Genomic DNA, 72,089 nt, shown 5'->3' with positions numbered 1-72,089 from the left:
TGGAGCAGCTCAACCCCATTGCAAATCTGAGGCACAACATATCCAAACAACTCCTCTTGAGCCCAATGATCTTCACCAAAGCTTAGGAAGAGTGTTGCAAAGCAGAGATTATATTAACAACATTGAAGGACCAAAAGCAAAAGAAGATTCCAAAGAGGAGATCAAGGAACCATGGGCTGCACTTGATGAAGAGAAGAGATCTAAATCAGAGATCGAGAGAGTTCCCTCATGGTTATCATCAAATCCTCCATGTACTCAAGAGAAAGATCAACAAAAAGAGGAAGATCAAAAGGTCATGATAGAAGGTGACATGAAGAATGATCCAAATCAGCAAGATGACCAAGGATATCAAAGCTATATTGAGATATGGTTTCAGAAGGTCACTAAGTTGCAGCAGTACTCTCCTCCGCAGCTATGTTTTGTACTTTCAAAGTCAGATCATTTTGTCTCTGAAAGTTGGATAGTTGTCAAAGCATGCATTCCGAGCCTTTACATCATCTTGTCTCTAATCTCGAGGTGCACATGGCTCCATTGGAAGTATTCTTATACTTGAAAATGATTTTGTTTTTCAAGTAGGTCAGGGTAGAAAAAAAAAAGAAAAAAAGAAAAAAGAAAAAAAGAGAAAGAAAAAAAATGAAAAAAAGAGGAAATAGAAATCTAAGGTGAAAACCTCCTCGGAGGCGCCTTAGATTGGCTCATTGATTGAAAACCTCCATGAGGCGGTCAATGGGTTGAAAAAAAAAAAAGAGAAAAGAGAATAAGATCTCTGGGTGAAAACCTCCCTTGGAGGCACCCACGGCAGGCAATTAGGGTGAAAACCTCCATGAGGCGCCCTAGTTGTTTTTCAAAAAAAAAGAGAAAAAGAAAAAGAAAAATAAAGCTAATCTCCATTGAATAATTTCATGTTGCAGCAATGACATTGCAGGTTAAAGAAGGACGTTTCATGACAGGAGGAGCACTCAAATCAAGGTCAAAGGAATTTTCTTGCCTTCTACAGGAAGCTCTGTATTTCTACAGGAAACATCCTGTAGAACCTTTGGACGAGCCAAATCCAATTTCAAAAGTGAATCTAATGGTGGGAATCTGTTGATTAGGCCTACAAGCACTTGTGTGTCCATCCCTTGCCTTCATCCATCATTTTTTCCACCTCCTTGTGCTTCTCATTGTGCTTCTACAGGAACTTCCTGTAGAAATTGTGGGAAACTAGGCATGCATTTCAAAAAGTGGTTTGGCGAACATGGTAGCTTCCTCAAGGGTTCAAAAGTCCTCATGCAATCTTCCAACTCCTCCTCCATCATCTCCATACCTGCATCACAGCCAAAATTCATTTTTTCATACCATGCAAACACATGCAAAGGCCTTGAAGCAAAAATACCTAGAGCCAAATTTGTTTTTGCCATAACTTGAAAACCATGCATCCATTTGACAAACCGTTTTGTGGGGAATTGTACAAGGTTGATGAAAACATGCCTGAGCAGTTTCATGCAATTCTGGTGCACGGTTTCCAAGAAATCAGCCTCCATCACCATCAGCCATTTTTGCATTTTCTCCATATCCGTGCATCTGTTTTAAAACCTGTTTCATGGGGAGATGCACATGGGTGATAGTAGCCTACCCAAGCAGTTTCAGCCAATTCCGATGCACGGTTTCCGAGAAATCAAGCTCTGAAATCTTCAGCCATTTTCCATTTTTCTCGAAATCCGTGCATCCATTGATCACGAATTTTCTATGGGAGATGCATAATGATGGTAGGAACATGCTCACCAAGTTTTAGATCAAACCGATCTACCGTTTGGGAGAAATGGCAAAAAGAAGTTCTGGTTTTGTGACCATGTAGCATCAGCAGCTTGAACGGGCAGAGTTGAACATGGAAACGATTGCATGCAGCTCAGATCCGGCCAGAGTACACCTGCACAAGGAAAAGAAATCAAGGATTAGCAGCCAAGCCACATGCAGTCAGAAAAACTAAGCATGCAGCAGCAAAAAGCTCACGGCAGCCGTTTGACTTCATGTACGTGACTAATCTCGTTCCTCTATTCGCATGAATGTAATTCGTAAACAGCATAAGCAATGAGATGGTTGGATTTAGAAAAATCGGTGGCCAGCTAACTAGCCACCCTCATCCAGTTCAACAACGCTTGGTGGGTGGATGAGACACGTGCGCTCAGCCATCTCAGGAAGGAAATTGAAAAAGGGTAGTGATGGACAGTTAAACTTCAGCGTGCTTGATGGATGAGATTAACAACAGAGAACAAATAGTTAAACAATGCAGTGGAGACAACAGTTGCATGGGCCAACACACGTCTTGGCCACCTCACTCAACCAAAAATCACGCAGAAGTCTGAGCGCTCAGCTGAAATTCAAAGACGGTTGTTCAACTTGCACTTGCAAAGCATGTTCTTTTCACCCAAGCTGGCTACGTTGTTGCATCAAGGAATCAATGTTCGGGTTTTCTTGCCGGGTTCCCTTTCTCACAGTGTCCAGCACACAGCTGAAGGAGGTTTGCAGGGCCCTGAAAGTGGATATGACCAAGAAATTGATCAATCACAGGTTAAGTGAAGGCTCATTACAAATGGGGACAGTATGAATGTCATGTATGCATTCTCTAATGAACAGTCATGTTATTCGCCAATGATGGTCTGTGTTCATTTTTTTATAATCGTTCAGCAGATGCAATTTTTAACATTGTTGTCAAAGCTGATGAGTCAATCGAGTCTCCTGTTGAATCTGGAGCACCAACAACAGAATACATGATCAGCCCGTGGTCTTATCAGAACCACCAAAAGTTATTCCTATGCAAGAGATTCGCTGTCTTGGTCCAGGTCAAACAATAGAGGCAAAGTTGTATGTTTCTTTTCATCATCAGTTAGTGCCTCTCAAGTTGGGTGTCTGTTGGATAAGCCAACAAGAGGGAAAAAGAAGATTGTTTCGTTGCAGGAAGATGTTGCAGGTCTGAATATGCAACTTAACCAAGCATTGCAGAGCAAGTAGATGGATCTTTGACATTATCAACTGAACAAAAAGTTGATGGTGAAAGTTCCAGAGAAGAGGAAAAAGCAGTTTCATATTTGAATGATGCAGTGTCTGAGTCCAATCCATCTGGTGAAACTATCAGTGTACCTGTGAATGTAAGCCTTCAGCAAGCCACTAAAACAGAACAAGTTGAGACAATACCGCAGGCAAAATCAGAGAAAATTGTTTCTACAGGAAGTCGTCTACAGGAAAGCAGAAACATGCTTCTACAGGAAGCCCGAAAACAGAGAAAGGGTCTTCTACAGGAAGCCCGAAACTGACAAAAGGGCTTCCACATGAGTACAGCCTATTGAGGTAGCAGCTAATGACATGAACACGCATATGGGTGCAAGAGGTACCCCATCTTCTTCAGTTCCTAAAAAGGACAAGATGCCAGTGAAACTGGATACACAAGTTGCTTATCATCCTTTGCTCTCTAAAGATCTACATCTACATGACCAGAATGTGAATCCTTCCAAGCAAAGTGAATATGAAGCTAGAGGAAGATTCTCATTCCACTTTTTCCTCAACTGCAAGTGCAAAATCAATCAGAGATTCTAAGGGCAAGTCTGGCAGTGCTCCTTCTGGAGTTGGTTTCAGCTTTAGATGTAATGAGAGAGCTGACCTCATTTGGCTAGGTCACAGTCAAAGGGAGAAACAACAAAGGTGTAGGAGCAGATCTGGAGCCATACACAGGAGACTTGCAGCAATGTTTGGGACAGTACTAGATTGTCATCTCAAGATAAAATACATAGAACCAGTGGTCAAGAGAGGGTATGTTTGGTCACTTTCTTGTTGGCAGTGTTTACTAAGTGGATGAAGTTTTGATGCAGCAAGTGGGAGCCATGTGTTGAGGTTGAATTGGGCAGTTAGAGACCTCAACTAGGAGCAGATCTTGCAGTGATTGGATTGGGTGCCATCGGACCAGTGGAGGGCAGTGTGTTGGCAGGCCAAAGCATCCCTTGACAAGTTGTCCTGAAGGAAGTGTGATAGTTGAAAGTTGGGTGAAGTGGATGAGCCTAATGTGCAGTCCACTGATGGACTAGTGGACTACTAGATTGGCAGATTGGAGCAATTGTTGTTCATTAATATCACACGGCCCAGGAATTCTTCCTTGAGTCAAAAGGGGAAACTATCAACAACATTCCCTTTTCTAACCAAAGCATAAGGAAAGGAAGAAATCTCACCATGCCAAGGGAATTCACAATTCATCATTATCCATGGTTATCATTTTAGGTTGCTGTGTGCACGTAGACATGGAGTTGATTCACCTCCATAAAAGAAGTTAAGCATTTCCTATTTTCTTCTACAGTCATTAAGTGAATGTGCCACAAAAATAAATGAAGAATTTTGGCCAAAGATATCAGTCCTTCTAACAGTGAGGAAGAAGAGCAGAAAGGGGGAGAAGATGAAGGCTGCCATAGCCAAGCTGAAAGGAAAATCGCCCACAGCCAAGCAGGATACAGTGGTGCTGTCTGTTTCTACAGGAAGACAGAGGACTGTTTCTACAGGAAGCTAGCGAACAGTTTCTACAGGAAAGTTCGAAAAGAGGGAAGCCAAAGGAGAAATCAGCCGAGATGTTAGCCAAGGAAGCCACCAGGGCCATCAAAGACGAGGAGTCAAGGCAAAGTTGCTCAAGGATGAGCAAATAGTTTCGCTGGGGGGTGATGATGAGCCCCAATTTTTGGTACAATTTGGGCTCATTTGGCCTACTTGCTCTGCTCAAACCATTCATTTTTTATTGCTTATGCATTCATTTCTTGGTTTATTCATGTTGTTTGTAGGAAGAAGGGTAGGCATTCTATCTACGTGACTAATGCATGATGCTTTCAGGTTTTTGGCATTAAAAGGGAGAAAAGACCACGAAAAAGGAGACAAGGAGACAATGAGGTGGCACTGCTGGTTTTTAGGAGAGGATGTCCACGGTCTTGGGGACCTTCCTCGTAATTCCCACCATAACTCCGAGCTCCAATCCATCTCCCCACCGAGCTTAGAAGCAGCCAACTGTTCTACAGGAACAACAGTTATAACTGTCCTACAGGATCAGCAGTTTAACCTTCAGTTGGACAGCCGAGCTCCACAAATCAAGGACACCTGTTGGATGATCATTTTGCATAAATACTGAGGCCGTAGCCTTGGATAGAAGCTTTTTGAACTTTTGTATTGCTCTTGTAATTTGGAAGTACGAGCTACAGCTCGATGTTTGTTCCTTTTGTAAGCCAGTTTTGGCATGGCATCAGACTTTCGTTTATGAATAAGGGCAGGCAGATTTTGATCTCATTCTGAGTTTCTAAGGGAGCTATAGCTCTCAGGTTAGGGCCCAACCTGAGAGCAATAGACCTCCTCGGTGTTGTAATGTTGTTTGCATTTCGTTCCAGCACTTTGAGTTTTTACTTTAACATGCAATTCGAATTTACAATTTGTTAATTTAGTCATTTTCATGAGCTTAGATAGGATTAGTTTATGGTGAATTTGTTTCAGTTGCTTAGATTCAATAGGATGATAGTTATAATTTATTGGAGCTCCAGCAAAAGGTTGTTAAGGCTCACTGCCATCTCTCTTAGGGATTGGGGTGCAATCCATAACCAACCACCAAAAAGAAACGCAGTTCTCCTCACTTCCATGCAAGCTGCAACATAGACATTTTCGTTGAAGATCCATCCATGCACGTTTGATATTGAACCATACTTCTAGATTTCACTTCCATGCACGAGTTTCATTTCTTGGTTTTCCATTGCTGTTCATAGGTATAATGGCACAGTTATCATAGGTTAATGAATTCTCATTGTTGATGCAATACACAAGTCATTTGTTTCATTTACGCTGCTCCATATCATTCCACTTTCTTCTTCTTCTTCTTGATCTCTCCTCAATCCACCTACTCAGCCTCTGTCCAACTCATTTACCCTCCAACTCATCCATTAATCACTTAGCTCCATTTACTTACACTTTCGTTGATCCCATCCTTCCAACCATCAAACCACTACATGCACTCTTCCTCCATCTGATTTCTCTGCTCCTGAGCCATCACCAGCTCCATCTCCATCTCACCTATCCTCCCACACCACTCCAACACTTCACCATCTCCCAAAACCTCCACGGCTAAACATCCTGTAGAATTGCACAGACTTCCTGTAGAAATCCCTGAGTTTCCTGTAGGATCCCCTGCAGACTTCCTGTAGAAGCCTGCAAACTCGGTTGCTGAACATCCGAACGTGGTAGACTTCTGTGGATCGATGCTAGAGACCCTCTGGGACCTCCCCTGGCCATCCTGACCTTGCCCATGCTTTCCTTCCATTCCAACCGCTCCTGCACAACCAAACCCTAATCAAAAGCATCATCACAATAAATCCAACCACTTAATGAAAAAATACAAAAACATGTCTTTTCAGATGCAAGTAGCCTAGATGCATGTATTTCAGTTCACAGCAAGTAATGGCATTATTGGTAGTGGTTTCATTCACAGTTTTGCATAGTTAGGGTCTAGCTAGTCAAATTAGGGTTTACTAGGGTTTACATGCTTTGTTGACTTTCAGTTCCTTTCTGCAACTAGATTAGTCTTCTTTAAGTTAGCTTTCGTCCATCATTCATAAAGCTTCTTCTGTGAGCCTATAGAAGTTGGCTTGAGCCCTAGCGGACTTGTGCCAGCTGACCAAGTGACAGCTACGACAAGAGCTAGTACTTGTGCATACAGCACCGTCGCTTCCAAGTTTGTACGAACTACCGGGTTGATAAAATTAGAGATAGGAAGCTCCAGGAGTTGTAGCATTATTGCTACAATACTGGGGCCCACCAGGCTGCCTCAAACAACTGGCCTTAATGTAAGGCTCATAATGCTCCCTATCCACCTTCTTCTTCTTATGCCATTGTTCTCCAACATTTGGTATGCCTGTTGCCACTGAGATAGTTTCGGGTGTCAATGTGAAGGTGACCCCGGCCAAGATAGACTGACCTCCATGTAGATGAAGCACAAAAGGATGGGCCAACTCATGATGAACTCTAACATTAGCCACCCTTTGACAAAATTCAAAACATGCTAGGTGCTGGAAACATGACATAGCAAGAGGGCATGCCTACAATTCAGTGAGGGTGTTTGGCTCATCCCTAACATGTTTGCCACTCTTGTGATGTCTCTTGGGAGCTTGTTCTCCTGAAGCTGTATCACTGTGAGTTTCCACCTCATACTCTGATGAACCCTCAGATGCCATGACTGCTGATTATGTATTGTACTTAGGCTGCCCTTTGATGATGGTGAAGCTGGGTGTTGTTTTTGTGATATTTTCCACCAAGGGGAACAATGAAACAAAGGGAGTATTAGGAGGGGAGTAATGTGACGGGAATAGGGGTTATGGGGAGAAATTTGTTTAGGGATATGTAGGGGGTTTGGGTATTTGATAGGGTAGGTTTTTTGGGGTTTTAATGAGGTAGGGTTTGGTGTTTGTATTGACCAAATAGTGGAGGGATAAGGAATATGAGTTTGGTAGTATTTTAGGGTAGTGGGAATAGGAAACAATAGCATAGGGGGATAAGGAAAAATGGTAAGGAAGGAAAATGGAACCTTGGCATCAACACCACACTTATACAACCTTAGCAACAATGACCTTTTGGTATTTTCTTGTGGTTGGTTTTATGAGTTTTTGTTGCATTCAATCATAGGCATAAAACCACCATATCATTTATGAACTTTGATAAACAAGTGATGTTATAGAGCCTACCTTGCAATTTGGTGGGCTTCACAAAAGATTTGAGGAAGTTTGGCAAGGTTCTGAGCGCTTTGTCTGTGTGCGCCATGCGCAAAACCCAGTGCGCCGCGCCCTGGGTGTGCGCTGCGCCAGTTAGAAAAATACACTTTGGGCCGGCTCTGTGTGCGCCGCGCCCTGAAATCGCCTCGAAGATTGCTCTAAAACGCACAATGCACACTCAAACAGTTTGAAATGTTTCCCCAAGCACTTGGTTTGCTCAATGACTTTGATTTTGGTGGAAAATTATACTTGAAATTCATGGGTTAAATCTTTGCTTCTCCAAAAACCCATTTTTCTAATGTTATGTTTTGACACTTTTTCATTGACTTAAAGCAACACTGGTTTTCAGTTTCCCTTTGAAATTTTAGCTCAAATGATGAAATTTTCGGCACTCTTTGCAGGGATTGCACGACAGGACATTTGGCCACGGAAACCATGTCTGCATCTGAAGAAATCAACTAACGACTTTTTGAAAATTTTATCACCAATGACACTGTTTGACTTTTCTTAAAAACAGAGTTTTGAAGAACAGTCGAAGTTTATCAATATGACGATGAAACTCTCTGAATCATTACTTTGTAAGGGCCTCACTCTGGCCTGCATGGCTTTACTGGACATATTTAAAGACCAAACTGATTAATCCCTACACCTAATGATCGTAAATGAATTTTGTCCATTAAAGGACCAGACCTTGATTGTCATGGACTTTGGTGATCATTGAGAAAAGAGCTAAGCCAGCAGGAGCCAGACATGAGGGTAAATGACTAGCATGACTTTTTCTGTCAGATTATGGCATGCTCCTAGCGGAATGCAACTGGGTGAATGGAGTGGGACTCCTAAAAATGAAATGCATAAAGAGTTTTGATCTCTGACGGAGGACTGACCAGACCGACTCTAACATTGGCTCCAATGGGGGATGGTAGCTCCTTGGAGGTGCCAAGAACTGCAGATCTCTGGGTGAGCAGACAGTGCCTTCTTCCATTGGGCAATGGAGTCATTATTTCGACAAACAACACAAGACTTCGACTCATTTATTGACTGAAACTTGACTTAAACCGACTTAATTATGAAACCAACATGACTGACTTAACTAAAACAAGAACTGACAAAACTTATTCAATGGCAGCAGTCCATCAAGATTCGAGGGTTTCAAATCATGATGACAGCCACCTGCGTACTAATGCAATATGTACAATCATGTGTAATGTGTCTTCCAATGTAACCAATCAAGTAGATGCCTCCTTGATTGATTCTCCGGATCAGATCTTCTGGTCAACAACAAATACTGGTGACTGGGCCTCCAAAAACATAATTGACCATGATCTCCTTCATCATTGAATACTGCAATAATCACCTTCACTGCTGACTGCAACAGATTTTCCATTGGATCATGAAAAACATGAAGATTTACCTCTTGATTAGGAAACAAGATGTCTTTTTCTTTTGATGCTGGTCTTCCTTCATAATGTTCTTCAGAAAAAGTATGGTCCTGGTCCTCAAAAATTTCTGAACAAGTGGATGAGCAGATTTCCTCTTCAAAAAACATTTCAAAGCATGAGACATATGAGGAAGAATCTAAAAGGGAATCCTGAATGGTCTGGTCTGCTGAAGTCTGAATATATTGTAGGTCATTTTCGTATGATATGACAACTAGATTGTCTTTGCATTCATCAATCATGAGAAAATAAACCTCAAATGATTCTTGAAACCCAACACAATCATTTATATCATCTACCATAAATTCACCCAAAGCTTTTTCACTTACTTGAACAAAGATCTCATCTCGCTGTTCATAGAGGGAATGAGCTACCTGCTCATGAAGGTCTAGTTCTAGTGAGATAAGGTCAGTTAGGTCTGTACCTCTGTTTTCTCCATTTGAGGCAGCCTCAACCATGCAACTCTCTTTTTCCTCCTCACTATCTGTCCTTTGATCTGATTTATCATCCCCATTATCTGAGATTGGAACATCATTTTCTTGCATATCATCTTTTATTTCCACCAGATCTGAAACAAAACTTCTTCTTTCATCATTTCCAGCCATATGGAAATCTTCAGCCTGCTGATCTATAAAGCTGTTCACCGGACTGTCATCCTTTTCAAAAGAGGAAGAAGTTTCACCAACACTTTCTTGACCATGTGTGCACTGCAAATCCGCTTTAGCTTGAGTTGGAACATAACCATGCAAGAGTTGACCTATCTCGTCTTCATACAAAGGAGATAAGACCTTTTGTTTCCATTCGCTCAAACAGTGATTGTCTTCATTAATTTCAAGTGAAGGTGTATATAAATATTCCTCATACTGCTGATCCATTTCATGTAATTCCTGTTGAATGTCAAGATGCAAAATTCTTTCCTCTTCCATCGTACTACAATCTTGATCATGCTACAAATTTTCATGATCGTCTTTACGCTGCTGAAAGGGATTTTCATCCAGGGCTTCCATGATCTCATCATCCATAAAATTATCATCCTCATAGTATTTTTCAAGGATTTCAATAAAAGTAGAAGCATGTTTACAACAGTCATGAACTAGATTTAATGATGGATAAGAGCCTTTATATCTTTCAATGAACATGGCATGAAAATCCTTTAAACAGTAAATACAAGTAGGCGGCAAACTTTCATACCAAGATTGAGCTTCACCTTATAGAGTGGCCATGAATATCTTCATTAAGCAATCTTCAGGAAAATCAACCTTCAACTTGCGAATATGCATGTGAAACCGAACTAGATGTAAAGCATCGTCCTTCTTACCATCATCTTTAAACGTAGGAAAATTCCTTGACCAATCTACTTTCGGAATCTTATTTGGAAAACCTGGGATGTGATCTTGGCTCATGGGAGTGTATCTTCTTGCAACCCGCTCCATTTTGAAAATCTCAAAGCTACTAATCTCTCTAAAGTGGAGTCACCATGAAGGATTGATTGCTGGATTATTCAGTGAATGGAGTCGCCAGGTGAATGATTTCAGCCTTCTTATGTCTGATCGCTGTTCACCATCAACAATCAGCTCTGAACTTGAGATATGTACCGGGGCAAAACAATCTACAAGCAAACCATTTTCGTCCCCAGCGGAGTCGCCACTATGTTAGCACCTAAATCTGCCTTAGGCTGAAGGAAGGCAAAATTCAGGGTAACCACAAACCACGCTCAGTCTGGTAGGTAGCCCTACCAGAACAGGGGAGGGCTCTCTCCGAGTCACGCTTAGCCAATAAGTAAATGGAATGGTCTGAGATGACTAAAAGTGAAATATTGGTCTTAGGCTAGTAAGTAAATATGGATACAAGAAGCAATTTTTTATGAATGACTGAGTTTCTGGGATGGTATGGGACCAACGGACAACAATGAGTAGAGAATTTAATACAAAGGCACAGATTATTTTGTGAGGCAAGATAGGCGGAAAGTATAGCAATTTAGTTTGAAATAACGCGGAATGGAGGAATTGCTTAGGAAGGTGAAAAGGGAATAAGTACATGAATCCTTTTCAACAGGAGAAGAACACTGAACATGAAATTTTCCCACAGGGAGAGCAATAAAAATGGATTCTACCTTATCTAACTTAGAAAATTTCATTGGAAATGAATATGAAATGAACTGTGAAACATTACAAAATACATATGAAACATAAGAGACACATTTGCTACGCTCACAACCACATGAATCTCATGAAACAGAGCCACTGCCTTTCATTAATCCTCTGTCAAAATATAAAATGAAGAACTGAGTTTCTCTCCCACAGTCTCCCAGAAATTACAAGCCAACCAACACTTTGCAAATAGTTTGCATACAATATATAGAATGTGCCATGAAGAGATAGAACGCCCAGGGGTTGGGGAGTTACTCGGATCATTACAAAATGAAAGTGGAAAGCCAACCATTAGCTACAGGTGCAACCTGTGTTTTGCCCAAAAATTTGTCATGTGACCAAAATTTCCCCAAATTTCTTGAAATTTGGGCTGGAGGTCCTCTATGAAGTGCTATGCTGTGCCAAGGAAGCTTCAGCCAAGATTCGAAGCCGATCTTGCTCTTTTGCCTCTTTTGCCTCTTTTGTTGCTTTGCTCAATTTTTCCTTCAAGCTCTTTATCCGGGCCTTTGCACTCATATTTCGTGCCTTGTAATGGAAATCCATGTGTCTTAGTAAGGCATGGTCCTTGTCGGCTTTGTCCAACAACCTCTCCAAGCGCATGTTAAGTCTCTCGAGATTGGCCTCCTGGTCCTCATTGATCTCTTGCTCCAATGATGTGAGCTCAACTCTTCTCCTTTGTGTAGCTTGGCGATGCTCACGAATGTTTTGTAGCTCCATGATCACTTGCTGATCCTCAAGCTGTTTGTTCCTCTACTCCAGATATTTCATGTTCCATTTGGCTCTTTCTAAATCAAGGGACAAGGCTTCAATCTCTGATTGCTGCTCCTGGATGATCTCTCTAAGCTCTGCATTTGTCGGTTCTGTATCTGTCTCATCATCATGAAGGAGAAAAAATTCGGTCTCTCATTCACCTGATGGCTCACCGGAAGGCCCCTCATCATGCATTGGCTCCTTACCTCTGTCCTGCTCCTGTGTCGTCGATGTAGGAAGCGAGGCCCCTTCCACCCCGGGTGGAGATAACACTCGCTTTGCCGCTGCAAACAAATGTCTATTGCCTCTTTGATAGGTGATGAATACTGGCATAGTAGCGGTCTCATGGCGCTCATACTGATGAGAAGGACCACCTATCTCATGCTCTGCCTCTGATACTACCTGTGGAGTGCTGAAGAAGTCACGGGAGATGAAGTCCTCCCAAGCAATGCCCTGCAATCCCAACTGATGATCCACCAAAATCCGGATAAGAGCAAAGTAATAAACACTGTTAAGCTACTGCTGAGGGGTCTTATGCTGCATGAAAGTGTTCATCCTCTCTATGTTTCTGAAAATAAAAAATGGGAGGTTCATCATCCGCACCCTGGTAAAGTGCATGAGCAACCTGATGTGATAGGCATATAGACGAGAGAACCTCCCCTCACAGCTGAAGTACTTCATGATCAACCTCATGAGTGGAGCATATTCATTTCTCAAATATCGGAATGGAAAGACTCTTGTGGGCTGCCTCAAACAAATGGCCTTAATGTAAGGCTCATAATGCTGCCTATCCACCTTCTTCTTCTTATGCCATTGTTCTCCAACGTTTGGTATGCCTATTGCCACTGAGATAGTTTCGGGTGTCAATGTGAAGGTGACCCCAGCCAAGATAGACTGACCTCCATGTAGATGAAGCACAGAAAGATGGGCCAACTCATGATGAACTCTAACATTAGCCACCCTTTGACAAAATTCAAAACATGCTAGGTGCTGGAAACATGACATAGCAAGAGGGCATGCCTGCAATTCAGTGAGGGTGTTTGGCTCATCCCTAACATGTTTTCCACTCTTGTGATGTCTCTTGGGAGCTTTTTCTCCTGAAGCTGTGTCACTGTGAGTTTCCACCTCATACTCTGATGAACCCTCAGATGCCATGACTGCTGTTTATGTACTGTACTTAGGCTACCCTTTGATGATGGTGAAGCTGGGTGTTGTTTTTGTGATATCTGCCACCAAGGGGAACAATGAAACAAAGGGAGTATTAGGAGGGGAGTAATGTGATGGGAATAGGGGTTATGGGGAGAAATTTGTTTAGGGATATGTAGGGGGTTTGGGTATTTGATAGGGTAGGTTTTTTGGGGTTTTAATGAGGTAGGGTTTGGTGTTTGTATTGACCAAATAGTGGAGGGATAAGGAATATGAGTTTGGTAGTATTTTAGGGTAGTGGGAATAGGAAACAATAGCATAGGGGGATAAGGAAAAATGGTAAGGAAGGAAAATGGAACCTTGGCATCAACACCACACTTATACAACCCTAGCAACAATGACTTTTTGGTATTTTCTTGTGGTTGGTTTTATGAGTTTTTGTTGCATTCAATCATAGGCATAAAACCACCATATCATTTATGAACTTTGATAAACAAGTGATGTTATAGAGCCTACCTTGCAATTTGGTGGGCTTCACAAAAGATTCGAGGAAGTTTGGCAAGGTTCTGAGCGCTTTGTCTGTGTGCGCCGCGCGCAAAACCCAGTGCGCCGTTCCCTGGGTGTGCGCCGCGCCAATTAGAAAAATACACTGTGGGCCGGCTCTGTGTGCGCCGCGCCCCTGTGTATATGCGCTGCGCCCTGAAATCGCCTCGAATCTTGCTCTAAAATGCACGATGCACACTCAAACAGTTTGAAATGTTTCCCCAAGCACTTGGTTTGCTCAATGACTTCGATTTTGGTGGAAAATTATACTTGAAAGTCATGGGTTAAATCTTTGCTTCTCCAAAAACCCATGTTTCTAATGTTATGTTTTGACACTTTTTCATTGACTTAAAGCAACATTGATTTTCAGTTTCCCTTTGAAATTTTAGCTCAAATGATGAAATTTTCGACACTCTTTGCAGGGATTGCATGACAGGACATTTGGCCACGGAAACCATGTCTGCATCTGAAGAAATCAACTGACGACTTTTTGAAAATTTTATCAGCAATGACACTGTTTGACTTTTCTTCAAAACAGAGTTTTGAAGAACAGTCGAAGTTTATCAATATGACGATGAAACTCTCTGAATCATTACTTTGTAAGGGCCTCACTCTGGCATGCATGGCTTTACTGGACATATTTGAAGACCAAACTGATTAATCCCTAGACCTAATGATCGTAAATGACTTTTGTCCATTAAAGGACCAGACCTTGACTGTCATGGACTTTGGTGATCATTGACAAAAGAGCTAAGCCAGCAAGAGCCAGACATGAGGGGAAATGATTGGCATGACTTTTTCTGTCAGATTATGGCATGCTCCTAGCGGAACGCAGCTGGGTGAATGGAGCGGGACTCCTAAAAATGAAATGCATAAAGAGTTTTGATCTCTGACGGAGGACTGACCAGACCGAATCTAACATACACAACACTACTTCAACATATAGTTATAACTATAACTTGTATAATATATAGTTATGTGATTCAAACACCATTTACATGTGAGAGAGGTGGATTATAAATAAAATTATACCCACCTTGAATGTGACATCCCATACATCCATTAACAGATGATAACATCACTAACAATATCACATTTATGCTATTTTTTTTTTTTTTTTGTTGGTTTAGGTTTATATATATATATATATATATATATATATATATATATATATATATATATATATAAAAGATGGTTTACTTAATTTGGTAGAGATATACCATGTGCATATGTTTAGACATATACATAGAAGGGAGATGTTGTTATATATATATATATATATATATATATATATATATATATATATATAGAGAGAGAGAGAGAGAGAGAGAGAGAGAGAGTATTTGGTTTAGAACTATAACTTGTATAATATATAGTTATGTGATTCAAACACCATTTACATGTGAGAGAGGTGGATTATAAACAAAATTTTACCCACCTTGAATGTGACATCTCATACAACCATTAACACATAATAATATCACTAACAATATCACATTTATGCTAATTATTTGTTTTTTGTGAGTGGTTTAGGTTTATATCTCTCTCTCTCTCTCTCTCTCTCTCTCTCTCTCTCTATATATATATATATATATAAAAGATGGTTTACTTAATTTGGTAGAGATATACCATGTGCATATGTTTAGACATCTACATAGAAGGGAGATGTTGTCGAGAGAGTGTATTTGGTTTAGATGTAATTACATTGTAAAAATAAACATCCCTACAGAGGGTGGTATGCATAGTTATTGGTGTTAGATAGATTGTATCTACATTGTTTACATTGCAACTATATATACTTAAAGGTATCATTTGTTATAATAGTTGAGTGAAATATAACAACATATATCAAATGGGGAGAAGAACAATGTACTATAGGTATTACATTATCTAGATGGTGTATAACAAGAGCTACATTGATTTATCCCACGTCATTGTTAGTATTCTTTATGTTGAGGTTACTTAATTTTTAGATATTGCTAAATTCATGATACGAGGATGATGAACTCTCATCACAACTCCATATGAAAGGCATAACACACATGATTAAAACAAATTTGTAGCTCAAATCAAATTTGTCAACTAGAGGAATCATTCACCAAACATTTTCAAATGGTGAGGTATTTAAAGCCCTAGATATTCTACAAGCAACATTGCAACCATATACAATTCACAAGTTGTAAATGATAATTCATAGAGGCCACCGAATTGTAGCTAATGTGAATTTTAGGTCTTTACATTAAACAATGCATACACAAATTCTTTATAAACAAAATTAAACAATGACAATCACACAAATTACTAAAAAATTAGCCCTACAAATCCTAACTGCGAAAACCAACAATTTTCTCAGAGCCACACCTGTAAACTTTTATCACCAATTGACTCCATAATTTACAATACAATATATAGGAAGTTGCAGCATCTAGAACGCTGATTGATCCAGATTAGACTACAACCTTGATTTCTTAACTAGAATTAGAAAACCATAGGCCATAAAACCACCAATAATAAACATTGTACCGAAAACCACCAGAAAATAGACAAAAGAACCACTCCAAACAATTTTTTCAAAAGTTAAGACCCCCTTATGACCCCTCAAACACGATAAGCTATTATCGTGTAAATAATCGAGATATACAAGTTACCACCAAAATAAAAATTGTGAACATCAATTCATGTCAATTTATAAACTAAATAATATACAAAATTTATAAAACAAAATGTCAAAATTAATATTAAGTTAAAAATAACATTAATATACTAATATTAAAAAATTAAAAATGACTCATTACCATACTAACTTGAAACCTAAAAATAACTCTTTAAATAAATGAAAAAAGGTTCGAAATAAAACCAAATAAAATTACAAAATATTTTATACGTAAATTAGAAACAAACAATTTAATTAATTAACAAAAAAAAAAGGTTTGACAAACCAAAAATGATATGAATAATTTTATCAAACATTAATCTACATGCAATTTAATCATATTGATTCTCATAGTTCATCCAAGTTAAAAGACGGGGATTAATAATTAATTTTTAAAACATTCATTTACATGTAATTTAATAAGGGAAAACGACATATTGATTCCAAAGTCCAGGTAGGTTAAAAAAGAGGGATTAATAATAACTTTGTAAACTATATTGCAAACTTTTATATACCTCCAAACTATAATAAATGAATGTCTTATGTAACTTTAACTTTCAAACTATAACCTTAACTTGCAAACTTTTATATACCTCCAAACTATAACCTTAAGTTTCACCATTATTTGATCTCTCCATCAAGGGATTTGAATGTGTGATGGATGCACTTGCTATCTTATAATATCCAACAATTATAAGATAAGGATAATTATCTTATGTGGGCCAATGGATATAGTTTATTTGACATGTCAAGATAAGTGTCTTGAAATCCGAATCAATGACACGTGCATGGCTTCAAGAAGTGGAAGTCGTTGCAATTCTACATTAACGTGGTGACATTAACTTATGTTGTTTGTTAATGTTTTTCTCAATATTGAATTTAAAGTTTTGGTTAAGTTATATTGGTTTAAGTTTGCATTTATTTATTGTTCATTGGTTCTGTTGTTTGTTATTGTTTTTCTAAATAATATATTAGTACTTCATAGTGTTTTTCAGTAGTTAATTTGGTTTAAAATCGAGCTAAAGTGATATCAAATTATAAATATTGAATTTAAAGTTTTGGTTTGTTTATATTGGTTTAAGTTTGCATTAATTTATTGCTCATTGGTTCTCTTGTTTTTTATTATTTTTCTCAATAATATATTGGTACACAAAGTGTTCTTGAGTAGTTCATTATTATTGTCTCAATGTTTGTGGATGTTTCATAGTGGCGAACCTTGGGCCCCAAGTTAAATTTATTGATATAATGCACATTCTTGTTATCCATGGTAGCATTGTTTTCACCAAATATGAGAATGGTACCTCTAAATGCTTTATAATAAAAGCTCTCAATGAGGCAATAAGGATTCCTCTTGTGTAATTCATATGGATATTTCAATTGATAAATATTATAGTGTGTGGTAAACTCAAAAGACACATACTCTTTAAATATTTTTTTGTTCAATTTTTTTTTGATGTTGTCAGAAGTATTTGGATAAAAAATTATGGGAGATGTGCAAATAGAGTTTTTTGAGCCCATAGCTTGGTTAAAAAAATAAACAAACAAACAAGGTTTTTTTTTTCCCTAGAATAACATGACCATTGTTCAATTATTCTTTCTCATCATCACTAGCTGTGTGAGAACACTTTAATGGTTTTATCTCCATGGGTTGAAGACTTCATATTGTAGTTGTTCGCATAACTTTATTCTCCTACATGGATTGAGATCCTAGATATTTCGAGGGGGGTGGGTAAGAGTGGGTGGTCTACTAAGAAACTACCTAATTTTCCAACCCATGTTTTAAAGAATAGTTTTCTTCAAATTTAACATGTCAAGATATCTAAAAGAATGTTTACATTTGGCTCAAGTGTAATCTACTCAAATATCCTTTAAGGTGTATAAACATATTGAACATTTATTTTATATAGCAGAGTATTGGTCAAAGAATTTGGGATAAACTCCCCATGGTAAAAAGTATGCCAGCACTTTAAACCCAAGACTAAAATGCCTTTCTGATAGATAATGATTATGGGTGGGTTTAATTAGTTTCAAAGTCCTCCCATAGTAACAAAGTGGAGATGGCTTACAAGGTCCAACTATCCAAATCCATCATTAAAACAAGGTTTTATGCTATTAATCCCATAACCTCTATAATTGGGACAAAGATTATACACAACTTCAAAGCCTCCTCTTATTGATGGGATAAAGGGTATAATCCCTACGCTTTCTATTAAAACCTTAACTGACCTCAGATTCCAACAAATATTTCACTTGCTTGACATTTATGCATTAGATGACTAGGTTTATGTTTTTTTTTTAACCAAAAAAAGTAGGAGTATTATATTAATCCGCGTTCGTACGTGGCCAAAACTGGGAGATTTACAAAAACAGTTCAGGGCCACCCGTGGGCATCTTAATTTGAATTCTGTTTTACCAAGCCTAATTTTTTCATTCCAAAATTACAAACTTTCCCCTCACTCCTTGACTACTGCTTTATATCCTACAAAACTAGTTCAATAGATATTTAGATTATATATTGACATAGAAAATAAAAATAAAAAAAATAAGACACATGGGACTGACTACTCCTCCATCAGCGTCAGGTTGTTGAGATTGATTCCAGTAATTTCTTCCTCCGAACTGGAGATTTTCTCCACCAGTTTGAGTTGAAGGCGTCGAATTTGCAGACATAGAGCATCAACTTCGTCTTCGAGTTGACGAATTCTCTCGTTTTTTCTCAAATGGTGTTCCTGCATCTCAAGAATATCCTTATGTTGTTGATGAATACACCTTTGAATTAGTGCCAATCCTTCTTTTATTTCCACATGCTCTTTAACACAGAGACTACAAACATGGTGGAAACACCCTCTATCCTTCACAATTCCCCTTGACGCTCTGCTCGAACGAGGCCGACAGCGGCCCTAAGAACTTGCAACAAAGCTACCCTCCTCTGCTAGACTCAAAACTTCCATACCGATTGTGGGGGGTTGACTAGAACTGTGGCACCAAGAGAGAATAAGGACTACATAACCAAATTTTTTGCCTTGGCTTCTGTAAGGCTGCACGGGACCGATGAAAATAAAATACCTTCAACAACAACCAATTCACACTCACCACCTCTATTACACTAGCGTCCATGGCTACCACTTCAAAAAAATCCTTCTTGCCTAAATCACCAATTATGCCACCCTCAACAATGACCAATTCCTTTCCACGACTACCCTCTGAAACCACTATCATGCAGATTACCCAGACCCTGCCACTACAAAACTTCCCAGACCACGCTAACCCTGCCACTGGGTCCTTAAGATGGAAACCCCTAGGAAAAAATTAAATCGATTCTTTTCACATAGGATCATACCGTTACTGCTTCTTATATAGAGAATTCTGATCTAGAACCTAAAGCAGAGTAGTTGAGCTGTACTCATTCCTCTTAAATCCCGATGCTCTTCCGTAATTCTTCTGATCTTGAATTTGACCTCCAACTTGTCCGACCATTGCTTCCCTCGCATGAACTGACCACCCCATACCAGATGGATTGCTACCACTCCCTCTCACCATGAATTCACATGTTTGCGTCTTGATTTCGCTGACTGTTGGGACTGCTCTAAGGAGCATTAACCAAGGCTCCCATGCATAAAATTAGTCAAATTTCAAGTGTAGCACCAGCCAATGGACAAGAGTCACATTGCATCGTGAGCCAGATGTCACCCTAAGGAGGGGTGCCACGAGGAAGGAAGAGGGGCCATGGGATATGAAGGCCGATGGGACAGGGATGAGGAGAGAAGTGGAGAGGATGACGAGCAAAGGACTGCTAAGGTGGCTGAGGTGGAATGTGAAGGGAGATGTGGTAGATGAGGTGGAAGGGGGGGGAGAAGAGGCAGAGGGAAAGAAAGGGGAAGCGGGGGAGGAAGGGAATTGAGTTAGGGGAGAATGGGCAAATGAACTCCATGCTTTCATTCCCATTATAACTCTTTTTCCTACAAAAATCAACCTTAACTATCAAAATTTTGAGATTCATATCAACCATTAGGGGATGGTAACCGATCCCACTATGCCATTCACCTCACTGCTTTCTTCTTTCATCCTACAGGCCAAATTGGCTTCTTATCACATTCCATATTATTACCTATTAGGATATGGAAAAACTTTATCAGTTCAAAGAGATGTATCATTCCTTGGGTTATGTTGATGGTTTAGTTCAATTTATTGTTTTGAGCTGTAGAATTGTAGTTCATGTGATTTATAATCAACATTGAGTCCCCAAGGATATACATATCCATGATTCCATTTTTTGGGCCAGAGAGAGCCCGAGGAACAATCCATATGCCTCAGCTTGATTATTTGTCTTCATTCCCAAACCCCAGGCAAATCTATCTTCTATGATTCCTTCGGGATTAATGAGAATCCCTCCCCCTCCTGCCACCCCAGGATTTCCTTTTGATGCTCCATCAAATTGGAGAATCCATTTTTTCGATGATCGCATCTAATCCACAAGCCCTTCAGAAGACAATCTAAGAATCTAGGAAGGGCACGAAGGAGAGGCTTTTGCATAGGGTTAGGGAGTTGGGGGGCAAACCCAAGGAGTGATCCATGTTGTTTCTACTTGATCCAGAAAGGGGTCTATTGTCGGGCGATGCAGTTCCATACAAGACGAAAGGGCTTTAAGAGTTGTGGTACTAGTTGTCATGTGGGACATTCTGAAGATCACTTTATTCCTTGTTAGCCATATTTTCCAACAAACATACTTGGGTAGAGTGGTCCATATCTCCTTGAAGGTGCTTTTGGCCTGAAGGGAGCCCGAATAGAATTTGGGCCAAGAGTTAAAGAATTGAAGGAGATCAGAAGGCCATTTTGTTCTGAGGAAAAGTGGACCAAGAGCCACCGACCAAACTTCCTTTGCCACCTGAAAATGGAGAAAGAGATGGGGAATAGACTCTTCAAACTTTTCACATAGAGGACATCTGGATGGCCCAATGTGACCTCATTTCTAAAAGTTATTAGTTGTCAATTTTTTTTTATGAGCTAACAACCAACAAAAGAAATTTACCTTTGGAATAACATTTGATTTCCAAATTTTATTCCAAATTGAGGACTTTGGAGGGACTTGAGCATTGAAAAACAGGTGGGAGTATCCTTCTTTAACTATAAAATTGGCATTTTTCCATCCCCACTTGTCCACCATTGAATATGCAATAGGGGCACAACCTCTTAATTTTTTGATACTATTCTCTTAATAAGAACAGATTGACCGGGTCGTTATCTAGCTTCCAACCTTTCCACAGACCCTATTGATCCCAATCTGAAATTTTATCTAAATATACCACCCCAATATGTCCCAAACGGATACAAAGAGGATTGAGAGAATGGTCCAAACCCAGAGGTTGAAGCCCCAAAATCGAGTCCGAATTTATTTATTTATTATTATTATTATTTTATTTATTTATTTTTATTATTATTTTTTATTTATTTTTATTTTATTTTATTTTTATTTTATTTTTATTTTATTTTTTGTAGTGTCTCCTTTCCTCGGAATTTTACATAAATTATTCCCTATAATGTCTGATGAAGATCTCATTAGTTTCCATATTGGAGAGCCCTGAGTCACCTCCATTCTCACCTCTCTATGGTTTTGATGTATTATATACTTTGTTCTCATTAGTTGTGTCCACCACTGGTTCGACTTCGTAGTCATGATCCAGTAGAGATTGCCCCCCATTACCATATTCATCATTTTTGGGTCCCTTATTCCAAGCCCTCCATGATGTTTAGGCGCTCTAACAATTTTCCAATTTACCAAATGGTATTTTTTGGTTTCTGTCTTTCCTCCCTCCCACATAAATTTTCTAATATAAATCCCAATTGATGCATAACGTACCTAGGAGCTTGCAAGGATGAGAACTGATACAATGGGATAACTAAAAGCATTGAATTCACCAGTATTTCCCTCCCCACATGGTTGAGCAATATTTCTCCCCAATTCATTATTTTAGTTTTGATTTTGTGAAGGACTCTTTTCTAGGCATAGGGAGCAGCTCTTCTTAGGAAAATAGGAACCCCTAAATAATTAAAGTCTTTCCAGTCCCTTATTGATCTGAACCCCAAAATTTCTTCTATTTTTTTCTTTCTTTCTGGGGGGAGATGTTCCAACTGTATATATGACTTTTGCTATCATTGATGGCACCTCCTGATGCACTTAGGAATCGATCGATATTTCCTTTAAATCGCCTGGTAATAACCAGAGAGGCACCTCCCAGTAAAATTGTGTCATCCACAAACTGTTTGTGGTTAATACTTCTGATTCCATCTTTATATTTGATCCCCAGAAGGAGAAGAGAATCCCGCTCTTGCTCCAATTTTCTACTCAGCGCGTTTACCATAATGATATAATGAAAGGGGGAGAGAGGGCATTGTTGGCACACCCCCTTGGAGGCTTTAAAGAAACCTGCCAATCTACCATTAATTAATGATGTGATCAAAGGAGTAGAAATACAAAGGGTCGTTCACCTAATGAATGTTTCGTCGAACCCCATTTTTTTTTAAACTTTTAACAGAAAATTGTGTACGACTCTATCAAAAGAATTTGACATGTATTTCTTTATTATCATTCCTTGATCACCTCTTCTCCAACTCGAGTCAATGACCTCCTAGAGCAGAATAATATTATTAAAAAATTGCCTCCTCGGAACAAACCGGCCCAGGTTGGCCGATATAAAAAGAGGCAAGAGATGACTGAGCTTTGAGGCCAATAACTTTGAGAATATTTTATAAGAGACATTACCTAGGGATATAGGATGAAATAGGGAGAAGGAGGATGAATTCAACTCTTTCGGAATTAAGGAAAAGAAGGAATTGTTTATTCCCCACCCATAATAAATCTATTTAAGGAGTATCCAACCATTATACAAATATATTTCTTAATCACCTCCCAGAATTTTTGATAGAAGCTGGCCGAGAACCCGTCCGGGCCAGGGGCCTTGTTAGGGGGAGAAGGAGAAGACAACTGCCCTAATCTCCTCAACCGATGGAGCAGAGACCAATTATTTGTTCATGTCCATCGAGACCATAGTAGGGATACCTTCCAGGAAATAATCCTCATTCTCAACATCCCGCAGTGGGTCCTCCCTATAGAGGCTTCCAAAATGCTCCACCACTGCTCTCTTTATTTCTTCAAAATTCTTATGGTCTGCCCTCCAAAATTGATTTGAGCTATGTTTTTTTTGGTTTCCATGAACTTAGCTTGCTTATGGAAGAACTTTGTGTTTCTATCCCCAGCCAACAACCAATTGTTTCTCAATTTCAATCTCCAGTACTCTTCTTCCCTTATGAGATTAGTATGGAGGGCCTTGAAGGTCTCAACTTCTTTTTGGAAGTCTAATAGGTTCACCTGAGAAGTTTCCATTTGTCCCTGTATTGAGGCTAAGTTTTCTTCCATTTCCTTTATGTCATATTGTCTTTTAGGTTTATTTTATTTTAGCCATTTTTTAATGTCTCCTTTCAACCTTTTGATTTTTGTTTCCCAAATAATGACTGGGCTTCCCTCGACCCACCCTGACCAAGAGAGGGAGACTACGTCCAGGAACCCAAGAGAGTCCAACCATAATGGGGAGAACTGGAAGGGGATAGGGCCTAAATTAAGGGACAGGGAGATTAGGAGGCTGATTGGGAGATGGTTCGAGCCACACCATGGAAAAATGGAAGACTTTAGGCAGATGCTTAAGACTAGAAGGCTATTTGAGGCTAGAAAATGGTCAAGCCTAGCAACAATGTGACCCGGTCCAAATCTTTTATTATTCCAGGTATAGAGAAATTTTTGAGGCTTGACATTAAAAAGGTTTAGGTTTAGGATAAGATCCTCCATATTCTCCTGAAGGGCGTCTCTTACAGTTGAGCCTCCCCTTTTCTCATGTCTGCCCATTGTGGTATTAAAATCTCCTCCCAAAATGCACTTTCGACCATACTCTGTACCTTTTAACTCCATCAAAGATTTCCAACATTCTTGTTTCTCTCGAAAATGAACAGGCATGTATACATTGATCACGGTGAAGATTTGTTGCATCTCTAAAATATTAAAAGAAGTTGTTATCCAGTGGGTGGTTTTTAAAGAGCTTACCAGTTGAAGTTTCGTTGGATTCCACAATGTACATAGCCCTCTTGATGCTCCTCTCGAGCTTACTGCTAGCAGATTACTACGACCCCAAATTTTTTTGTGGAGTGAGTGAAGGTCAGACTCATCCAACTTTGTCTCCTAAAGGAGAGTGACTATTGGTCTTTCCTTTTGGATTAGAGATTTCACTTCTGATATTCTTTTCCCATATCCTAGTCCCCTACAGTTCCAGGAGATTATATTCATAAATCACTTTTTTGAGGATGTCGCCCCCTTGACAGGGCCCATATTACTTCTTTTTTTTCCTCCTTTGTTCCCCAAGCCAGCTAGCTGGTGAGGTATTGTATGTTGAAATCCCAGCTCTTTGTCTTTTTTTCATTTTTTCCCACCTTATTTCTTTGTTTGATTTCCTTCCTGATCTTCTGACCTTCCTATCCATTTCCTTGGCCCTTGTGCCTTCTAAATTTTCATCTGCTGAGCTCTGAGGTATTGCAGTTCCTGGTACTTCCTTTGATGATAAGAAACCTTCATCTTCCTCCTCTTCATCCGAAGATTCTTCTGTACTGCTAGCTATTTCCAAACTAGAGCTTATTTCCTTTTGTTTTTCAAGGCAGAGGAGAGAATGACAGTCACTATGGAATTATCCTCAGGGATTATTTGAGGGGGGGTGGGCAGAGCTTCATCCTTGGGAGCAAAAGTCAGGACTGCAAATCAATTTTCATCCTCTTGACTCGATCCACCACCATGGGCGCACCCAAGGGGGGTGGGGGGTAAGGGGCACTCCGACTTGGACCAGCGTCCTTGGAGGTCGATTTGTGACTTGGGGTTGGCCCATTATTTTGTCTTAGGTTTCCCTTTTTTCTTTTTACTTGCTACCATTGTTCATTTGATTCTCCTGGTTGTTTTTCCAAGCTATCCTGGATTTTTGGGCAGCTTTTAGCGAAGTGTCCATATTCATGACAAAGCTTACATTTAAATGGGAGTTGATCATAGTCGACTTCTTGCACATGTGTCCAACTATCCATACAGAGATTAAATTCCGTAGAGAGACCTTTCTTAAAGTCTACCTCCACATAGATCCTAATGCATGAGAAAAGACCATCCTTAGGTTCTGAGTAATCAATATACTTTCCTAGGGAGTTCCCTATCAGCCTAAAAGTAGCATCGTTCCAGCAGTGAAGGGGGAGATATGGCAACTTCACCCAAGCTAGAATTGAGGAAGGAACATCACATTCCAAATTAAAGCTTGGACTCCACCGATCCAAATATAGCCCCTGTCCCCCATGATATATGGTCCACTTGTGAACACTAAATCTCTATCCATCCTGTTCTCAAAGTAGAAGTTATAGAAACCTTTGCCACATAAAGAAGATACCACCTCACCTTTGATGAGAGGTTTCTAGTTCTTCTCTATCCAAGACTTAATTATTCATGGAGACGACCAAAGTCCCATGAACTGGCCAATAATCCCCTGGTCGACGAGCTGCAAAGCACGTGAGCATGCTTGAGGAGTGCTAATCTATATCTTTGAGACCTCCTTGACCCTTTTCACAAACTTATACGTGCCTTGCTTCTGAAACTTGGGAGCTGATGCCAACAAAGTATTGAACGCAACAATATCGTCCAACAGAGGACCTGCTTGGGCCCACGCGACCATTGTGGCCCAAACCAATAATATTGGCTCTCAATTCCAACAAGAACATAGGGAAAACACGGGGCAAGGGAGAGGGAACTTCAGCAGGAGGCTAAGAGACCCGACCCGCTAGTAGAGGAAGGGGGGAAGGCCCTTAGCAGGAGTCCAAGAGATCAGTTGCAGTCAAAACTAGAGCGTCGCGCCATGCCTTAGGTCTTCACCTATGGTGCCAGACTAGGTTTATGTTATTAACGCCAAAAGTGTGGTTTTGATGAGTGCATTTAAGACATTGCTTGGGCTTTTAAATTATAGTGTGAAAGAAATAATAAACTACAATGCTATCAACCCTTAAAGGTATCTTTTTGGAATTTTAAGGGGCTTATAATGCTCATGAACCCCCATAGAAAATATAAGGTACTAGGATTAGAAATTTGATTTATGGTCTATATATTTTATCTTTAAAGGAAGTTCACATTAATACTTTATTAGTATTATTATAAATGACCTTGAATGTTATATGGTTGAATGCTTTTATTTTTATGTTTGATGGTGTAGATTACAAGGGAGGTGTTGCAACAGTAATTTCACCAGGTCTTATGACCGTTGTTTCTAGATCCGCTACAAGTCCACACATGGCTAGTTTGGACTATGTTGATCTTGAATGATCGACTTCTAGGCATGAACAATATGTATACATCAAATGATTTGAGGATAGGGTTTCTTTCATAAAATAGATGATTAATGAATTCCTTAGAGCCCATTGCTGGTGTGTGCCAACTTTAACATGGTGTGAATCTAAGATGATAATGAGGGCATACTTCACATTCTAATTCCTCAAGGGGAGAAGGTTTCTTGAAATAGATTCAAAGCTAGGCTTCGCTTATATGATCCCCCAAAAAGTGAAAGGCATGAGTTATCAAGGTTATGGTCACATGGTTGAAAATGGAATGGAAGAGTTTTGAAAAGAATTAATAGGGTCATTCTCTCATAGAAAAAAAAACTTATTATTTTATCATGACATAGGAAAGGTAGTTCAAGTGCCAAGAGAGTTGACTCTCTAAAACCATTGACCTATATTATCAATTTGTAGATTATGAGGGGACTGAGAAAATGCGTATCCATGAGGCTCATTTTTCTTAATGGATCGTAATGTCTCAACATCCTAGCTATGTGAATTGTGTTGTCTCTTGTGGAGACCCTTGCCCAAAATTTTGTTAGTTGCACTCAAGGCCCATGGAATTTCTCAAATTCCATGATATAGGGGAAATTATCATGTTTTCCCACCTTCCTAAGATGCTTCAAATTCCCCTTAGACTCACGTAGGATATATCCATGAGAAAACTTTAGGCTTCTTGCAATTATACATTAACATGATGAGATTGACTTCTGTTGTTTGTTAATGTTTTTCTTAATATTGAATTTAAAGTTTTAGTTAGGTTATATTGGTTTAAGTTTGCATTTATTTATTGTTCATTGGTTCTGTTGTTAGTTAGTGTTTTTCTCAATAATTTATTAGTACCTCATAGTGTTCTTCAGTAGTTAATTTGGTTTAAAATTGAGCTAAAGTGATATCAAATTATAAATATTGAATTTAAAGTTTTGGTTTAGTTATATTGGTTTAAGTTTGCATTCATTCATTGTTCATTGGTTCTATTGTTTGTTATTATTTTTCTCAATAATTTATTGGTACACAAAGTGTTCTTGAGTAGTTAATTCTTATTGTCATAATAAGTGTGGATGTTTCATACTCGCGAACCTTGGGCCCCGAGATAAATTTGTTGATATGATGCACATTCTTGTTATCCATGGTAGCATTCTATTCACGATTTATGAGAATAACACCTCTAAAAGATTTATAATAAAAGTTTTCAACGAGGCAATAAAGATTCCTCTAGTGTAATTCATATGGATATTTCAATTGATAAATATTATAGTGTTTGTGCTACACTCAAAAGACACGTACTCTTTAAATAATTTTTTTGTTCAAATCTATTTGATGTCGTCAAAAGTATCTGGGTCAAAAATTATGGGAGATATGAAAATAGAGTTTTTTGAGTTCCCATAGCTTGATTAAAAAAATAAACAAACAAACAATTTATTTATTTATTTATTTTATTTTATTTTTATTTTTTATTTATTTATTTTTATTTTTATTTTTTATTTTTATTTTTTTTATTTTTTATTTTTATTTTTATTTTTATTTTTATTTTTATTTTTATTTTTTTTTAATTTTTTTTTTTTTTTTTAATTTTTAATTTTAATTTTAATTTTAATTTTATTTTTTTATTTTAATTTTTTTTCGCCTGGAATAACACGCCCATTGTTCAATTATTCTTTCTCATCATTACTAGTTGTGTCATAACACTTTAGTGGTTTTATCTCCATGGGTTGAAGACTTCATACTGTAGTTGTTCACACAACTTCATTCTCAAACATGGATTGAGATCCTAGATCTTTCGAGTGGGGTGGGTAAGAGTGGATGGTTTACTAAGATACTACCTAATTTTCCAACCCATGTTTTAAAGAAGAGTGTTCTTCAAATTTAACATGTTAAGATATCTAAAATAATGTTTTTATTTGGCTCATGTGTAATCTACTTAAATATCCTTTAAGGTGTATAAACATCTTGAACATTTATTTTATATAGCAGAGTCTTGATCAAAGAATTTGGGATAGATTCCCCATGGTAAAAAAGTATGCCAACACCTTAAACCCAAGCCTAAAATTTCTTTCTTTTAGATAATGATTATGGGTGGGTTTAATTGGTTTCAAATTCCTCTCATAGTAACAAATTGGAGATGGCCTACAAGGTCCAACTATCCAAATCCATCATTCAAAAAAGGTTTTATGCTATTAATCCCATAACCTCTATAGTTGGGACAAATATTATGCACAACTTCAAAGCCTCCTCTTATTGATGGGTTAACAAGTATAATCCCTACTCTCTTTATTAAAACCTTAACCGACCTCAGATTCCAATGAATATTTCATGTGCTCGAAATTTATGCATTAGATGACTAGGTTTATGTTATTAATGTCAAAAGTGTGGTTTTGACGAGTGCATTTAAGACATTGCTTGGGCTTGTCAATTATAGTGTGAAATAAATAATACACTACAATGTTATCAACCCTTAAAGGTAACTTTTTGGAATATTAAGAGGATTATAATGCTCATGAATTGCCATATAAAATATAAGGTACAAAAGGATTAGAAATTTGATTTATGGTCTAGGTATTTTATCTTTAAAGGAAGTTAAGATTAATACTTTATTAGTATTATTATAAATGAACTTGAATGTTATATGGTTGAATGCTTTTATTTTTGTGTTTGATGGTGTAGATTAAAAGGGAGGTGTTGCACCCATAATTTCACCTGGTCTTACGACCATTGTTTCTAGATTCACTAGAATTACACACATGGCTGGTTTGGACTATGTTGATCTTGAATGATCGACTTCTAGGCATGAACAATATGTATACATCAAATGATTTGAGGATAGTGTTTCTTTCAGAAAATAGATGATTAATGAATTCCTTAGAGCGCATTGGTTGGTGTGTGCCAACTTTAACATGGTGGAAATATAAGATGATAATGAGGGCATACTTCACATTCTAATTCCTCAAGGGGAGAAGGTTTCTTGAAATAGGTTCAAATATAGGCTTCGCCTATATGATCCCCCAAAAATCTAAAGGCATGAGTCATCAAGGTTATGGTCACTTGGTTGAAAAGGAAATTAAAGAGTTTTGAAAAGGACCAATAGGGAAATTCTCTCAGAGAAAAATATCTTATTATTTGACTATGACATAGGAAAGTTAGTTCAAGTGCCAAGAGAGTTGAATCTCTAAAAACATCGACCTATATTATCAATTTGTAGATTACGAGAGGATTAAGAAAATGCATATCCATGAGACTCATTTTTCTTAATGGGTTGTAATTTCTTAACATCCGAGCTATGTGAACTATGTTGTCTCTCATGGAGACCCTTGCCCAAAATTTATTTAGTTGCACTCAAGGCCCATGGAATCTCTAAAATTCCATGATATAGGAGAAATTATCATGTTTTCCCACCTTCCTAAGATGCTTCAAATTCCCCTTAGACTCACTTAGGATATATCCATGAGAAATATTTAGGCTCCTTGCAATTCTACATTAACATGGTGAAATTGACTTCTGTTTTTTCTATTGTTTTTCTCAATATTGAATTTAAAGTTTTGGTTAGGTTATATTGGTTTAAGTTTGCATTTATTTATTGTTCATTGGTTCTGTGGTTTGTTACTTTTTTTCTCAATAATTTATTAGTACCTCATAGTGTTCTTCAATAATTAATTTGGTTTAAAATTGAGCTAAAGTGATATCAAATTATAAATATTGAATTTAAAGTTTTGGTTTGGTTATATTGGTTTAAGTTTGCATTCATTCATTGTTCATTGGTTCCATTGTTTTTTATTATTTTTCTCAATAATTTATTGGTACACAAAGTGTTCTTGAGTAGTTAATTCTTATTGTCACAATGTTTGTGGATGTTTCATAGTGGCGAACCTTGGGCCCCAAGTTAAATTTGTTGATATGATGCACATTTTTGTTATCCATGGTACATTGTATTCACCAATTATGAGAATGGTACCTCTAAAGGCTTTATAATAAAAGTTCTCAACGAGGCAATAAAGATTTGTCTAGTGTAATTCATATGGATATTTCAATTGATAAATATTATAGTGTTTGTGGTAAACTCAAAAGACACACTTTAAATAATTTTTTGGTCAAATTCTATTTGATGTCGTCAGAAGTATCTAGGTCAAAAATGATGGGAGATATGCAAATGAATTTTTTTGAGTGCCCATAGCTTGATTAAAAAAATAAACAAACAAGCACAATTCTTTTATTCTTTATTTTTTTTTTTCCCTAGAATAACATGCCCATTGTTCAATTATTCTTTCTCATCATCACTAGGTGTGTCAGAACACATTAGTGGTTTTATCTCCATGGGTTTAAGACTTCATACTGTAGTTGTTCACACAACTTCATTCTCCTACATTGATTGATATCCTAGATCGTTCGAAGGGGGTGGGTAAGAGTGGGTAGTCTACTAAGAAACTACCTAATTTTCCAACCCATGTTTTAAAGAAGAGTTTTCTTCAAATTTAACATGTCAAGATATCTAAAAGAATGTTTATATTTGGCTCAAGTGTAATCTACTCAAATATCCTTTAAGGTGTATAAACATCTTGAACATTTATTTTATATAGCAGAGTCTTGATCAAAGAATTTGGGATAGACTCCCCATGGTAAAAAAGTATGCCAACACCCTAAACCCAAGCCTAAAATGCCTTTATTATAGATAATGATTATGGGTGCATTTAATTAGTTTCAAATTCCTCTCATAGTAACAAAGTGGAGATTACTTACAAGGTCTAACTATCCAAATCCGTCATTCAAACAAGGTTTTATGCTATTAATCCCACAACCTCTATAGTTGGGACAAAGATTATGCACAACCAAGGCCTCCTATTATTGATGGGTTAAAGGGTATAATCCCTACTCTCTCTATTAAAACCTTAACTGACTTCAGATTCCAATGAATATTTCATGTGCTCGACATTTATTCATTAGATGACTAGGCTTATGTTATTAACGTCAAAATTGTGGTTTTGATGATTGCATTTAAGACATTGATTGGGCTTGTCAATTATAGTGTGAAAGAAATAGTACACCACAATGCTTTCAACCCTTAAAGGTATCTTTTTGGAATATTAAGGGGCTTATAATGCTCATGAACCACCATAGAAAATATAAGGTACAAAGGATTATAAATTTGATTTATGGTCTAGGTATTTAATCTTTAAAGGAAGTTAAGATTAATACTTTATTTGTATTATTATAAATGACCTTGATTTTTTTTTGCCAAAGGAAAAATCGTAATCTTTCATTAGTTTTGAAAAATTACATATAGTAGATGCTTGGTAGCATATGCAGCATTTGGCCCTTAGCCATATCAGTGTATACAAGTCAAAAATATATACATCCATGTCCATTTCAAAAATGGTGCTGAGTAATAAACATATTCACCATGCAGGGCGATAGCATAATAGATAGTCTGAAAATAAAAACATACTATGATATATACAATGAATAATATTATGTCTAGATATGTCCCAAAAATATTTAGGGCCTATCTGCCCTATGATATGCCTGATCAATATAAGGCGTGTGGTAGTATTGGTACTGGCCTGTACCCCTCTGCTCCTAAATCATCCACTGGCCTTTGGGTAGTAGCGTGGCCTCCTTGGAAAGCCTATCAACGCTTTTGTTATGTTCCCTGTAAATGTGATGACATGAGATGGAGTTAAACTGAGATTTGAATATGACCACTTCATCCAAAATATTTCTAAGAGTGTGTGCATGGCAGGAAGTGATGTTATTGAACCAATTTATAATGATTTTTGAGTCTCCATAAATCTGTAGATTGATGCAGTCATGGCCTAGTGAGAAATGCAGTAAATGTCGGAGGGTGATTAATTCAACATAATTGTTTGTCCCTCCTCCAAGTCCCAGCTTGACCTTGAAATGATATTGATCAGATAGATACAATAAGAAACCTCCCCCACACCCATGTTCTTGTGCAGCACCATCAAAGTATGCCCAGGGGATAGATTTATCAATGGGATCAGGTGCAAGTGGTTGTCGAGGAAGAGGCATTGTGAAATTAGGTAGTTCATGGTAGGCGGAGATGATCTTAGCAGAAATAATCTACCATCTAGCAACACAATCCTTAAAGATAATTATGTTCTGGGTCAGCCAGATAGACCAACATATAAGCAAAGGGAGGCAAAGCAGTTTTGATCCGTGATGCGTGGTATACCAGTTTTTCCAGGCATGATTTAAGTTTTCCCCATCCCATCTGCCAAAAAATTGGATCGATGTAGAGATGGACTGCCAAAGGCTTACAGTAGAACCACATTTTAGAAAAAGGTGTTCAATCATTTTTGAGGCCTGCTTACAGAGGACACACCAGTGTGGTCCATATATGGCACAATGGGTTAAATATTCCCCAGTGGGAACTTTTTTACTAAGCACACACCAGGAAAATACCCTGGTTCTCGGTGGAGTTTTAAGCTTCCAGATAGTTTGCTACCAATCTTGAGTAACCTCCGGTTGTCTGCTATTAATCAGCCCGAGATAACCAACTTTTGGAGTATATACTCCATTATCAGCTAAGCACCAAATAAGTTCATCAGGTCCCTCCTTAATTCTGATGTGAGATTCAGTCAGTGCAGAAGTATAATTTTGCCACGTTTGGTGCCATTGGGGGTGGATATCAAGTAAGTGAGCAGACTTCCATCCCTGTGCAAAGATGGAGGTATTATCTTGATCTGTAATGAGTGATAACTTTGATGTCTCTCTGATTTAGAAGGTGCATAAGCTCTCTCAGAAGATGGTGTCGATCGCCTCCACTAGTCTAGGGATCCAGACTGATGCGAGCTTTTGAACCATCATTTATCCTCCAGGCCAAATTATTGTGGATGATAGGTAAGGAGTGAAGCAGAGCTTTCCAAACAGAAGATATGCCAATCCTAGACCATCTTGGCAGACGCACCCAGTCCATGAGCTATAGAGGCCAAATGTATTTGTGCTAAGTGATAGTGGTCCAGAGGTTCTGCCCAATGAGTAGTGTCCATCCAATTTTTGCAGCAAGAGCTTGAGCAAAGAGATTTAAATCTTTTAATCCCCAACCTCCCCATTTTTTAGGCAGAGCAATCTTATTCTAGCTAACCCAGGCAAAAATATTCTTATCTTGATGACCGTTCCATAGATATCTGCTGCATATTTATTGAAGGTGGGCAAGGATGCTTCTGGGAATCCATGCCAAAGCCATCCAGAAAACAGGTGTGGCCTCAAGTATAGATTTGATGAGCACTAATCTTCCTGCTCTAGATAAGAATCGATGACACCAATTTGATAGCCTTTTCTCCAACTTAATGACCAACCATATCCAATCAACAATTTTTTGACACATGGGTTTGATCCAGAACCCCAGGTATTTAAAACCCTAATCAAGTGGGAGGATGCTATATGGGAAGTGTTTCTGAGCATATCGAGACTCCTGTATGGAAGTGAGGGCTAAGGTTATAGTGGATTTCCCATGGTTAGCCATCATGCCCGTAGCCAGAGAGAAAAGGGAGAGTACATTAGCAAAGGAGGCAGAGTCTCGTATGCTACCATAAAGAAAAATGAGAACGTCATCGACAAAAAGTAGATGAGTGAGGTAACATAGGTCATTCACTTTTAGTCCAAACAGTTGACCATTTCTCTTTGCCTATGCAAGGAGCCGACTGAGTCCTTCCATGACAATAAGGAAGAGAAGGGGAGATAGGGGGCATCCTTGTTTGAGTCCCCTCTCAGCATGAAAGAAATGTGAAGCTGATCCATTGATGAGTACACTGAAAGAGGATGAGGTGATGCAAGACATGATCCAGGTGATGAAATCATGGGGGAAGCCCAAATGAATGAGAAGCATTTTGATGTAAAGCCAGCTAACACGGTCGAAAGCTTTTGCCAGGTCAATATTTAAGATGATGCCCTTTAGCTTTTTGGTCCTAATCGAGTGTATGGCCTCTTGAGCAATGCCAATGGCTTTGTGAATCTGTTAATTCTCAAGAAAAGCAAATTTCTCGGGTGATATATGGAGAGAGAGGATGGGCCTGATCCTGTTGGCAATAATCTTTGCAATGATTTTGTAGAGACAATTGCAGAGAGAGATGGGGCGAAAGTCATTGAAAGATGATGGAGAATCAGACTTGGGTATAAGAGAAATGAAGGTGGAGTTAATGGCATCATATAATTTTCCAGTGGTCCTGCATTCCTCCACTACTTTGAGCAGGTCTTGTCCCAAGAGTTCATAAAAGGCCAGATAAAATTCAATAGTCCATCCATCCGGCCCTAGACTTTTATCTTTTTTAAACCATTTCAGGGTCCCCTCAAGTTCAACAGTCGTCACTGGTGAGGTGAGATCATCCGCCATATCTTCATCCACAAACCGAGGAAAATGGCCAGCTACTTGAATAATGTCCGCTAGATTGGACCCAGGAGGGGTTTTGTAGAGATTCTGAAAATGAGAGGTGCCCAGAAGAGAAAGTTTATTGAAAGTGTCTGCCACACCTCCATCAGGTAAGGGCAGATTCCAAATAGTGTTAGACACCTTTCTTCCCTTGGCATAGTTCTGAAAGAATTTTGTGTTATCATCTCCTGCAAGAAGCCAAATGGCCCTGCTCTTGAGTCTCCAAGTTTCCTCTCTCTCCTTCAATATCTTATCCTTTTGTTTCTCAAGCTCAATAAGATGGGATTTTTCATTAACAGTTGCAAACCCCTTGTTACAATCATCCATTAAATCACTTAGTTCTGATTCAATCTGAGATAGGATATGATCATCCCTCTGTACTTTCTCTTTAGCCCAGGTGATAGATAATTGCTTGAGATGAGAAAGATTGTGGCAGAAACCTCAACTAGAGATCTATGTCCCGATATGGGATTTGCTTTGCAGTAGTCAGTGACCAGCTTGATGTATCCCAGATCTTGTAGCCAAAATGACCTTGAATGTTATATGGTTGAATAATTTTATTTTTGTGTTTGATGGTGTAGATTACAAGGGAGGTGTTGCAACCGTAATTTCACCAGGTCTTACAACCATTATTTTTGGATTCGCTACAAATCCACACATGGCTAGTTTGGACTATGTTGATCTTGAATGATCGACTTCTAGGCATGAAAAATATGTATACATAAAATGATTTGAGGATAGGGTTTCTTTAAGAAAATAGATGATTAATGAATTCCTTAGAGCCCATTGGTTGGTGTGTGCAACCTTTAACACGGTGGAAATCTAAGATGATAATGAGGGCATACTTCACATTTTAATTCCTTAAGGGGAGACAATTTATTGAAATAGGTTCAAAGCTAGGCTTTACCTATATGATCCCCCAAAAATTGAAAGGCATCAGTCATCAAGGTTATGGTCACTTGGTTGAAAAGGAAATGAAAGAGTTTTGAAAAGGATTAAGAGGGCTCTCATAGAAAAATATCTTATTATTTGACTATGACATAAGAAAATTATTTCAAGTGCCAAGAGAGGTGGCTCTCTAAAACCATAGACCTATATTATCAATTTGTAGATTACTAGGGGACTAAGAAAATGCATATCCATGAGACTCATGTTTCTTAATGGTTAGTAATGTCTCAACATCCTAGCTATGTGAACTATGTTGTCTCTCATGGAGACCCTTGGCCAAAATTTTGTTAGTTGCATTGAAGGCCAATGGAATATGCAAAATTCCATGATATAGGGGAAATTCTCATGTTTTACCACCTTCCTAAGATGCTTGAAATTCCCCTTAGACTCACTTAGGGTAGATCCAGGAAATCTTTAGGCTCCTTGCAATTGATCTGAACTTAAACAGGAACACACCAAAATATATATATAACCACAAATACATAGATGCAACAGAAATAACACTTAATTTCATTAATATCAAAGAACTGAAATATGTTTACAAACATAATGGAAATAAACTAGCTTGGGAGATGGTAGCTTATCTCTGAGAAGAGATGTGGAGGCTACATCCCTCTGAACTATGTTACAATGAGGCTTGTAGGTCTATTTATTATTTAGAAATAATGGGAAACCATAAACATCCAAAATTGGTCCCCATTGTATGAAGTTCCCTCCTGAGAAGCCTTTGTTTGAATGTGAAGAGTCACTAAAGAGAAGGGTTTTGTGTGGTTAACCCATAACCATGATGAATGAAGATCTGAGGATAGAGATACCCTGTAATGCTTGTGACCAACTGTGATACTAACAGTGTTCGGCCTAGTAAATGGAATGCAATGAAGCGTGGGTTTGTGGATGACCCATAAACATGACAAACAAAGGTCCGAGGATAGAGATACCCTTTAATGCTTGTGACCAACATGGATTGTAATGTCTCAACATGCTAGCTATGTGAACTATGTTGTCTCTCGTGGAGACCCTTGGCCAAAATTTTGTCAGTTGCACTCAAGGCCCATGGAATCTATAAAATTCCATGATATAGGGGAAATTCTCATGTTTTCCCACCTTCCTAAGATGCTTGAAATTCCCCTTAGACTCACTTAGGATAGATCCATGAGAAATTTTTAGGCTCCTTGCAATTGATCTGAACTTAAACAAGAACACAAAAAAATAGAGATATAACCACAAATACAAAGATGCAGCAGAAATAACACTTCTTTTCATTAATATCAAAGAACTCAAATATGCTTACAAATAGAATGGAAATAAACTAGCTCGGGAGATGGTAGCTTATCTCTTAGAAGAGATGTGGCAACTACATGCCTCTAAACTTTGTTACAATGAGGCTCAAAGGCCTATTTATTATTTAGAAACAATGGAAAACCCTAAACATCCAAAATTGGTCCCCATTGCATGAATTTCCCTCTTGAGAAGCCTTTTTTGAATATGAAGAATCACTGAAGAGAAGAGTTTTGTGTGGTTAACCTGTAACCATGATGAATGAAGATCCGAGGATAGAGATACCGTGTAATGCTTGTGGCCAACTGTGATACTAACAATGTGTGGCCTAGAAAATGGACTTCGATGAATTGTGGGTTTGTGGATAACCCATAAACATGAAAAATGAAGATCAGAGGATAGAGATACCGTTTAATGCTTGCGACCAAGTGTGATAGTAACAATGTGCGACCTAACAAATGGACTCCAATGACAAGGTTTTTGTACGGATGACTGATAACCATTATGCTGACTATTGATGAAGTAGAAGGTGCTTACATAGCCTTGGGTGGGAGGTCACATCTCCAAAGAACCTAAGCCAGATGTTGCTATGCTGAAACTGATGAATGTGAAGCAAGTGCCTACTAAAGCGAGGTGGGAGGGCACATATCTAAAGGGAACTCGCTCTGAATGCTGCTCCATATATACAAACTCAGGAATTTTGGGTGGGGTACAGAACCAAGCCACACTAGAGATGTACCTGAACTATAAATGTGTTGCAGAACTGTAACAAAAGTGGCCATGGGTGATGTAGTTTCTCCTATCCAATGAGATGTTGTAAATACTTCTTTCACATTTTAGACCTCTTTCTACAACTTTGCTGAAAACTTCTGCTACAGGTGACGAAATCAAATTCTGTCAAAGACCCATTTTAGGTATTGAAGATATATTTCCATTGATATAAAACACTTGAACTTTCATGACCTATGGAGTGAGAAAAATATTTCAGAAACTCATGGTACGCGCGGTCGTGCAACTTTCCAGACATGTGTAACTTCAATTGCTCATATCTCTCAAACCAGGAAACAAAATCAAATTCTGTAAAAAACTCATTTGAGCTAACAAAAAATAATTTTAAATGAGATATTTTTCACCTTCTAAAATTCTCTATGGATGTCATATCACTTGCATGAAGTTTGCTGCAAAACTTTGAAACTGAAATATGCTTCAAGCCCTCATTCCCATGGATTCATAACCTGGCCTTGATACCATTGATCCAGATCTTGGGGGGAGGCCCCCAAGATCTAAAAAAAATGAAATTCCAGAAGAAAATAGGAGAACACAGTAAACAAAATCACAATGCTTTTATTTATTTTTATTAAAACAGAGAATAATTGTAAAAGCTACATTATGATGGACAATCTATCCTTTTACAAAATACAACTTGTTACTTATAGCCTTTTTTGGTTACAATACCACAGATAAATGAAATGGGTGGTTAAATACCATGGGTGAATGAATGCCATTGGTGGATGTCACTTACAATACCATGGATAAATACCATGGGTGAATGAATACCGTGGGTGGATGCCACTTACAATACCATGGATAAATTCCATGGGTGGATAAATACCATGGGTGGATGCCATTTTCCATTCAGATAATTGAGAAATAATGGAAAACCCTAAACAACCAAAACTATGGGCCTCGTTTCGGTAAATTGGTACCTGGGGTCGTAACTTTGGCATACTATCTCTGTTTGATGCGCACAATACCTCGTTTGAAATATCTATCTGGGGACTACAACTTTAAGGCTGGAATCATTAACTAATAAATAATGTTTGCCCATTTTCCAAAAAATCGTCATTTAGGGCCTCAAAACGGCTCTATAAGTCTAGGACTCGAAAAAATGCCAAGAATAGTAAATTATGCTACAATTAAGGAAATTGAAAAACTGAAAGAAACAGTGGTGGGGGTCCAAGTGGAATAGGTGGATGGCCACCAATATCCACCTGGATCAGTTCTCCCCCTTAGGAAGCAATGGTCCCCACTGCATCGAGTGCCTCCATGAGATGGGGAAACTTATGCTAAACTTGGTCCTTGGTTAGCCACTTGCCTTGGTATAGGAGTTGGGAATCTTTGACAACCCGATATAGTTGGATCTTCTGTTGGTGAGTATTCTTGATCTATGTGTCCATTATCCGATTAGTTGTGACCTATTTCATGTAGTTTGGGTTTGACTCTGTTGGTGTGAGTTGTTCTGCAATGTCAGGCGTGTTCAACAATGGAGGAAAGTATAGCTGAAGGCGGTCCACATTGAACACTGGGTGCAGGCTAAGGAATGGTGGAATGCTGAGATCGAAAGCATTGTCCCCTATATCCTTGGTGATGGTGTACGATCCATATCAGAGTGGTCAAAGCTTACGATGGGGCCCAAGAGGTGCTCCTTCTGTAAATGTAGCCAAACTTTGTCGCTCACTTGGAACTTGTGTGGCACCCGATGTTGATCATGTCGCTGCTTGTACTTTGCATTGGCTTTGTCCAATATGTGATGGACTTATTGGCAGATGTGGTGGATGTGCTCAATGAAGCTGTTAGCCTTATCAAGTTCGGACTGGACATGGGCCAAAGCTGCCTGAGCAGCTGCGAATGGTATGACCACATCAATGGGAGATAGTGGCTAGAATCCCAACCCCACCTGAAAGGGGATGTGGCCAGTTGAGCTATGTTGTAGTTGTGTTGGACATAGGGGAGGCTTTCATCCCATGTGCATGGATACTTTGAGTTGTACATGCGCATAATGTGTACGATCATCTCGTTGACAACCTTTGTTTTTCCACTAGTTTGGGGGTGGAAAGACGTAGACTTAGTGAGCTTGGTATCCAACATCGACCAGAGACTTGACTGAAACGTACTTAGGAACCTACTATTCCGATTTGAGATAATAGACTGTGGGATCCCAAAGTGTACCCATACTCATTCAAAGAAGAGATTAGCAGTGGGTTTTGTTGTGATACTCTTCTCGCAGGCTGCCATAATGGCGATCTTAATAGAATTTGTCAATGACCACATAAACGCAATCATTTCCATGCTTAGTAGAAGGGAGGCTTGACATGTAATCCATGGAGATGGATTCCCAAGGTCAACTAGGAGTAGGAAGAGGAGTATATAGGCCTTTCTTCTTGAAGGTCAGTTTGGAAATGATGTAGGTATTGCAAGATATGATGTACTTAACAACATCTTGTCTAAGGTTCGACCAATAAAAATACTTCTACAACACTACCATTGTTTTCTCTACTTCGAAGTGTCCAGTGAACCTACTGTAGTATGCCTACAAAATCATCTTGGCATGCTCATTTAAAGGAACACAGAGGTGTCCTAGGTGACATAATAGTGTATCCTGGAGGTGAAAATTTGCAACTTGCTTGCCTTCCAGGAGCATCTACTATGTGTTGCCCAATTCTGGATCGCTATTGTATATATGTGGCCACCCCAAAGTCTCGTGCCCACAAGAGTCAATCACAATGGTCAGCCATGACTGACGATCGGCTGAGGGAGTTTGCAACATTGGTGTTTCCCTTTTTGTACTTAATGTTCAAATGGAACTATTGCAGGTATGTGGACCATTTATGATGGTGATCGTTCGGTAACTTCCCTTGTGTCTGTATGAACTGCAGGGGTTGGTACTCTATGTGGATGACCATTTCCTTCCACAGAATGTAGTGCTTCCATTATCGATAGGCCTGCACCATGGAACATGTCTCTTTGTCATAGGTGGGGTACTTTCAGACTGTGTCTGAAAGTGTCTCACTGTGATATTTCACTCGATGTCCCTGCTGAGTAAGAACTGCACCAATAGCATAGTCATAGGTATCTATCTCAATCTAAAATGGTTGTTGCAGGTCTGGTAATGTGAGCACTAGTGCAGAGAAAAGACGATGCTTCAACTCGGAAAACACCTTTTGTTGGGATTCAAACCAAAATAAATTTTCTTTCACTCTGCCTTTGGTGACTTGACTCAAAGGCCAAGTGATATGAGAGAACCCCAACACGAACCTGCGGTAGAAATTGATAAGACCCAGAAAGTTGCAGAGTTCTATTAGAGTGGTTGGGGCTGGCCAATCCCGAATGAATTGTGTCTTGGCTGAGTCTGCATGCACACCCCACTCATCAATGATGTACCCCATATATTGAACTTGGGTCATACCAAAAGCATATTACTCCAAATTGGCACAAAACTTGTGTTTTCGCAGAGTTTGGAGCATCTGTCGAATATGGCGGATGTGCTCTTCCCAACTCTAGCTGAAGATCAGTATGTCATCCAAATACACCACCATGAATGAGTTGTTGAAGGGTTGCAAGATGTCATCCATTAGCCTCATGAAGGTTGCGGGGGCATTCGTTAACCCGAAAGGCATGACCAACCATTCGAAAAGGCCCTCCTTGGATTTGAAAGTAGTCTTCCACACATCAGAGGGTTCGATTGGTACCTAGTGATACTTAGACTTCAAGTCAATCTTGCTGAAATATTTGCCCCCCTTGAGCTGGTCTAGAAGATCATCAATCTGTGGGATTGGATACCTATTCCAGATGGTGATCTTGTTTAGCGCCCGATAGTCAATACATAATCTCCAGGTCCCATCCTTCTTCTGTACCAACACTATCAGGTTCCCACAGGGTGATGAACTTGGTCTGATGTGCCCTTTCTGCAACAACTCCTGAATCTGCCTCTCGATTTCATTGTTCTCCAGAATATAGTGTCGATAGAATGGTCCATTGAGCAATGATGCACTCGGGTTCAAATCAATAGAGTTCTTGACTTGACAGTGTGGGTGAGGTGAAGATGTCCTTGTATTCCTCCATGACCTTGTCGATATGTTGCCGTCGTGCGGAGGAGCCCTGTTTGGAGGTTGTCGCAACAATCTTCTTCTTTCCGCGAGGGAGAATCATAAGGAAAACAAATTTTCCAGTTTGGGAAATGATCTTACCACATTTCTTCGTAGTGACTAAAGAGATGGTGATAGGTGTCACTACCTCAGTATCATGTACAACTTATTGCCCAAAGTAATAATAACAATGCAGGGCCTAGAATCATACACATCATGTCACTTCCACAATTATGGTTGTATTAATAATACATCACAAACTTCAAGAAGAACAACATCACATAATAACTTGTCTACGAAGGGCTTGATGTTGTAGGGAAGGCAACACTGTTGGCTGACACAAAGATATTTTCCTTGGTGAAGCCACCCGATGGTGTATGACTGCGGGTGTGCTGTGGTTGGTAGGCCTAGGCGCTTCACAACCTATGCTAAATGAGTTTCTTTTGGCTTCCGCTATCGACAATGAATTGCAGTGGAGAACCCTTCACCCACATATGGGAGTGGAAGAGGCGCTCTCCTTGCTTTGGATCTTCAGGCTCGTTCTTCTGGATCTTAGTGGTGAAAACGGTGGAATTGGACTCTGCGTCAATAATATGCTTCCCTTTTCATTCCCCTTGTTGGGTTCTAACTTAGAGTTGGAACATGCATATGATTTGGAAGCCTTTAGCTTGGCCACCAATTATTGCTTTGGCCAACACTCACTTGTGTTGTGACTGGGGCTCTTATGGAACTCACACCATTTCCTCGTGTCCTTATTTGTCTTCGTGATGTTGTTCCTTGCTTGTGGTTTCGGTCGGTTGTCTTGGGTCAGCCCGCCTTGGCTTTGTCCTTTTCTCTATGGCTTGGGGGTGCCTTCCCCTTGCTTTGGATTCAAAGATCCAAAGTATCGCTTCTTATTTTTAAATTTATGCTCGATCTTGACTGTGTATCAATAGGCAACACCGAGTGAGGAGAAGTCCAGGATTTCCATCTCGTCCTGGATGTACTTGTGTAGACAACCATGGAACTTGAGTACTAAATGCCGCTCATAATCCTTGATACCCAGCTTTGTGCAAAGGGTATGGAAAATATTTGTGAAGTTTGACACATCTTGGTCCCTTCCCTATCGTAGTGTGGTCAATTTTATGTATTTATCTTCAGAGCTCCCAACAGGGTAATACTGCTCCTTGATGGCATCTTGGAAATCATTCCAAGTGGGTGCGACTGATAATAATTAGGGTTCACTCTCGTCCCTCTTCTCGCAGTAGGTTTCCCACTAGTCCTTGACGTAGGGGGAGGATTTGAGGAGTGCAAAAGTAATATTTTCCCGGTTGGAAAAGTCATTAACCGAGAAATATCCTTCTAGCGGATTTAACCATTTATTTACGACATTTGCATCTATTTTACCTTCAAATATAGGGATGTCAGAGTTAACTTGTACCTTAAAGGGAGTGGTGCTCCCAGAGTGGCTATTGGAAGGAGATACGTCGCCTCTGGGTAGCCGTCGAAGGATCTAGAAAACGTTGTCCATCATCACGTTCCTATATCGCTCGAGGGATTCTTCAAGCAATATTTTGAAAGGATCTCCTGCTCCCCCGTCTTTCTTTTCTTCTGCCATGGGAGATCGCCGAGGTTTGTGATGTTGGTCTTGAAAGGGTTCAACCAGTGCGAGCCCTAACTCCTTATACCTCGACCTCGTTGGGGACATGCAAAGAAAAATAGAGAAAGAGCAGACCGCTTTGATACCACTGATTCAAACTTAAACAAGAACGCCACAAAACAAATATATAATCACAAATACAAATATGTAACATAAATAACACTTCATTTCATTAGTATCAAGGAATTGAAATATGTTTACAAACATAATGGAAATAAACTAGCTCAGGCGATGGTAGCTTATCTTTGAGAATGGATGTGCCGGCTACATGCCTCTAAACTGTGTTACAATGAGGCTCGAAGGCCTATTTACTTTTGAGAAACAATGGAAAACCCTAAACATCCAAAAACCTAACCCTAGGAGATGAAGCGCCAAAACTATGGGCCCCGTTTCGGTAAATTGCTACATCAAATTCCCGGGGTCGTAAATTTGGCATACGATCTTCGTTTGATGTGCACAATACCTCTATAGAAAGATATATCTGAGGACTACAACTTTCAGCTGCAAACATTATTCAAGTACATATGTTTGCGAATTTTCCAAAAAAACGTCGTTTAGGGCCTCAAAATGGCTCAGGAAGTTCAGGACCCAAAAAACTACCAAAAATAGTAAATTGTGCTACAGTTAAGGAAACTGAAAGATTGAAAGAAACAATGGTGGAAGTCTAAGTGGAATAGGCAAGTGACCACCCATATCCACCTGGATCAACAATTCTACATTAACATGGTGATATTGACTTCTATTATTTGTTATTGTTTTTTTCAATATTGAATTTAAAGTTTTGGTTAGGTTATATTAGTTTAAGTTTGCATTTATTTATTTTTCGTTGGTTCTGTTGTTTGTTATTGTTTTTCTCAATAATTTATTAGTACCTCATAGTGTTCTTTAGTAGTTAATTTGGTTTAAAATTTAGCTAAAGTGATATCAAATAATCAATATTGAATTTAAAGTTTTGGTTTGGTTATATTGGTTAAGTTTGCACTCATTCATTGTTCATTGGTTTTGTTGTTTGTTATTATTTTTCTCAATAATTTATTGGGACACAAAGTGTTCTTGAGTAGTTAATTCTTATTGTCACAATGTTTGTGGATGTTTCATAATGGCAAGCCTTGTGCCCAAAATTATACTTATTGATATGATGCACATTCTTGTTATCCATGGTAGCACTGTATTCATCAATTATGAGAATGGTACCTCTAAAGGATTTATAATAAAATTTCTCAACAATGCAATAAAGTTTCCTTTAGTGTAATTCATATGGATATTTCAATTGATAAATATTATAGTGTTTGTGGTAAACTCAAAACACACATACTCTTTAAATAAATTTTTGGTCAAATTTTATTTGACTTAATCTGAAGTATTTGGGTTAAAAATAATGGGAGATATGCAAATAGAGTTTTTGAGTGCCCATAGCTTGATTAAAAAATAAACAAACAAACAAAGATTTTTTTCTTCCCTGGAACTAGAATAACATGCCCATTGTTCAATTATTCTTTCTCAACATCACTAGTTGTGTGAGAACACTTTAATGGTTTTATCTCCATGGGTTGAAGACTTCATATTGTAGTTGTTCACATAACTTTATTCTCCTACATGGATTGAGATCCTAGATCTTTCGAGGGGGTGGGTAAGAGTGGGTGGTCTAATAAGAAACTACCTAATTTTCCAACCCATGTTTTAAAGAAGAGTTTTCTTCAAATTTAACATGTCAAGATATCTAAAAGAATGTTTACATTTGACTCAAGTGTAATCTACTCAAATATCCTTTAAGGTGTATAAACATATTGAACATTTATTTTATACAACAGAGTATTGATCAAAGAATTTGGGATAAACTCCCCATGGTAAAAAAGTATGCCAACACCTTAAACCCAAGCCTAAAATGCCTTTCAGATAGATAATGATTATGGGTGGGTTTAATTGGTTTCAAATTCCCCTCATAGTAACAAAGTGGAGATGGCTTACAAGGTCCAACTATCCAAATCCATCATTAAAGCAAGGTTTTATGCTATTAATCCCATAACCTCTATAATTGGGACAAAGATTATGCACAACTTCAAAGCCTCCTCTTATTGATGGGTTAAAGGGTATAATCCCTAATATCTCTATTAAAGCCTTAACTGACCTCATATTCCAATGAATATTCCATGTGCTTGACATTTATGCATTAGATGACTAGGTTTATGTTATTAACGTCAAAAGTGTAGAAATTTTGAATAATATAACACTTATTCATAGAGATTATCCTGATTATACACTATTTGAGGAATGCATAAATAATACATAACCTTCTCTACGTTGATCATCAATTTGCGGAATTAAAAACAATCGCATGCGCACATTGAAACATCAATCACACATATCAACACAGTATGTACTGGGGAAAGCATACAGCTGAAAACCCCCAACTATCTGTATATTATAATGATAGAGAACATGTAACAATACATAGTACAATACTCCTCACAAGTACTCAGTACTATCTCCACCTGTTACGCACAAACTAGCTCAAATCTGAATCAAGTCACAGGTTCAAATCTCCTCCACTGTTTGCCTGCCTCTACTGTGCAATCCAAGTTGAGAATAGGAATGATCCAAGCTCGTTTTCCCTTTTCCTGTACTGTGCAATCCTCATTGGCAATCTCAATCAATGATTGTGCAAATCTCATGCACAGCTATAGTCACAACTGATAGTAGTCTCACCCTTTCACCCACCTCTAACACATGTCTCCACTGAACTGTCCATGCATTGAGTTAACTGATGTATTCTTTAATTGATTTATGAGTTAATAATTATTGAATTAATTAAAAATTAATTCACATCACTCATCACTAGTGTATTTGGTAGTTAGACTAAATACAACTAGTTCAACTAAGTCAAACTGAACACAACTCCATCAACTCCTAAATCAACTCCACCAAACTCAATCACTTGAGTTCTAACTGAAGTCCATCATGCAATAGCTCATCTAACCCATAAGAAAAGCGTATTTCCTTCTGGCAGTTTCATGTGCCACATCCGTAGCTCGAACTGAAGTGCTACAAGAGGATAAGATAATGTTTATAGTCCAAATATTATTAAGAGCTAATAATATTCGATTGTTCTATTTTTAGCCTGGCAGTCTAAAAACAGACTCCGCCCATATGTCTAAAAATAGAAGTCCATCTATTTTTACCAACATGACCAATCATCCATAAACAACATCCTACAACTCATAGACCATGATCCATATGTCTAAAAATAGACATAGTCTAAAAATAGACTTTGCGCCAAAAATAGCCTGCGAGCCCACTTAGTGAAGGCGACTTCTTTTCACTAAGTTCCATCATCTTGTTGCATTTTCAACACTCCCTCTCAACAAGATATGGATTATCTGCAACCCCTATCCTACCTCTGTGGTATTCAAATTTTCTCCTGGTGAGCGCCTTCGTCAAGATATCAACACCCTGATCCTCCGTGGGAATGTATGAAAGTAACATGATTCTCCGCTGCACACAATCTCTGATATGATGGTACCTGATGTCGATGTGCTTGGATCTATCATGAAATACTGGATTAGCTGAGAGTTTAATGCAACTCTAGTTATCACAATAAATCACAGTAGGCTCCAAGTGTGACCCGAGCAACCTGACCAGGATCTTCCTCATCCATATAGCCCCGCATGCAGCCAAACTTGCTGCCATATACTCGGCCTCTGCTGAACTGAGTGCCATGGATCTTTGCTTCCTGCTGTACCAAGAAACTGCTGTCGACCCGATACTGAAGACCCCTCCAGATGTGCTCTTTTTGTCCGTTGGGCTCCCCGCCCAATTTTCATCCGTGAAGCCACATAGCTTCATCTCATCCTCTTGTCTGTACCACAATCCATATCCTGATGTGCCTCTGAGATAACGTAATACATGCTTCCCTGCCTTCTAGAAGAGCTTGGTTGGCTTAACCATAGCTTGTGAAAGCTGGTTAATAGCATAACATATATCGGGTCGTGTATTGACCAGATACATAAGCGACCCCACCAACTGTCGATAAACAATGGCATCCACTACCTCCGCTGAAGTAGCATCCTCCTTCCTCCAACCTCTAGGAAGAGGAGTATCAACAGGCTTGCAGCCATGCATGTTGAACTTCTCCAGTATCTCCCAGGCATACTTACCCTGAGAAACAAGTAGTCCATCACTGCACTGCCAAATTTCCAATCCCAGGAAATAATGAAGGAGGCCCAAGTCCTTCATCTCAAACTCTCTAGCAAGATCCTCCTTGCATGAAAGTACTAATAGCTCATCTCCCGTCAAAATCAAATCATCTACATAAAGTACAATGATAAGAAACTTTCCCTCCACCACAATCTGGTATAGGTTAGGATCCGCCTCACTCTTGGAGAATCCAAGTCCGGTGAAATAACTGTCTATCCATGTGTACCATGCACGAGGTGCTTGTTTCAACCCATATGCCGCTCTCTTGAGCCTGCACACATGCAACTCATTGCTGAAGACGTCGAAACCTTCGGGCTGCTCTGTGTACACCTCCTCCTCAATGACTCCGTTGAGGAACGCAGTCTTGACATCCATCTGATGAATGTGCCACCCCATCTACGCTCAGAGAGCAAGAATCGTCCGTATGGAATAATACCTTGCAACAGGTGCAAAGGTCTCCTCATAATAAATCCCCTCTATTTGTGAGAAGCCTGGGGCAAAAAATCTTGCCTTGTACTTCTCCACACTCCCGTCAGCTGCCTGCTTCACTTTGTAGATCCATCTCGAACCCACCACTGATTTCCCCCCCGGTCTTGGGACAATCTCCCATGCAATGTTTCTGACAATCGAATCATACTCTTCCACCATGGCATCTACCCATGCGGGATCCTCCACAGCTTCCTCAAAAGAGGATGGCTCAGTCACGACACATTTGCTCACAAGAGCCATGTATTCAGTGTACCGATCAGGTGACTGTCTTTGTCTGCGCTGCGCTGTAGCGAGTCCTACAACCTTCTCTACATCCTGAGCCAGTCGCTCAGCTTCTGTAGTGCACTTTTTCCCTCTGATGGTTGGCGTTGCATGAGTGGTCTCTTCCACTCCATGAACTTCATCTTGTGGCTGATCCACATCCTGAAGCTCATCCTTAGGAACTAATAGCTCCTCATCTGCATGCAAGTGTGGCTCCCTCTCAAGCGAACACTTCATGGCTTTCTCCTCCTGAAATTTGATATCCCATCGCACAACAGTCTTGCGACTGTCTGGAAAATACACACGATAGTTGTGGGGTGTATCAGTGTACCCCACACATATCCCAACCTTTGTGGTCGGCTCCAGCTTCTTCCTGGCATCATTAGTCACATGAATATAAACAGGAGAACCAAAAATCCTCAAATGGGAAATATCAGGCCTCTTACCAGAATAAGCCTCCTCGGATGTACTCATGCCAAGTATCTTGTGAGGACAACGGTTCTGCACATATACTGCATTATTGCATGCCTCTGCCCACAAGTGAAGGGGTAGGCCCTGATCATGCAACATCGCCCGTGCAACACCCATGATCGTTCTGTTCTTCCGCTCAGCAACCTCGTTCTGCTGTGGGTTATGGGGAGCTATGAGCTCTCTTCGAATCCCTTCTGCACTGTAGAAGTCCTTGAACTTGCCAGAGATGAATTCACCACCATTGTCGCTCCTAAGAGCCTTTACCTTCTTCCCTGATTCCTTCTCGACTAGTGCTTTGAACTCACAGAACTTTGAGTATGTCTCGCTCTTCTTTTGCATGAAGAATATCCAGCACTTTCGAGAGAAATCATCAACAAAGATCACATAGTACCCGTGCTTTGCTATCGAAGCTACTGAGAAAGGTCCACACACGTCTGTGTGAATTCTCTCAAGGATCGTCGTGGCACGACTATCCTTCTCGTGAAAGGTGGCTTTCACAAATTTTCCCAAAGTACACCCCTTGCACTGATCTGACTGGGCAAGAGTGCCTTTAGGAAGTCTAGTAGAAATCTGCTGTAGTATCTTCAAGGCTCCATGGTGAAGGTGGCTTAATCTCTTATGCCACAGCACGCCATCATCCCGGCTCACCAACCCTTCTACCTTGCATGCTATTGTTGCACAGCCATCTACATGCAATTGATAAAGGTTCTTGACTCGAACCCCTATCTTCCGGGTTTCTCCAGTTGTCTTACTGCACAGGAAAGCCTTTCCCTCGCTGAAAACAACATCATATCCCCTGTCTTCTAACATCGCCACAGAGATAAGATTCTTCTTAAATCCTGGAACATGCATCAATTCCTTCAATACGAAGGGTTTACCAGACTCCTTCTCAAAGGAAATGGTACTGATACTGGTTGCACTGTATCTACCATCATCGCCCATCTCGATGTGCACTCCAAGATCTTTCTCATCCAGATCAGAAAACAAATCTCGATCTCCTGTCATGTGAAAAGACACACCACTGTCCAAGAACCATACCGATCCCATCACACTTGATACCAAGCATGCGATCAGTGAAAAATCCAGCTCAAACTGTGAGACTAAGGCCTTTCCCGCTGCAGATCCAACAACTTGCTTATTTTTCTTCTTCTGCGGACAATTTGTGGCATAATATCCATGCTGGTGACAGTGAAAGCACTTCACCTTGGACATGTCCTACTTCTTGCCTTTCACACCAGAATGAGAAGCTTTCTTGTTCTTCCCCTTCTTTGCTTTGGCAGCCAAAGCACAATTTTCTTCATCAGATGCCTTTGATGAAGATCCGTCCCTGGTATTCCGCCTGATCTCCTCTTGCACAAGATCAGACCAAAGTCTCTCCCATCCTGGCAATTTCTCCCAACCATTAACAGAGTCCTGATAGGAATGCCAACTCTTCAGAAGACCAAGGAGAGCCAAGCTCACCAAGTCCTCATCATCGACAGTCACCCCCACACTTCCCAGCTCATCCCGACACTGGGTGAACTTCGTGAGATACTTGGGCATACTGTCTCCTTTCTCACACTTAATGTTTCTGAGTTTATCCTTGAGCGCCAACTTCCTCTGGTCGCTCTTGGATTGGAATAAATCTATCAATGCTTTCCACATCAAGTATGGAGAAGCCTTTCCATGCAGGCTGGATACAATGTGATCCTTCACGCCCTCCAACGGAATCCTTCGACACTTTGCTGTCTTCTTTTTCCAAGCCTCAACGTGAGCAGCATCAGTAGGCTTTGGGACCTCAGCCTCTATGAAATCCTTCAACCCATTTTCATCTAACACCGCATCCATCTTGTCTTTCCATGCAATATAATTCGAGCTGCCTTCAAGGGCATACTCCAATCACAATCCGTTGAAAGACATTTCAACTTCGACACCAAGAAAACACTGCTGCAAATTCGAATTCCACTAGCTCAAAACTCAACCGCTTCTGATCTAAAATTCGTGAGAACAAAGTATTTCTCGTACAAAGATTGACTGTATGGGCTTTTATGGGATATCTCATCTTCCAAAAGAAGGATGAATCCAGAGGCTACCTGGCCCGATTACAGACTCTGCCTAAAGAAATAAAATGTAATCACTTTCTGAATAATAGGTCTGATGATCAACTTTGCTATGATACCATGTAGAAATTTTGAATAATATAACACTTATTCACAGAGATTATCCTGATTATACACTATTTGCAGAATGCATGCATAATACATAACCTCCTCTACGTTGATCATCAATTTGCGGAATTAAAAACAATCGCATGCGCACATTGAAACACCAATCGCACATATCAACACAGTATGTAATGGGGAAAGCATACAGCTGAAAACCCCCAACTATCTGTATATTATAATGATAGAGAACATGTAACAATACATAGTACAACACTCCTCACAAGTACTCAGTACTATCTCCACCTGCTACACACAAACTAGCTCAGATCTGAATCAAGTCATAGGTTCAAATCTCCTCCACTGTTTGCCTGCCTCTACTGTGCAATCCAAGTTGAGAATAGGAATGATCCAAGCTTGTTTTCCCTTTTCCTGTACTGTGCAATCCTCATTGGCAATCTCAATCAATGATTGTGCAAATCTCATGCACTGCTATAGTCACAACTGATAGTAGTCTCACCCTTTCACCCACCTCTAACACTTGTCTCCACTGAACTGTCCATGCACTGAGTTAACTGATGTATTCTTTAGTTGATTTATGAGTTAATAATTAATGAATTAATTAACAATTAATTCACATCACTCATCACTAGTGTATTTGGCAGTTAGACTAAATACAACTAGTTCAACTAAGTCAAACTGAACACAACTCCATAAACTCCTCAATCAACTCCACCAAACTCAATCACTTGAGTTCTAACTGAAGTCCATCATGCAATAGCTCATCTAACCCATAAGAAAAGCGTATTTCCTTTTGGCAGTTGCATGTGCCACATCCGTAGCTCGAACTGAAGTGCTGCAAGAGGATAAGATAATGTTTATAGTCCAAATATTATTAAGAGCTAATAAGATTCGACTGTTCTATTTTTAGCCTGGCAGTCTAAAAATAGACTCTGCCCATATGTCTAAAAATAGAAGTCCATCTATTTTTACCAACATGACCAATCATCCATAAACATCATCCTGCAACTCATAGACCATGATCCATATGTCTAAAAATAGACATAGTCTAAAAATAGACTTTGCGCCAAAAATAGCATGCAGGCCCACTTAGTGAAGGCGACTTCTTTTCACTAAGTTCCATCATCTTGTTGCATTTTCAACAAAAAGTGGGGTTTTGATGAGTGCATTTAAGACATTGCTTGGGTTTGTCAATTATAATGTGAAAGAAATAATACACTACAATGTTATCAACCCTTAAATGTATATTTTGGAATATTAAGAGGCTTATAATGCTCATGAACCCCAATAGAAAATATATGGTACACAAGATTAGAAATTTGATTTATGGTCTAATCGTAAATTAGGGTTTCTCAGAAATTGGTGTGTTTTGTGAAGAATTGGTTCATTGCTGAATGGTAAAAAGGAAATAATTTCTTTTCAGTTTTGAAGTCTTTCATAGTTACACTTTTTGACATCATTAAGTTAAAGAATTCGTTACGAAAATTTCATTTTCCAAACTCTTGATTGATTTCTGTGTGTTTCAAAATTTTGAGTGATAAATGAAAAATGACATTTTGAGTTTGTTAGATCTCTTAGGTAAATTTGAAATCTTAGTTTATTTCTGCATCTGGATTGCATCAAAGTGAAATTGGGTGTTTTATGAAAATAATTTTAGTGAAGTCGTGAGTTTTGCATTTTATTTGAAGAAAATCAAGGAAATCTTACTTTCCCTTAATTAATTTTTAATTGAGCAATAGATTACAAATTGCATGTTCAAATGCATTAGAATTTTGAGTCGAGTCATAGTATCACAAGTTTCATTATCATTACCTATTGAGTAAATAATTGCTTGATAACGGAACGTTAATTAAAATCAATTATTAGAGCTCTTACCACCTACAATAGCTTAAGTTGTAGGGCTTTGGAATAGGGAAGTGAGCAAACTTTCTAAAGCTATAGACAAACAATAGATTCTTGCGATAGGAAGAGAAATCTAATTATTTCAATTTTGCTTTGGGAAGCTCTTCTAACACATGAGTTAAGCACGAGATCATGTCAAACCTGGTGAAGTTATCATACCTACTTCATTGGCTATGATAGAGTGAGTTGCACGTATTACAATGGTGCCAAAAGGTACTTGGGGTCACTTGAAAGTAAACCTCCAATTAGTCATGGTGAGGAGCTTTCAAGGGGATTGAGCTTTGTTACTCTTCCCTTGCATGTACGTCTGATTTACGACTGCCCCCCCAGACAGAATAATTGTAGTTGGTAACCTTAGTGACCATAATACTAGTGTTAATACCCGAGGTGATGAGAAAGGGAAGGTCATGCTGTACCTGTAACAAATGTTGGCTATTATCACTTGGAATTTTTGGAGGTAAATCTTCACTCGAGATGGCATAAATGAAGTTACTTGCCCCATATCATTTCATTGAGCAGGTTGTCAGTGTAACTGGTTCCAATCGCGCATATCTATAAACTTTTTACCTTGATCTCTTCGACGTTGGATTTCATCACCAAATAGTTGATTTCACTGTGAAAGGTCAATTTGCATGGTTTGAATCCATAGATTTATTAGTGCGTGTTACTTTGTTTGTTTTTTACTTTTTAGAGGTTTTAGGTCTGATTTTGATATTGTGTGAATTATTAATTTAAGAATTCATCGTTGCTGAATTACTAAGACGATAATGTAGAATGCTAGGTCAACCCCCTGAATATACGCCAATTTAGCTAGAAAATATTAAAATTAAAGAATCAAAATCAAAAGGATCTGAGACTACATATGAACCTGAAAATTCTAGTATTTTAGAATTTGATACAACATCAACTGAATGAATCAACTAGAAAAATCTACTATTCTAGAATCCGAAGTAACAAAATATGAATTTGATCAACCTCAAACACTAGAATCAGACTTAGAAGTAACTGATCCAATAATTACTAAACTTATTCGAACATAATCAGATACTAGAGAGATTTTAGACTCACAATTGACCGAACCAGATATCAAAGAACCTGAGTCTGATGTTTATGAACCTGAGTCACCTTCAACTGCTTTAGCCCGTACTCCTACTCCAAGTTCACTGCGAGTAAAACTTCTTATTACTGATAGTTTACCTCCTGATCTTATTAGTATTGAAGAAATTATCTCAGACGAAGAGGAAGAATCTCCACATACACCAGTTTCTACCGGTGATTAGACAGATATTCCAGAACTTATATTTTCTGCTTTTCGACCTAACCCTTGGTATTTTATGCCCTTGAACTTTTTAGGTCAAGGAATTCCACAATACACTACTCCTTATTCTATTGTACCAGGCTTTGATATGTCTAGAATGACTTATGGAGATATGTCATCAGATACTTCTATGTTTTTTACTTCTCCAAAATTAATTTTATGTGTTGGCCCACTAATCCCTCCTGGATATCATTCTCTTATGGGGACTTATTCAGGAGCTTCTCCTTCAATCAACATTCAACTATGTCAAATAGTTTAACTGATTCTACTGTCTAGGGCTTGACATCTGATCAATATATAAATATGATTTTTGGCAATGTAGGTAATCCTCAAGTTAACCTAACAGACGATTATTACCTACCTAGGGGGCAACAATCATATCCTCCTCCTGGAGGACCACCTTTAGTTGCATCTTACCCTGCGATTGGAGGGAAACCTCCTACCAGGAATTATTCAGGTTATGCTTAGATACCTCAAGCCGGTTTAGGTCAACTTGTCATATCTCAACCCGTTATTGGTGCTCAGTATCCTAGGATGAACATAACTTGGAATCCTTCATGTAATCAACAACCAATGCAAGTTTCTCCTTAAGTGCCAATTTATCAACCTGTTCAACCTGTTGGACAACCTATTCAACAAATTCCTATTCAAGGTATTCCTATACAAGTCCAAGAACTTGCCCAGGGTTATCCATCAACACCTGTTCAACAATGACTCTAGCAGCCTGTCCCAAGTTATCCAAAAACTTCGGTTCAGTCTGTTGTGCAAACGTCTGATCAAAATCCAGTTTTGAGTTCTCCACAAACTCCCATCCCAGGAGTATTACTGATAACTATTCCAATTACTCCTAAAGTAATGGTGCATGTAACTACTCAAGCTATTCCTTAGGCATCTGCTTATCAAACCATTTCTATGATTCAGTCTGTATCCCAAATGCTTGTGGTACAACCTAGTATACCATATATGCAGACGTTGTTTTAGGGGCAGGCTTTTCAAGGTCAGCTCTAGAGTCAATTTTTTCAAGGCCAACCTTTTCAAAGTGACTTCTTCCAAGGTCAACCTTTTCAAAGTCAACCTTATTAGGGACAATTTATATAGGGTCAAATGGGTCAGGGTCCTCCTTTCCAGAATCAACCATACCTCGGTCATACTTTTCAAGTACCAATTCAACCACAATTTGGAATGCCTCATCTTGGATATCCTGGAGGTTATGCAAATTCCAACTACTTAGGATATTCCAAGATATCTGTTATAGAAATTTTTGTGCCCTACAACCATAAGCATGAAATGTACATAAACCAAGGGCTCCTAAGTCCCTAAAAGTGTTGTTCTAACCCCTAAAGGAACAAGGTCAACAGATTACAACTTCTCCCAGAAGTTCTCCGTGAGAAACTGCTCAGAATTGGTCAAAACAGGATCATTGCAGCTGCTCCACTGGCTAAGTGCGTTGCATCTCACCTAAATACACTGTGAGGGTGCGTTGCATTTCAAAAGTCCCTTCTGTGGGGTGCGATGGGTGAGAAATGACAAATGGCAGTGTCATTCCGCGAGGTGGAGAGGCAATGGAAGCTTCCAGAATCTTCTCCTGTGACACTTGCCTCACTGAATTCAACCAAGGATGAGTAAGAGGCCTTCATTCTCCAAGTGGAAGTAAGAACTATCAGAGAGAGGACACTAATCAAATCACAAGCTGACTCATCCCCCTTACAGATATCTATATATGGATCCCTCATCCCAGAGATCCAGAGGCTGGAATTTTGCATATTGTAAGGAATTGCTGTTGGTTTCTAGAGACAAACATCAGATTGTTGGGTGATCTAAGCTTTGTTTGAGGTGAAGAGGGGCTTCTTTGCTAGGAGGTTGATGCTGGGTTGGAACAACTGGTTGTAACTCCTCCTGGATCTTTTCTTGTTTATAAATAAACTATTTGAGTTTTCCTCCATGCTTTTGTATCATTGATGCTTGTTACATTTGTATGGTCAATTTACATCTGATCCTAGATTGTTTATGAATATAGATCCATGTCTTTGTATAGTGCTATGCTTCTATGATCTTACAGGTACTTTTTGAAGCTGGGTGTGCAAGGGAGCAGGTAGCTGAGGAATATCAAAGAAGAGAGGGATCGAATCAAAGGATTAGCAAAAGACAGAGGTTGGTCTTTCTGTTCCTCTCTATCTATAATTCATAAAGGAAAAACAAAAGTAGTTTTTCTCTGTTTGTTTCTAAGGCAGCTGTCACACCTTAGTGGGATAGAGCAGTTCTATATAGACACTTTTCCCTGTAACAAATGGCGACTCCGCTGGGGAGCTAATTAGTTTGTTTGTTTATCGTTCTTTGTTGTTTGTTTCATAAACTTACAAGTAGCATTCGAACTGCATTTGCCATAACGAATGCAAAGTAGATAACTGCTACTTCAATCCATCTACTGGATCTGTTTATGATTTAAACAACTGATTCACAAACTATCTGATTGCCCGTGTGATAGCTCTTAGATCCTCCTTAGATCTACCCCTGATTGTTGCATTACTGATTTCTTTTTACTCGGCCAAAAACTAAGAACTGAACTGCAAACTGTGACCCGAAACCTGAACAGAGTCTCGTTTCTGGCCCAGTGCAGGTACTGTTCAGAGATTCTGAATTTCAGCGCACTTCCCGAGTGGACAACCTGCGCTGCATTTCAGATTCTCTGTGTTACAGGTGCGCTGATCAGACTAGCTCTGTGCAGCTGTGGCTTCTGTGCTTCATTCTTTCCAGTTCTATTCCTGTATTTTGCTGCCTGTGATCAATGTATGTCTGTTTGAAACTCCTTTTCCTTACTATTATTCCGCCTCCTTTGTACAAAAGAACTGTAGATGTTTTTGTGTGTTTGTTGAGTCATTTACAATTTTCCTTTGCAAAAGTAGCATAGTCGTACTGTCGTCCTTTGATTTGAATCTGTCGCAAGTGTCAATTTCGATCATAGGAGAAAGTTTGATTGCTGTTGATGGTCGATTATCCTGTTACTATTGCCTTTGGTCTGAATTTGTAATTTTCTAGTGTCAAAAACAAGTATTCATTTCAAAATCGTAAGGTGTCGTAATCATCTCTATTTTTGATTTCGAAAAGAAGCTTGTTTATATTTGTCGCTTGAAAAGAAATTCAGATTTGTGCATCAACTTTCTTTTTAGCATCCATATACTAAGAAAGTCGAAAAAAAATACATGCATGTGCATTTGCATATAGACAGTCTGTTTGGCTTGATTTAGGAAAGTGCATTTAGAGTGTGCTCTTTGCTCTTTGTGAAAAGATTCTGTCTTTCTTTTCCCTAGTAGCTAGGATTTTCATTGCATAAAAGAGATAAAAAGCTTGTTTATCATCTTTAGATTGCATTTTAGGAATTACATCTACATCTCGTGGTGAACTCGAAAGGCAAACTTCATAAGCAAGATCAACTTAAAATAAATTCAATGAATCTAACAACGCTTTGGAACTTAACACACAACATTTAAAGGTCTAGGCTAGAGACGTATTCCGGCATCGTAAAGCCTGGTAACTGTTGTTCTCACTGATGGTTGGGTGATTCCTCCACTTTGAGACGATAAGTGCCAGTACGGACTTGTGCTCCCACGTACCGTCGAGTATATTTTGGGAGACCCCTATAGGCTTAAATCCTTTATCCATAGGAAGCTGTGTCTGCCGCCCTATCGATCGCAATGCACTGAACACAGCATTCAGGAAGATTGACTGCCGTACCGTAAAAAGTATTCTGCAGTTTTGCGATTGGTTTGGTACTCCCTCTACCTAGACTTCCAGAGCAGTCCCTTTTGTTCCTTTTCAGACTCCTTAACGGAAAAGGTCCATCTGAGAACTTGTCACTTCAGGCTCATTAAAAATCGAAGGAGACTAGAGTCATCTTTTGTTTTTTCTTGACTCTTAAAAACTGAAAAATCAAGTTGTGTCAAAGCGTCTAAAATTTATTTTAAACGGAATATTCATTACCCCTTTCCTACGTTGATCTTGGGTTGAGAAAATGGAGTCCACCAACCAAGGAATTTCCCTTGGAGGAAATCCTAGTCCCTTCTCCTCTTGGGGAGATGTTGGTGCACCCCATATGGCCACATTGTCGTTTCCAGGACTGATAATTGGTTTGCCTGTATGGCTCTTCTCAACCTCTGTCGTTCAGAACACCACTATTCCTAAACAATCAAATCAGCAAATAGACGAGTCTAGAGCTACCCACCAACCTTCTACTTCCTCTAATTCTTCCTCTCCCCCTTCCTCTTCCCTTGATGGGGCTGGTAAAGCCAAAAGTCAAGTACCTAAGGAGAAGAAGGAAAAGAAGAAGAAAGAGAAGAAGAAGAAGGAGCCAAAAGCGAATGGGGGCAAACGAGTGTCGTCTAACGAAAATCTACGCACTGCACTGACTAGGCCTAAATCCCCGTGTGTCATTTGCAAGGGAGACCACTATCACAGAGATTGTCCTTGCATCCCTCGAATCTTAAGGGACTGGTCTCCCCGTTTGCACAACCCGGTGTCGTCAACCTCTGATCATCATGTTGAAAACACACCGTCAACTAGTGAAAGTGAAGCCCCAGGACAAAAAGGAAAATATAGATTTCCTTGTAAACTGTGCGAAGGCGATCACACCGTCCACCATTGTCCCTTCTTAGACAAAGATAAAAGAGTTTTGGATGACCGTCCGGTTTCACCGTTACGACTTCCTCCTGGATATAAAAAACTCTTGCCGAGTCCGTCACCAGTTGAAAATTCGGCTGGCTCGCTCAGGTGGTTTGCTGAAGCATCTATCATTGAAGATAAACCATCTGAATCCATACCAGACGAAAGTCAAAAGGTCGAGGCGGCAGTTGACCCGGTCTTGCCTTCAGAGGTTCCATCTTCAGATGATACAGCCACTGAAGAAAAGAAGGATGACACCGTCCAAATTCTCTTCATAAGCACAGACTCCAACGAACATGGGGCAATTTACCCATTCCTTTACCGTAGGAAGGAAGTTCGTCAGAGTCATACCCGGCCGTCTATTCGGTCCCACCTCCAAGCAACCTAGTTGTCTCCTTCGACTGGAATCAACTAGGCAGACCCCGTTTACCAGCTAGTATACCATTCCGAATTATTGTTCAAATATATAGAATGGTTATGGCTGGTACCATCATAGATGAGGGGGCTTCTGTGAGTATCCTTTCCTCAACTGCTTGGAAAGCGCTTGGTTCGCCATCGCTTTTGCCTGAGATGAGAAATCTGACAGGCTTTGATAGAGGAACTAGTCGACCGTTAGGGATCCTTCCCAATGTGCCCATAACATTGAGAGGGAAAACCGTTCACATGAACGTAATGGTAGTTCAAGGACCCCTGGATTACAATCTACTCCTTGGACGAGACTATATTTATTGCATGGGAGCAATTGTCTCCTCACTCTTTAGAGTAATGTGTTTTCCGCACAAAGGGAGAGTGGTCAAGCTCGTAGACCAGCTTTCATTTCCCGGATCATACAGAGCAAATAGTCATATACCATCCCTGAATGGTCTTTTCACGCATGAAATGTCTCAATCTCCAATCCGTCCACTCGATGAGCGCGAGTGATTCGGGGGGACATGACTGAAACCTAGGGGGCATGCACCCTGGTCTGCTTCGGCAGGAAAACTTCGGGTATAGGGTAGGTTTCCGCGAGAGAATATGACTAGTCTGTACCCCCGTCCGTGATTGGAAGAGGGGGTTATTCTAGAACAAGATCCTCTTGTCAAAGTTATGTGGGTTGGCGGGCATCGCCGCTCACCTTTGTTTATTTCGATAGACATCGCCGAAGAAGTGTTTTGTTTGCGCTGTGAATAGAGCAATCTTTGGGTAGCCTGAAAGAGGTATACCCTTCCTGATAGAACAAATGTTTTGTCAGCTCGAATAGAGGGTGACCTTGAAACTTTGTTTTATACCTGGGGGCATGCAAACCTTTTGGAGTGCAAGCGAAGAACGACTATTTATTTTTTAAATTTGTAGGTCCTCTAACCCTTTAAACTCGTAGGATTAGTCATTTCCTAACTTGCATAAAGAAAGGATGTGGGGCAAATCTCTAAAATTTGCCATTTTATATGAGACATTCTTATCACACGACTGGATTAATCGAGCAGTTTTAGCACATAGTTTAAGCTCGTTAAAAAATAAACATAAGACATGAGCAAATGTTTCCACCCGCGTTTAAGCTCGTTAAAAAATGAACTATTCCCCGGTAAATAACCATCGTGAATGTAGTACTTCAGCCATTAAAGCCTTGGTCGTGTTTGTACCGTCACCTCCACTTTTTCATTGGCCGATCATTCACCTCCATTTGATTGTTTACCCATTTTGAGGAAAAACTGCGAAGAGTGATTTCACTAGCCATCCTTGTGACACTACCGTGATTGGAAAATTCCAAACCTTACCTGGAATCAGCTGCTACCCATTTTATCACTCGTTCCTCAAAAGACGAGTCTCCTTTAAGCTCTTTTCAACTGAATCGTAAAATATGAAAAGATTGCCGAGCCATTGGCCTCTACAGCTCGTTAAAGGGACAGGAAGTGCTATCCCTCCTCTAGATTTTAATCTTTTTGGACCTAAGGGATTATTACACAAAAAGATCGAGCGCTTGTTTTGTTCGGCTCGTTAAAAGTATTGAAAATTCATCCCTTCTGTATTGTTTTATACTTTTTCAGACTTAAGGGATTAGATGACGAAAAAGGAATTTTGGAGTTACCTTTATGTTCCTTTTCAGACTCTCTAAAATTGAAAAGGACCAAGTTATTTTTGTCGTTAAACTCGTTAAAAAGATTAATAGCGACAAACTTGTCTATAGACGAGAACGAGTTTCACTATCGCTAGGCTCGTTAAAACATAGCGATGGGTTTGCCCGAAGGGAAAATTATAGAACAAGCATATGTTATCCTCCTCAAGCTTGACAAAAATAAAGAGGTACTGGTCAGCAATGACTAGGGAAAATTGGGAAGAAAACTCAAAGAAACTTTATTGGTAGCAAGTCGCTCTTGAACATGACACTTCCACTCCGTGTCCGAGTCGGGTTGGGTTGTTTCATTCACCGATCACATCACCATGGTCACACCATACCATCCACATTTGGGGTTAATGCTACCAATCCATCACATCAGTGTCGCCGATATGTTCAAGAGAAGTCATTCAGTGAATTCACCTATGTCTCACCCACTACCATACATTATACTCCATTCTTTCATGACCGCCACCCTAAACCTTATATCACCAGACCGTTTTCACCTCCATTAAAATCATTTGCTCCGTTTCGTGTCATTGATGTGGGATTCATTAAGGCCCTCCTGTGACGGATCACTTCTTGTCGACATCAGCTCATTATCCAAGAAGTTGATCTAGGAACACCCCATTCAGTACTTTGAAGCTTGCATGCCTCAATGGCAAGTTTCTCACTTCCGGTGAAAGGTTTACATCCATGGCCTTCGACCGAAAGATTTTACGTGGTGTTCGACGCCAAGTCCTTTATTCACACCACGTGAATTGTACTGCAGTACCTTGAGGGTCATTATCATTATCGGTGATTCCTCTCGCGCTTGTTAACAATTTACATCATTGACTGGTAATCAAGCGATGTCTTTCCATGTTCGACTTCAGAACATTTCTCACATGGATCGACTTGTACTTCGAGTGAAGATCGGACGAGATTGAATACCCCGGATCTAGTTTCATCCATCCGGGCTGCGATATATATTCAGGGAAATAAAGACATTAAATGTACATCATTGCTGCACAGATAATCATCCTCTCAAAAGGATGATGGCTCTATCAGAATCATCAGTCTACACTCAGACGATTGCCTGTCCTATGTACATAAAAATGAATTTATAAAGCTGAGCATGGGAATGCCCGCCTCAGCCAGATCATGAAAACAATATGAAGATAATGTATTGTATTGTATCTTATTACAGGTCTCCTCCCAACATTGAAAGAACTTCGCATCCTCATAATAAAGCATTTCACCCAACACCAAAAGGTTAACGGCCTCATACTTTAGGGGGCAACTGTTATAGACATTTTTGTGCCCTACATCCCTAAGCATGAAATGTCCATAAACCAAGGGCTCCTAAGTCCCTAAAAGTGTTGTTCTAACCCCTAAAGGAACAAGGTCAACAGATTACAGCTTCTCCCAGAAGTTCTCCATGAGAAACTGCTCAGAATTGGTCAAAACAGGATCATTGCAGCTGCTCCACTAGCTAAGTGCATTGCATCTCACCTAAATACACTGTGAGGGTGTGTTGCATTTCAAAATTCCCTTCTGTGGGGTGCGATGTGCGAGAAATGACAAATGGCAGTGTCATTCTGCGAGGTGGAGAGGCAATGGAAGCTTCCAGAATCTTCTCCTGTGACACTTGCCTCACTGAATTTGACCAAGGATGAGTAAGAGGCCTTCAGTCTCCAAGTGGAAGCAAGAACTATCAGAGAGAGGACATTAATCAAATCACAAGCTGACTCATCCCCCTTACAGATATCTATATATGGATCCCTCATCCCAGAGATCCAGAGGCTGGAATTTTGCATATTGTAAGGAATTGCTGTTGGTTTCTAGAGACAAACATCAGATTGTTGGGTGATCTAAGCTTTGTTTGAGGTGAAGAGGGGCTTCTTTGCTGGGAGGTTGATGCTGGGTCGGAACAACTGGTTGTAACTCCTCCTGGATCTTTTCTTGTTTATCAATAAAAACTATTTGAGTTTTCCTCCATGCTTTTGTATCATTGATGCTTGTTACATTTGTATGGTCAATTTACATCTGATCCTAGATTGTTTATGAATATAGATCCATGTCTTTGTATAGTGCTATGCTTATGTGATCTTACAGGTACTTTGTGAAGCTGGGCATGCAAGGGAGCAGGTAGCTGAGGACTATCAAAGAAGAGAGGGATCGAATCAAAGGATTAGCGCAAGACAGAGGTTGGTCTTTCTGTTCCTCTCTATCTATAATTCATAAAGGAAAAACAAAAGTAGTTTTTCTCTGTTTGTTTCTAAGGAAGCTGTCACACCTTAGTGGGATAGAGCAGTTCTATATAGACACTTTTCCCTGTAACAATATCCTAGGTATCCCCCTCCAGGAATAAGACTTGTCCCTCATAGTTATCAATACTTGTAATAGGATCATAACTGTTAGATACTATTTATTGCGAATTTGGATTTATCAGATATATCTCGGTTAACAAATGATCCCATTTTCTATCTACTGCTTTGGTCAGCAATCCCTACAAAGTTTCCTAGTGGAATTTTGAAATTTGAAGGTAAATCAGGAGATGACTCATCAAATCATGGCATGACTTATAATCTTTGGTGTGCATCAAACTCATTAATCGATGATTCCATTAGATTACAACTTTTTCAATGGACCTTAACTGGTTCGACAACCAAGTGGTATGTTGAATTACGTGAGCTTCTTTCAGTATTTTCAATGCCATTGCCACTACTTTTTTGATGCATTTTCAATTACCCATACGATATGATAATGGTATTGAAATTTTAACTTCTCTAAAATAGTCAATGGCTACCTATATTTCAGATCATTTTCGTGAATGGAGACGAAGACGCCGTTCAGTTAAGTTTATAACCTAGATCATATTTTAGCCGAATGGTTTATAAAATCAATTTTTCTAGTAATTACTAAAGATGTTCCCAAAGATAGAGTTGTAAATAAAGAGCACGTTATCGTTCATGCCCAGTACTTAGATCTTGTTTATACTTGGTCTGGCACTTTCTATGAAAACCATCCAGATTTTCCTCATTCAGGTCAAACCATCCCAACTCTTACATGATCACACACTGCTGATGGTGTGATTGGTTATGTTAGCCAACAATATAAGACTAAAAATAAAAATTCTAAGAATACTGAGATTTTGGCCTTACCAGTTTCACCCGAAGAAAATAATTCTCCGGAAATTACTTTTGAAATAAATGTCATAGATTCATCTACTGATAAGAATAAGAAATACATAGGTAAAAAGAAAGGAAAAGGAAAAACAAAGCAAGACACTTCTCCCAAGGAGAAATCAAACAAGAATGAACCATCTGACGAAAAGAAGAAACCTCACTATCCCTATTTAATCTATGATGATGATAATTACACCAAGGAATGCCCTCATTGCGCCGAAGTTTCTAGATTCCTTAAGGTTCACCTACTCCCGATGTTTTGAAGGATCAATTTCCTTCTCAAGACAGTAAGATGGTTTCTCATAAACCATCTTCTTCTTCCACATTGACAGACATCATGATGATGTCTTCACAAGTTATGGTGGCTATGAGGTCTAAAGACTATGGATCTAAAAGTCCTAGTGTAGATGGAAATAATTCCAGTTCGCCTGGTCATTCTTCCACATCGACTCTGCCTCTCTTTGAAGCTTTACAAATTGAAAAACCTAATCCTAATATGGTAATTCCACTGCGTCCTAAGGTTGTTATTTGAAAGTCAGCTTTTAATCCTCATGCTAGAGCTGCTCAGAATTACTACATTTTTGAAGATATGGCTATGTCACCTTCAGCGATGTCAACTCTCGAAGTGCTGTAGACCAACACAAAGGAAATTACTGTTATCATCCATAGGAGTAGTTGATCCCTAGGAATCTAATCTAATCCTTTTTTTTTTAATCTCGAAAATGATGTACCCAGATTCCCACATCAACTGGCCTTCCAGATACTAGTTTTTGTCAAGACCAAACGAGTTTTTCAAATGATAATTGACGAAGGAGCATCTACATGTATTATGTCTATTGCTTGTTGGAGAGATTTAGGTTCTCCAACTATCAATTAGTCTCCCACGACTTTGAAAGCCTTTGATGGAAGAGGTTTTCGACCTTCTGGAATTTTGAACAACTTTTCTATAGAATTAGAAGATATAACTGTTGCAATTTAAGTTGAGGTTGTTGATGCTAACCTGTTACTGGGATGAAGTTTGACTTATGCCATGTCTGCTTTGGTCTCATCATGTTTTCGAATGATTATGTTTCCTCATAAGGGAAAAATTACGAAAGTAGACCAACTATTCTATTACACTTCAGACCCTAACTCTATTGGTAGCGTTCCTTTTGTTGGAAAATCGATTATTGCATATGAGGATGTTGGTGTTGGTCTTCGTAAAGACTCATTTCTTATGGTAACTTTCACGTTCCCTCCACCAAATCTTCCTCATAATGTTTCCTAGTTCAATATGATTACATCAAGCACTTTCAAATCTTATGATCCTTGGAAAGTGCCTTCAAAGTCAAAATTAGCCTTGTATGGCAGTGAGATGCCTCTTAGCCCTTTTGAATTGGCTTATGAGGTAGTTCAATCCTTTTCCAACCCATCACCATCTGAAAATGATCGAGTGAATATGATCATCAATGATTATTCTCATTTGTCACGTTTAGAACCAATATCAATACCTGATCCTTTTGATAAAGAGTTTATAACTGATGAAGGCATCATGGAGGTAATGACTTTGGATGAAATTTCATGGGACAATTACCATCATCACTCATCTTTCTTACCCTACCTTGACAAAGTCGAGAATGATTTTTTGTCTATGTTTTCACCTGAGATTGTGAATAATCCTGAATGCCTGATGTCTATGCTTCATTCTCAATTTGAAAAGAATTTAGGAAACATATCAACATATCAAAAACATTGCCAATTAACATCTTAGTGAAACCATAAATTTATGAAAATATTCATATAGGTGCTACTTGCTCTTTTGAAGAAATTCAAACATATAAAGCCCTATTCCAGGAATTGCGTGACATTTTTACTTGGTCTTATGGAGATATGTCAGGAATCGATCCTTGTAGCACATGAAATTAAGACTTATTCAAATGCTAAACCTGTTAGACAAAGATTGCGTCCGGTGCATCCGCGAAAAGCCACTGCTATAAAAGCTATTAAAAGAAGGATTTATTTACTCCATTCCTTTGAATGATTAGGTATCTAATATTGTATGAGTTAATAAGAAACAAAGAACCATTAGAGTATGCATCGATTACAAGGACATTAATAAAGCTTGTCCAAAGGACAATTACCCAACCCCGTATATCGATCAAATTGTTGATGATTGTGCCAAAAACGAGATTTTCTCTTTCATGGATGGATTTTCTAGTTACAACCAAATAAACATACTCCCTGCTGATCAACATAAGACTTCATTCATCTGTCCATGGGGAAATTTTTCTTATCGTAAACTCCCATTTGGCTTGAAGAATGTTGGCACAACTTTTCAAAGAGAAATGTCTTACGCATTTCATGATATCAAACACATTGTCCAGCCCTACCTAGATGACCTACCAGCTCACTCACGAAGATGACAGGACCATCCATCACATTTGAGAGAAATATTCATTAGATGTAGGCACTACAATATTCATTTGAATCTGCACAAATGCATTTTTTGCATACAATTTGATCCACTTATAGGATTTGTTGTTTCGAAAGAAGGCATTCATGTCGATCCTCTTAAGGTAGATGATGGGCCTCTAAAGTAGACATAAATTAAGGCTCATAGCTCTAAATTAAACAATAATTTAAGGCCTGTGACCATCCTTCAACACATTAAACCTCTCTTTATACATTAGATAATTGATTTTTAACTTTAATATATTCATTAGGAAGGTTTATGAATAATTGGATATTTGTGCCTAATATTATTTATTTTTGTGGAATATTATGAGAATATTGGGTAGATTATGAAGATTTGGAGGAGGAGATTATTTAGGGACTTGTTCCCTACTACAGGAGGATCAATAATAAATAATAAATCAACAAGATATTATGGAATTATGGCACAGATTGTGGAACTCCAATGATTCAGAAAATCTAGGAATGTGTTTTCTGCCATTTAATGCAGATTCCTACTATTGGGGACAAGATCCACTAATCAAGGGATTTTGGTGGGGAAAGCTTCCTCCATTCATGGGGAATGATTCCTAATCATCTTGTATAAGTAACAAGTTGAATTTGCCTCTAGATATAGATTTTCATTAGTTTTCTTGTGGAGAGAACTCGTATTTTTGCACCTCCATTGTATTTTCTTGCAGGGATGTAATTCTATTGATGAAAATAATGAAGATTGGTGTCATGTTCAGCTTTTAGATCTTATTCTCCTCCATAGGTCTCTGAGTTTCCTTGGGTTTGGCCATCCTAGGAGCCTCAGAGCCCTTTTGTATCATTTTATTTCCTTCTTTTCATTGCTTATTCACATGCATCTCTTGTTTTATTTCTTTCTATTTCTGCATTTAGTATTAATGATTTTTTTTTTTGAATATGACTACTCCTATATTGATACAAAAATATGGTTATAGTGAGGCAGAGGCCTCGAGAGTTCTAGCCAATGGGTCGGCATGCTTACAGAAATCGCTTAGGAAATTGACCAAAAGACCAGCATACTGACTTGCTTTGAGACTTAAGATAATTGAAAACAGTGATGGAGTACCAAGACAAAAGAGAGGAACAACGCAACATACTGAACAAAAACAGGAGTAAACCACACATGTAGGGGAAACCGACAAATCCGAAATTGAAAAATGAAGTTTTGAGAGTTGAAAATGTGAAAAGGCTGTGAATACGGATGGGAGTGAGCAGCTTCATTCAGCAATTGAACAAAAAAACATAAGGCGCAAACCTGATCATTCTTCATGCGATGTTGGGGGTGATTATTCAACAATGCGGCAGCCAAATTGATCTGGGTCTTCACACTCAGAGGGTCGACCCTCTTTTCCTGAAGGATGCCCACTTGAAGGAGCGCTCGGATCAGCTTGGAAGGTCGCATCCTGAGTTGCAGAGCCGCCTTGGGTGATTCTCTGAGTATTCACATTCTGCGTTGTATCCATCTGGTCTTCCAAAATTGGTACCGAAGGATGTCCAGGACTATCAGCCTCCAAACCCACAGAAGCCTCGCACAACTCGACAGTAACGGATGCTATGAAGGAGGAGTTGCCAAGAGTGCAATGGAAGCGGAATCGAACTGTGTGGGAATTGGGATGGAGAGAGCGTTCTCTGGAGAAGATTTTCCCTCGACCTATGCCGCGTCCGCTTCTAGTCTCAGGGTACCTTTCAAAACGAAAATCTGAAGCCTCTGACGAAGGTTTTGAGGTAGTGGAGGAAGGCTGGCAGGAGACTCGGCCTCGGGAGCTTCCTCTTCTGCTAATCATTCTGGTGCACAGTCTTGGCATCTTGTAGAAATCTGGGGGAACCGAACAGTCAGCCGTGGATGGGATTGAGAGGGGGTGACCGAGGGAGTTGTAATGAGGAGTGTTAAGAGCATAAAAGCCCATACGAACGTCGTCGCCTTGATTCTAAGACCGCCAATACCCTGGAATGTCTTCCACCTTACCTAACCAACAAGTGCATAAGGGAGGAGCGGGAAGGAATAACAAACCGAGCATCATTTCCAAAATACTAACACATCTACAAGAGTAAGTGAGTTGCGTTGTTGCAACATTTATGTTTACGGACTGAGATATTAAAACAATGCTTGTGCGATGCCGGCTGGCACTTGTGGTGAGCCACGCACTCTTCCTTCGCGCCGCCAGCGTACTGAACTCTCTGCTATACATCCGCATCCGGGGGATTTTTTGTTGTAGGATTGAGTTAAATGGTCAATGAAAGTTCTTTTGCAGGATCAAAAGCATTATTTCATCCTTGGAAAAGCTTTGGAAGTTCATAGTAATCATTGAGCTACTTGGATTAGTCTTCTTATTCCCAAATCTAGATTGTTGGACCTCCTTTTTAGCAAAGAACAATAAATTTATGCTATTTTTTAAAGCATGCTAACAAGCTTCAATCAAGTTGGTTCAACTTGAATTACATCAAAAAAACATTCTAGTTCATAACAAAAATTACCCCATTGAATTTGCACTTGATTTGGTTAGGCATTTTTTAAATTTGCTAGCTCACTAGTTCTCAGATTTCTAGATTTTTGACTAATAATGTTTTTCTATTTTTTAGCATAGTTTAATAGAGGTTTTTTTGAGTGATTCCACTTGGAATGGGGACCTAAGACATCCTAGTTAATAACAAAATTTGTCCCATCCAATTTGGATTTGATTTGCTTGGTCATTTGATGAATTATAGTAAATCTGTACATCCTTTAGTAAATCACTGTAGCATCCTATAGGAAATCCTGTTTTGAGCCTGAATTGAGAAAAATCATCATTGAAGCTGGGATGAGACCTCTACTTGACCTCCATGCCATCAAGACCATTTTAATCCTCTTGCTCCACACTTAGGTCAACATTTTTCTAGTTTTCAAGAGTAGGATTTGATTTCCATTTCTTCTATCTTCAGTCTTACATTAGATCTCATCAATGTTTTATATCATTCTGCAAGTTTTTCCCATGCATGAAATAGACAACTAGCTCATGAAATTTTGTTTTCCTTTAGATAATTGAAATTCTTCTTGTTTGCATGATTTTTGGGTAAATGTCAATGTTTGATGCAGTGCAGGTGTTTTAGGAGTACAAAGAGATTTCATAGTTAGCAACCTCATCCCAACTTCATCCACCCATGGTCCTCACTTTCTTTCACTAAACCCTCACCAATTTCATCATTTCACAAGGAAACTTCTCCAAGATTTTTGAGCAAATCCATCCATCTCCCAACTTTGGTTTTGAGTTCTGAAGTGGTCCTAGGCACTCCCTTGCCTCATTCCATCCACCAACCACCTTCCCTAAGCTTTCCATCACCTTCAACATCCATCCTTTTGCTCTTGGCTGTATCCTGTAGGTTTTCAGGGGATCCTGTAGGTTTTTAGGACATCCTGTAACATCCTGTAGGAAACCCTGTTTTGAGGCCGAATTGAGGAAAAATCCTCTAGGAAGCTAGAAAAGGGTCCCTACTTGTCTCCCAAGCCTTCTGACCATTCACCATCATCTCCAAGCCACTTGCCACATCACCAAAAGAGATTAGCTTTCACACTCTCACATGAAAAAAGACAAAAAGAAAAACAGATTTATTTTATTCATTTACATGCACAACAATAGAAGGTTTGATGGTTTGAATCTGCATGCTTAGGACAGTAGGATTGCATACATGTTAACTTAGCATTCTTTTGAAGCAAAGCCTCTTAGCAGTTAGTTAGAAAATGGTGTGTTTTAGCATTTGATTTTAGTCTCTTTCCTTGTACTTTCTTTCTTGCAATAGGTTAAGGTTCCATTTCGAACATTTCATTTTCTGCAATTAGTTTAGGATTTGACTTCAGTACATGCACTCCATTACATCATGACAGAAAAGGAAGGACACATTGTATGTTGCACATATAGTGCCGATACCTCTTAAGTTTGTACAAACCTTAGGTTGATAATTAAAATTGGTAGCCTTGGGAGTTGCAACATTCTTGTTGCAATACCGAGGCTCATAACTTTTTGGCACTGTTGCCGGGGAGGTGTCAAAGTATGCATTGTTTTCTTCCTTAGTTGATTCATTTCTTTTTACTTTTTGAAAAAACAAAAAAAATAATTGCATTAGGCATATTTAATTTCAAAAGTAAAAAACTGCATTGCATTATAGTTTTCATGCAATCATAAAAAAAAAATATCCAACACCAACCCACCCCTCCATTTGATCATGTGGTGCAGTAAGAGCCATATCACCATTCACTTTTGCAGGTAGAAGAATAAGATGGCAAAGAATGTAGAAGAAATGGATGTAGATGATGAGGAAGATCCTCTCGGATTTCCCATTCAAGATACTGATGGTAGCGTGCACATGAAGAACATCCCTCCATCTTTTCTTCCAAAATTTCATGGTTTAAGGTCAGAGGACCCGGAAACCTTTCTCTTTGAATTTGAAATTGTTTGTAGATCTTATGGTTACTTATCAAAAACTCAAAAAATGAGATTGTTTACAGCAACATTGAAGGATAGAGCTCTTAAATGGTTCATGATTCTAGGGACTAATTCAATAAGATCATGGAATGATATGCAAAAGATATTTATAGAAAAATATAAATATCATGATCTTAAAGAATAAATATTTAGAATGAATCAAAGGGAAGATGAGAGTCTAGAGGATCTAATAGAGAGGTTCATGTATAATATTAAGAGGGGAAAACTACATCATTTAGGATCCGACACACTAGAAAAGTGGATTGATATTCTCTATCTCATGAGTAAAGGTGATGTATACCAATTATCATTTGAAGAAATTTGTGAAACATGCAAACACATATCAAGAGGAAGGGCAAGAGTAAGTCAATCAGCATCAAGATTGGTAAGTCAAGCTAAACTTGGAAATTTGTTTGATGACTTTAAAACAGAAATTCTTAGCAATCTAACTGAACAAGTAGAAATGTTAAGAATACAAAATGAGCAAAAAGAAGATGTTTGTGTTGTCCATGCAGAATCA

Source organism: Pinus tabuliformis, chromosome X (genome assembly GCF_031772625.1).
Source record: "Pinus tabuliformis cultivar Carrire ecotype Pingquan chromosome X, CPIR1, whole genome shotgun sequence".
NCBI lineage: Eukaryota > Viridiplantae > Streptophyta > Pinopsida > Pinales > Pinaceae > Pinus > Pinus tabuliformis.
The sequence above is the reverse complement of the archived record's forward strand: the minus strand, read 5'-3'. Positions refer to the sequence as shown.